Here is a 71,837-nt window from a genome sequence, read left to right on the forward strand (position 1 = left end):
CTGTTCCACCCGTAAGGGTAAACATATATCCAGTCACTCCATTGAAACCAGATTTCTTAGCTATCCAACTTGCATCACTGTACCCCTTGAGTACCCCCGGAAATTTCCGGTAATGCAAGCCAAGGGAAATAGTTCCCTTCAGATATTTAAGAACTCTATCCAGTGCCTCCCAATGAGTCTTGTTTGGACAGCTTGTATATCTAGCCAACTTAGACACAGAATAAGAAATATCTGGCCTAGTCACATTAGCAAGATATTGCAAACTCCCAATAATCTAAGATTACCTTAACTGAGACACAGGAACTCCTGAACTATTCTTGACTAAGGCAACTTTTGAATCATATGGTGTACTAGCGATTCTACAATTTGAATAACCATACTTCTCAAGTATAGATTTCTCTATATAATGAGACTGTGACAAAGTTATTCCATCAGTTGACTGAGTCAACTTGATCCCAAGAATCACACTAGCTTCACCCATATCCTTCATCTCAAAGTGCATCTTCAAGAAACTCTTTGTCTCGTTAATAATCTCAATATTGGTTCCAAACAACAAGATATCATCTACACACAAGCACACGATCACACAATCATTACCTCTAACCTTATAGTAGACACACTTGTCACTTTCATTAACTAAAAAATTCGAAGTCTAAAACAGTTTCATCAAACTTTTTATGCCAATCTATAGGTGCTTGTTTAAGGCCATGGATGGACTTGACTAGTCTACATACTTTCCTCTCATTACCAGAAGCAACAAATCCCTCAGGCTGATCCATATAAATCTCTTCTTCAAGGTCACCATGAAGAAAAGCTGTCTTTACATCCATTTGATGGATGATAAGACCATGTACAGAAGCCAATGCAATAAGCATTCTGATTGTTGTCATTCGGGCAACTGGAGAATATGTATCAAAATAATCAATGCCTTCCCTTTGCCTAAAGCCCTTAGCAACTAGCCTAGCCTTGTACTAATTTATTGAGCCATCAGGGTTTAGCTTCCTCTTGAAGATCCATTTACATCCAATAGTAGAACACCCTGGAGGGAGATCAACTAACTCCCATGTTCCGTTTGAAACAATTGAGTCAATTTCACTCTTTACAGCGCCTTTCCAGTGCCTTGACTCCGAAGAATCCTTGGCTTGACGGAAAGTTAAAGGCTAATCCTCGATATTGTAAGTGATAAAGTCACTTCCAAAGTCCTTGACTACCTTTGCACGCTTACTCCTTCTAGGTTCCTCTACTTTGTTAGGAGTAGAGCTACTACCAGGATCCACCCCCATATTTGTCATCTTTTCCACATGATCAGGAATAGAACTTGATGTGTGAGTGGGATCATCCTCAGAACTACCCAAAGATATACCAGTCTTCATTGGGAATACTTTCTCAAAGAAAGTTACATCACGAAACTCAACTATCGTATTCGCCACAATACCATCTATGTTAGATTTTAATACTAAAAATCTCATAGCAGTTGTGGTTTCAAGATAGCCCAGAAAGATACAATCAACAGTTTTCGGACCCAGTTTCTTTCTCTTGTGTTCAGGGAAAAGCATATTAGCAAGGCACCCCACACACGAAGATAACTCAAACTTGTCCTACGCTTTCTCCATAATTCATATGGTGTCTTGTCCATATGTTTCAGAGGGACTCTATTCAGAATATGGCAAGCCGTATTCAGAGTCTCTCCCCACATGTACTTAGGCAACCCAAAATTAATTAGCATACTGTTAATCATGTCTTTAAAAGTTCTGTTCTTTCGTTCTGCCACCCATTAGACTCAGGTGTGTATGGTGGAGTAACCTCATGAACTATACCATTGTTTGCGCAATATTCATTAAACAAGGTACTCGTATACTCACCACCTCTATCAGACCTTAAACGTTTAAGTACTTTGCCAATTTGTGTTTCAGCTTCATTTTTATGAATAATGAATTTATCTAGTGCTTCATTCTTATGTTTAAGCAAATAAACATAACAATATCTACTACAATCATCTATAAAGGTAATGAAATATCTACAGTGATCCTTGGTCAACACACCACCAAATTCACATATGTCTGAGTGCACTAAATCTAACAAGTCTGAATCCCTAACAATATTATGAAAAGGTTTCCTTGTTTGTTTAGCAGTTACACACACTTGACACTTAGATTTCTTATCAATGGCGTACTTTGGAATCAACTCTAAATTCAACATATTCTTTAGAGCACTAAGATTTAAATGACCAAGTCGTAAGTGCCACAAATCAGATGATTCTACACAATTAACAGAAGGTGCAACACTATCATTAATAAAACCACCCAAAACGGGTTCAACATTTATTAAAAACAAACCATCAGACAAGTAACCCTTGCCAAAGAATGTACCAGTATGAGTAATAACTACTTTATTACACTTCAAAGAAAGTTCAAAGCCGTTTTTAACTAAACAACTTCCACTTATAATATTTCTACGAATAGAGGGAACATGATACACTCTAGTGAGAGATAGAATCCGCCCAGAAGCAAACTTCAGGTCCACGTTTCCTATTCCAAGCACTTGTGCAGCACTAGCATTCCCCATCGTCACTGTCACTCCATGACTGTTGATAAGATACAAACAAGCTAATATCAGCACAAATATGTACATTAGCTCCAGTATCAATCAACCACTCATGTGACAGATAAGTGGAATGTAGTACAAGGTGGTAAGTAACATACCCGTCATCGGTTCCAGAGGCAACAACCTCACCACCTCACCAATGACCATGTTAGCTACTGGCCCATTCGTGGTTCCAAGTCCAAGCACAGTATTTGCTTGAGCTACCACTCCAGCTTTCTTAGCTTTCTTACTTGGACAGTCCTTTCTTTTTTGTCCTACAGTCACTACGTTCACCTTCGAGCCCCCATGATCCACAAGCAACACATGTCCCTATTTGGACTTGTGCTGCTCCCGTACTGAGATGTCCAACATCAAGTTAGTCCATGTGATCTCTCCTTTCTGTCTTTTCAGGGAGAGAGCAAACTCTTCCCAAGACTTAGGGAGCTTTTCAATCACAGACATCACTCGAAACTTCTCAAGCAAGACCATACCGGACTCACCCAAATCATGAACTAACATCTCAAACTCATGAACCTGTTCGGTCATGGATTTTCTATCCACCAGCTTAAAATCAAGAAACCTAGCCACATAATACTTCTCAAATCCTTGAGAATCAGTATTATAGGTTTGGTCCAGCTTATCCCATAAGACTTTAGCAGTATAGACATCTGATGAATAAACATCGAACAAGGTGTTCTCCAAGGATGGCAAAATTGGCTGCCCTAGCCACCCCATCCTTCTCAGCCCATAAAGCATAAACCTTAACAGATTCAGCTTTCTCTTGATCCAACCCAGGAGGATCATTCTGTACCACTAACAATAGACCCTTAACCGTTAACTAGAGCTTCGTCTTTTTCTGCCAAAGAGAAAAAGAAGCTCCATCACTAAATTTATTAGGCATACCCGATAAATCAATTGGATGGGGAAAACGATAGGTGGTCCAGTCAATGGTAGTGGTACCACCAGAACCAGAACCAGTCTCAACAATTTTAGGAACATCAACAGTTTCGTTAACCATCTTGCTAATTAACTATATATAACTATAATCTCTTCAAGATTGTTGGGTATAATTTTAACTACACAACAATAATGGACAGTTATATATATAATAACAAGAACATGGCAAATAACCAACTAACGAAATAAAATACGAAGGCAATAACAAACTATAAAGACTGTAATTGACAAAGAAAGTAAAGAAAACTTATCTCTTATCGCTTTCCAAATTCTGATAAGAAGAAGAACACAACAGCTGAGTCGCCAAACCCTTCAAGAGGACTTGACTGTTCTTGAAGAGATTATTGCCCCCCACTTAAGCTGTGATGGAATGCAGCAATATCGCTTCCAGGATAAAACAGCAACATATCAATCTGGCCACAGAACCAACAATGATCAACAGCGACTCGCACCTCAGTTTGCCCAAAAAAACCTATGCAACTCATACATGTTTGCGAGGTAGGCACCGAGACTTGTGTCATTTTTATCTCAAGTGTACCTTTCAATATATAGGCATCTCAAGTTACTCTTTTTCTATTATACTCGATGTGGTACACCAAGTAACAAAATAGAAAAAGTAAACAAAATGGGTTTTCCTTATTATTTATATTATATCCAGATTACTTAATATTAATATTATAAAATATATTCAGAGTATGATTAAAATAATCCTTACTCAATATATTTTATATTAATAATTAAATAATCAATATAAATAATTAAACTTGTAATAGAAAAGAAAAATATAAAAGTCCCCACTAGCACTAGGCTACACAAGCATTCCACTTATGCTAGTAGTTGTAAACAACACTAACACAAGATGCTATATAAACTCAATATCTTTCTTTTACAATATCAATGTGGGACAAAATTCCCATAACTCATTTCAAACAAGCAACTTTGTCTCAATATATTCATGGATTCCACTAAGAAAATATCTTAGATCCAAATATGAAAGTTTAAGTCCTCATATCAATGAACAACCTCCAAGTGTTAGTTTCCGGAAATCATATCAAGAACATATATAAAATATGCCTCAAACTTTCCATTTTCTAACACAAGTTAATTTAATTTTTTAGAGGAAAATAATTTCAAAATTGTAGCAAAGATGGTGGTTACAAGTTACAACTTACAGCCCCAACCTGGTCACCACCGTGCTGCGCAATTTTAAAGTAAAAAATGAAGAAGATGGAAAGGTGTTGTGGTTTGCTATTTCGTCGCTTGCCAATCCACCATGTTCTCTGTATGTATGTGTTTTCATAGCTACTCTTTTTCAAGCTTTATTGCAGTTTTTTCAATTTTCCTTTTTCACACTGTATTACCACGGTTTATGGTACTAATTAATATGATTTTAGAATTCAGCAAAGTATTAGTATTACTTGGTTACTGTCTTGCCTGCTTTTTGTTCTTGATTCCCTATTGTCTTATTAGTTCCATTGAGCATCAAGCAATTGTGTTGTGCCCCTAAGATAAGTGTATATATTCAATATTCATAACTTATTATCCATAGGCTACCTTCCATCAATTTATATGGCAGGCGAGTATCTTTAGAGTGAGGTTGTACCTGATGCTGATGTGGTGGTGTGGCCGTGGTGGCGTGGCTTTTATTTAGAAACTTTGGTACATCTCAGATAAAATAAATCTTCCTACTAACCAACTTCATCAACCCTTAGCACAATGTATAGGTTCTATCCCATGTGTAACTTCGGCAATTTCCTCAGCTTAATCACATTTAAAATTTTCCTCACTCCATCTTTTAGTTTGATGTACCTTTCAAATTGCACTTCATGTATGAGTCTAAGTCTATTCTTTCCAACCATCTCCATCAATTATTCTATATCTATATATTACTCCCCTCCCATTTCATGTGACCTCCTTTCCTTTTTGGATGTCCCAAAAAGAATGAACCTTCCATTTATAACAATTATTTAAGATTACCTCAATCACACATTCATATAATACACTTACTTTAACACCACACCATCTCATTTGTGTGGTCCATATTAGAGTCAATCTTTAATTTCTTAAAAACCGCGCTAGTCCAGTCAAGTCACTTGTTACATCGCATAGTTAGTACAGAAGGTGGCTAGCCTTTAGTACTTGACAAGCAATTAAACAGTAGATGGTATCCTACTAGGCTTCTATCACACAGATAGATAGTCATTCGGCAATACCTCCCCTTCTGGAAGGGTTGTTCTTCTCAGCTTATACAAAATAAAAAGGAGAGAAAAAGACGAATTTAAGAGCATTATATAAAAAAAAATATATTGCCACAAAATATCTGGCTTGGAATCTACCTCTGAACTATAGAGGTTTATCAAAGGAGAATGAAACATAAGTATCTATATCAATATCCAGTATTATCGCATCGTAATTCATGTGCCTGAATATTTTTCCAATTCCGTCCATCATTCTATGAACCCATGCTCTTGCTCGAGCTTATAAACAAGCACCGTTGAAACTCCCTCGACAGCGAAAATCGAATATGGGATTTCATTCTAGACATCATCGTTACTAGAATTCTATACTTGCACTGCAACCTTCCTCGTATAGTAATACAGCTCTCTATTCATAAGAAGGAATAAATATTCAATAGGTAGATAATCGACTTAATTAGTCTATCAATGATAACTTATACATCACCACAACCCGATTAGTGGTACTCAATCTCAACATCCATTCTAATACAACTCTTACGGTTGTAAACGGCTTATTACTCGCAGAATCATTGCTGCATTACTATGGTCCATCGCTGACCTACTGTAGTCATTCGTTTTCCTCGGATTCTTAATATCTAATCATACGGAGTCCATGTCTTCCGTATCAAAATCTTTTGAGGAGTTAACATAATCATCATTCATGATTCATGAAGAACACTCCAGATCCTGACGTACATTCATGACATGAAGCAGATAAAACCATGGGCCAAGGTAATGTCTCACTTTACAGATTATATCCAAATTTTTAAATTAAGTTTTTACGTATTTTTATATATCACTTTTTACCTATAATACACATCTCTGTACACATACAAATCGAGGGTCTTTTCTAGAAAACAGTCTCTTCATTCTTTTGAACGAGGGTAAGGCTGCGTACGTTATACCCTCCCCAAACACTGTTTTATGTGGTATTATTGGGTACGTTTGATTGATTGATTGATATCTTATCAAATAAGACACTCACACGGAGACGGAATATAAATTTAAATAACTCATAATATAATGCATCTACCTTGTTTACTGATTAATACTGCTCAACAACTTGATGTATATTGTACTTGGGTGTTGAGCTTATACTATTCCCATTCGGTCATTCAATTTCTCCTCTTATTCCTTCATCATTTTTAACTGTGCGACTAGATCTACTGTATTATACACACTTATGTGTATGTGTATAAACTTCATTCATAAGTCTGAAAGAAGCTCTTTTATATTTAATTAAGGATTCCATACATCTTTCTTTTGTCAAGTATTCTCTTTTGGGTAATTTCTTATTCTGTATGGTTGCATACATAACATCATATAAATGTTTATGATATCCTTGTAGTTTTTGTTGGTAACTTACCCTTTTGTTTTGTAATACACTTCATTTTTGTCTCGGGCAGTACATCAGCGAAATTGCTGCCGCGCTGCAAATGCTTTGGCATTGTCCTTGTGTTCCTATACGTGAGAGAGCCCGGGTATATTGCATCTTGTTATAGAGGGAGATAGAAGTGAATGTTCAGAGATCAATTTGGAGCCAACTTTTCTTCAATTAGGGTGAGTGAAACACAATACAGCTTTTATAAATAAAATTAACAAACTCGGAACCATTAAATAATTATATATCAGCCAATCTCTAATGTCACAAGATTGCTGTATCATGGCACATACTAGAACATCTGAATGATGTAGTGAAATGTACATTTCCAAGTTTCAAGTTTCAACTGTTAAAAGGTAGCTTTTCTTCCTCAATTTACGAAAGAATCTTTCATCTTTGATTTCATGAATATTTAGACATGCAGTGATTACACACGTCCTAAATTTACTAACCATATCCACTTTACTCTGGGTCTGGATGTCTGGTATTGCATTAGTGCACGAGGGGATGTCCCAAAAATTATCTCTTTAAGCTATTTGTCACTTAGAATCTACTTTGCAAGTAGATAGCTATAAATTATTAAAAGCTTTTCTGGTTTGACCGTGAATCATATCTTTTACCATGTCTTGTAATTCTTGATTTCTTTCCAAGTGGAGGTTCTTTTGGGACCAACTACTACCAATCCTTTGTAGTTTTATCCATAGCATGAGTCAAATATTAGGACCATAAAAAGGTACATGTACATTGACAAACTTGAATTGTTTTATTTAAACCTCGGGTTTAAGATCTCCCTCTCTAACATACTCTGCTTTGTCGGGTTACTTCCAGCTGAGCACTAAAATCCATTACTCTCTTGTTTTTTCCATAAGCTAAAGCTGCTTAGACTGCTCAGATGTACACATAAATGAATTGAGCGCTAGAAGGTCTTTGACCACTTAATTCTGCTTAATGTTTCCTGAACCACCCAGTTGAAACCTGAAGTCTTTACTCATTACAAATTCTTTAGGGCTTTCGTAAGGAGAGAAAATCCACAATTAGTAGTTTGCAACAGTCATTTTAAAGAAAGAAAATTTACCAATAGGTGCCTGGCTGAGGTAATTGACTTGATTTGGTATGTAAAATCATCTAGCTTAAATTGTATCTCTTTTATTGTTTGCATTTGTTTTTCTTGTCTCGAAAAATACTTGCCCAGAGCTAACATATACTTGCTTCTAGGTTAATAATAACACAGGAAACAAATGTAGGATTTCGTTCTTGGGTTCACATGGTATTTTCTTCCATTCTTTTTCGTATTATGATTCAGAGACTTCCAATTTAAGTTGGTCTATTGCATTATTAGGAATTTCATTGTCTCTTTGGATAATGATAGACGTCATGTTGCCTCGCTCTAATGTAAAGCTGAAATTAACATTTACAGTATAGGAAATTAATCCTATAATTATATTAAGGCATATCCTAGAAATATGGTGATTAGAATTAATTTCTGTGTTGTCCTTCCATTAAATGGAAAGGTGGATTGGACAACTACTGACTATCATATTATAAGCTTTAAATTATGCATATTATAACTTTTAGGATCTGTGTGCAACTGTCTTAAGTTTGGTTAATAAATGTTGCATTAACCCTATAATCTTTAATCTCTCAAAAAGTTACCCCAATCAACTCTAATATATGTTGTGTCATTAGATGCAAACTAAAATTTCAAACTGTAATGGTATAATCATTGATGTTTAAGGTATAGTAAGATACATTTTGTGATTACTTCTAACAGCTTAACGTTCTAATATAGTATCAGAGCTAACATAGTTTTAGAGCTCATTTAAGTTTTAGACAGTGTTCTAAACTTCAAATACAGGTAAACCCACTGTTCTCAAATTATAATTGGCACCTTCAAGTTTAAAGTTTTGAAAGGGCTGTCATGTAACAATTATGTTATGATAAAAAAATAACTTTTTTAGCTCTATGCAATAATCTAGTGGATGGTTGAAGTAACAAATAACAGTTTAGAGGTAGAGTACCAGTAAGAGAATTTATCACACAAATGATATGTGTACTCCCCCCCCCCCCTAAATACTACTTTTCGGCCCTTATATCCGTCTACAATAATAAAATGGACAGCATAAAACACAGCACAAATAATATTTAAGAAATGATCTACACTCATTAGGTGACGAGGTGATGCAGATCATGCTTGCAAGCGTCTTCAAGATTTTGAACTTATTTTATAATAAGAAAAGCTTGACAGGCCTGTAGAAATGGCATTCTTACGCATTGGTGGGTTTTATATGTTTTATAGATATATTACGAAATAGTACTCGCTGAGTCTCTGATAATAAGACACATCTATTTAGCAAATATATGTAGGCCATATATTATAGACACGTCTAGGCACACGTCTAAGCAAGTGGCGCCTGGAGGCGCAACTTCCTTACTTGGGCTGAGACGCATTGTTTCGTCTTCAAAGAGGCGCACACTTCTTGGAATGGTTAGGTAACCGGAGGCAGGAGGTGCTTAATAGGAAAACTTCATCTCTTGGCCCAATTATTTGGTTTTGAGGAATAACAGTTGTATCTTATTGATTCAGATCTCTAAAAAGTCTAAGCACAATTATTAATTGTACTCCGTTGTATAATTTCGTCGAAAAGATCTGCCAGAATAGAATCTTATGTCTGAACTAAGGTCATAAGGAAGTTAGGCTCTTAAGTCTTAACCAAGGTCTTAAAGGAGTTTGCTGAGCGGAACATGCATAGGTTGGTTATCTTAATATTCATTCTACCTGCTATTTGTTGGATGATTATATTTTAACTTATTTCTTTTGTTTTTATTTTTTCTATTTAAATTTTTTCTATATGATTATTATAGAAATCACAGCTGCAGGCTAGTGAAGTTTCTTAATTTAGAGGAGAAAACAACAGCACAAACTTCAATTTGTGCATATGTAATGGGAAGGTTTGCTACCGAGGCATTATATACACCACTATATGAACAAGTGATCAATGAGGGAAATCTATGTTTTTATATAAACTACTTCTGCACATTTGCTTTTTACACTTGAATTTGCTTAACTCTTTCATGGCTTTGTCTCTCTGGTATTTGGCTTAACTTAATTACTTGCAAATACGTTTCTTCTTAGTCTGGTGTGAGGAATATGTAAATAGTAATTTTATGCTCGTAATGTTTACATTGATAGAAATTAAAACTCAAAATATTCGTGCTTGTTTCATATTAGCTGCCCAAACAGATATAGTTAAACTGAATCATGTAAATTATGATAAATTTCAATTCTTGAAACAAAGTAGTAATCAAAGTATTAAATTAAATACAGGAATCTCAATAAGCCCTGACAGAGGGATTTCTAGGTGCAGACAAGGAACCCCCTTCCTTATTCGCACAGTTTTTAGCATTCCTCGAAGCCATTGCAACCAAAAACTTGTCTTTTGTTTCGCGATTAACCCTAGCTGATGAATTATTGCTGTTTTTGCAGGCGTGATCAGCTGGAAAGCGATGCTTGAGACAGACTTTGGTGTGACAAGTCTTGCAGGTGCTAGAGTTCGAGAAGGTCAAAATCTCCTTACACCTCTTAACAGAACAGGTAGGTTTCTTCTTCTTGCTCGGATCACAATCTCCTGATCTGTCGTGTTTTTCTTGAATTGCTTTTTCATTGTCTTCCCCATTGGTAATCTCTATAGACATGGAGCACGTCTCGCAAACAAACACTCTTCTGCTGTTGTGATGAGGTTTGGGACATTGGTGCGATTTGCTGGTCCTGTGTTCCAAACAGAAGACCTTAAGACATGCATCACACTTGAAGGGAAGAAAATCGAGCTGATTGCAGTCCGAGTGCTGGCAATGCGCTCCCAGTTCCGGAAAAGCTTCAGTTCCTGATCCTGCCATGTTTTCGAATTATTTGTAGAACTAAAAATTAAAGATGGAGCTGTTTGGTTGATAATTTTTGTGAAATAATTGTTAATGTTTGTGGCAGGGCTCAGGGCTGGAATATATATACAAAGATATGGGTTATCTTTGATGTGTCTTGGAGAGGAATTCAAAAACTACGTCTACAGGCTTCTTTTCTTAGGAAAACGACCCCCACACGCTTTGTTTGAACGACGTCACACATTACATCGCAATTCATAACTAAAAAATATAGAGCATATTAATTTGCCTTAATATTAATATTTAAACCCTACAACACATGCAAAATATATTATACATTAGAAAACAAAATATATAGAGTAGTGGCCCCCGCCCCATTGCCGTTGTCTTGTTAATTCTATTTGTTGTACATTCGCAAAGTATTCAAAATTAGTTATGTAATAGATGTTATGTGTAAAAATGGTTTATTAATTTTGAAATTAGTATGTTCTATTTATTAAACTTGTACAAATAATTCATAATTAGTCAATTAATAGATTTTATGTATTAAAAATAGTATATTTATTTTAGTTCTTCAAGAAGTATTGGTTGTTCAGGTATCCTATTTTAATTTAAAGTTTAGTATTATGTAAGGTTTAATTATAATTTAAAAATAATAGTACATGAATCCTCCCCAAAGAGATTGATAATGTTATTTGTATTCTCATTCTTTTATTTTTTGGTGTGAACTAAATATATTAATAAAAAACTATTTACGTAATGGTCCAAGACCAGAATCCAGTACAAATAAGATTGGGCCGCTGACCCCATATTACCAACCCTTTTCCCCTTTCTTAATTCTTAGGGTTAGTACCAGATATCTTCTCCCAAATAATTTACCAAATGACGTGACTGACAAATTTCTGATTTTAATTTATGGGTGTATATAAATACACGCGGGGTCTCATATTTTTTAGTGTAAAAATTTGAGATTTTTAGTATTTTCCTTTATAAAATCTACTTGGTTGATAAAACAACAAAACTATCATCAAAAAATCTTCCAGTGTAGCTTGTAATGACCCGTCCTTTCAACCAACATCAAGTGGGCCGAGCCCATCAAATATCCAGGAAACAAAGGCCTTTTCTACCATTGCAGAGACTCAAAATCACGAAAACTGTCCATCAGGCTTCTGATCCATTAAATTTATTGCCGTGAATACAGTATATTTTCATACTTTTGAGTTTTGACAATGCTACTGCAGAATAAAGTTATAATAAATTATAGTACATCTGAAATGATAAAATTACAAATTTGGCATGATTTGACCCTGAAACCCTCTTTGGTTGCATTGCATATACGATTATTAATCCATTAAATTGGGTATCTTGAACCAGAATATTATCCCCTGTTTAGTAAAGAAAAAGTAGTCGATCACATATATTACAACAAGCAGATACATCCGTAAATCATAACAGAGCTGGATAAGACTTGGTTAGCAAGTAAAGTTGTGTGAATACATAGTTATTTATATGAATTTTATCTTTTAAAAATTAAATAAATTAATAAGTGCAGGCTGGCCATGATTACTGGAGTGTTAAATAAAATTGTAATGTTCTTCTTGCTTATTGGATGCATCATGCATGTTTGATGTCCTCAATTCAACTTAATCTGAAATTAACTTATGAATGTAAAAATGATTGTTTTTTTAGGCCTGTGGGCTGTGGATGTTGGGACTGATTTTTTTAACATAATCTCTGATTTTTGCTAATATATATTTGTCCTAAAAATCGAATAGAACTAAGCACATTTCTATATCCCAGAATTGACAACCCTACATAAATTTATAAACTTTGGGTGTTCCAAACAAAGAAAGTCAAAAAAGCCAAATCCCACTAGAAGATGATAATTAGAGGGGGTTAAAGGCTTAAAGCAATATTTGGAATTACAAGACAAATTAAGGCCACCCAGGCTGTTGTGTTGTTATCGAGCCACTCCCATCTATCCTCCCCATACAATCATTAACCATAACATAACATCAATAACACACCTCCTTTGTGTTCTTGCATCCTCTCATTTCATAATGTCAAGATAATACTACTAGTAAAGCAGAGTGTTGCTCAGACATGGGCAGTATAGCTAAACAGAGGTGGAGGTTTCCATTTCCCTGGTCTCCTACCCACACCAAGAAGCCTCAACATCAGAAAAAACTTCATCCGACAGACTTCTTGTGTCCGATTACCGGAACTTTAATGTATGATCCTGTCATTGTCTCATCAGGTCACACTTTCGATCGTAACTCAGTCCAAGCGTGTTTATCTATTTCCTTTACTCCAACTCTTCCTGATGGCTCCGTACCTGATTTCAAAACTCTTATTCCTAACCTCGCTCTCAAGTCCACCATTCTTAACTACATCATTTCGTCTTCGTTTCGTTCCAAGCCTCTCGATTCTAATTCTGTTCTCGAAATCGTTAAAGAAATTAAAATTAAAGCTTCAACTACTACAGTTGATTCAGAGCTGACTCCATGGCCTAGTCATCTCTCTTCTAGTAGCTCACTTGAATCAGTGACTCCTGCAACTCCGCTTCCGCTCACTACCACGACTCGTCCCTCCTGTTACTCATCCTCGTCTTCCTCTGATGTCGAAACACTAACTCTAAACCCTACCTCAGAGCACAATGAGAATGGAATAGTAGCTAAAATTAAGAGCGCTTTAGTATATGAACAAGAAGACGGTGTTGTTTCACTCAGAAATATCACAAGAACGGGAGAGAGCGCTCGTGCTGATCTATGTACTCCGCAGTTACTGTCAGGAATGCGATCTTTAATTACCTCCAAGTACGCTTCAGTGCAGGTCAATTGTGTCGCAGCATTGGTGAACCTGTCGTTAGAAAAGAGGAACAAGGTGAAAATAGTACGTGCTGGTATAGTACCACCTTTAATCGATGTTCTGAGAGGAGGATTCCCTGAGGCACAAGAACACGCAGCAGGTGCATTGTTTAGCTTGTCTCTTGATGATCAGAACAAGACTGCTATAGGAGTATTAGGTGCCTTACAGCCACTTGTTCACGCGCTTAGATCGGATTCAAGTCGGGCTCGGAGTGACTCCACTTTGGCTCTTTATCATTTGACATTAGTTGAGAGCAATAGAGTGAAGCTTGTTAAGTTAGGAGGGGTGGTGGTCTTGTTAGATATGGTTAGGTCAGGTTATATGTCGGCTCGGGTACTATTGGTGCTAGGTAATTTGGGTGCTAGTGTGGAAGGCCGTGCTGCTATGTTGAATGGAGGTGCAGTGGGGTGTTTTGTGGATATGTTAAAGAGGGATGAGTTTGATTCGGAGTTGACTAGAGAGAGTTGTGTTGCCGCGTTGTATGGATTGAGTTTTGGAGGGTTGCGGTTTAAGGGGTTGGCGAAAGAGGTTGGGGTGGAGGAGGTGTTGCAAAATGTGGAAGAACGAGGGACTGAGCGGGCTAAGGCAAAGGCGAGGCGGATATTGGCGTTTATGAGGGTGAGGTACGAGGAGGAGGGGGAAGAAGAGACGGTGAATTGGGAGGAGTTGCTCAACTCTGAAGAGGGGAGTCGCACAAAGCTGTGACTTGTTTGTTCAAGGAACAATGTGTGTCCCAGGTCTATTTGTCTACTTGTGAAGAGGGGAGTCGCACAAAGCTGTGACTTGTTTGTTCAAGGAACAATGTGTGTCCCAGGTCTATTTGTCTACTTGAGTACTGATATTTTGAAGATTTTTCTTTCTTGGTTTTATGTTTAGCTGGGTGGTTTGAGTGGGTTGTAATTACTTGTTGTAAAGGCGTTGTATGGGTAATCTTAAGGAAACTGTGTCTTCTCCTCTGTTCTTCAAGCAACTGATATATAAAATGTTGCTCAAATTCATGAATGGAACTGTGATCGTTTGTCCTTTTTCTGAGTGAATATCGGACTAGTTAGTTTAAACTTTGTTTACTACTACATTTATACAGCTTCCTAGACAGCTGAATTTGTTTCATAGCTTATCAGTTTTCTTGTGAATGATTGGTCATGTGTTTGATAATTAATTTGGTAGAGATCAGACTTGTTATAATAAAACAACTTCAAATGTGTTGTTTGTAATTCAATAATGAATTTCAGTGGCAGTGACATGCAATGTATGGTTAATTTTATGTAGTTTGCATATCCCCTTGTGTAATGTGGTTTCTGTGCTAATAGCCTGATCTCTGTCATGTATTACCCAAGTGAGACATGACAGATGATGGAATAGCGCAGGGTTTCAAGCGGTTGCACATGAATTGAAAAATGTGGATGCTCTTATCAGCTGAATCTTTCTGTCGCCGCCTTGTGTATGTTCTTTCTCAATATTTTCTTGGAGATAATTGGTGGAGAAGTTTGTATGCTACTAGTATTAGTGCCTGGTAAATCATCATGTTATGAATGTGAAGCACTGTTGGGAACGTTGTACAATGTAATAGTAAATTCATGGTCCTCTAGTTGATCATTGATCTTGTGGCATATGCACAAGTCAAATGCTATGGCTATGCTGCAATGGGCAGAAGCACCCGAAGCACCGGAGGGATAGATGAACTCAGCTTGATGCATATTTAGGAAATTGAGCTAGTGTACAAGTCAAGTTTCATACAAACAGTTTAAGATTAGGTCAGGAGATGAAATTTGAACAAGAACAGATAAGTTGAGAATGGTCGGGGTGGCCTTTCAAACATTGAAATTTTAAATATTTTGTGATTGATGAATAGGTGTGCAAATTACGACTAGGCAGGCAGGCAGGCACGTAAAAACAGGAAAGAGAGACGAATGTGAAGTGCGTTAGATTCGCTGCTGGGAAAGTAATAAACTATAGTGCCCATTGGGAATAACATCTTTTTGGCATCTGCTTTTGCCTTTGTCATGGTGCCCCTTAGCGTACCAAAGTCTTTTGTGTGACCATATTTCCCACGAAACTAAACTAACTCTGCTCTCTTTTTAGTCCCTAGATGATTCTCCTCAAATTTTGTTTTATATATTTCGAGTTTTTAATGAAAACCCTCAACATTCATCAAACCCCAGATGTTTACATGGCCAATTTTTAATTTGCTACAACTCTAATAAATGTAAACTACCGGTATCACAATCTGATGGCTATGGGAATCTCGCTGGAAATTCATAGCGATTATAACTATTATCATAACATGGTTGTATTATTTTCTTTTTACAAAAGATGAATCACCTTCTGTAATTTTCGGAAAAAAGTAGGGCAAGTGTTGCAGTTAGGATTATTATAGGGGATGAAGACAGGTTAGTCAGACGTGTGTATTGGAAGCAGATGACAAGATGGGGGTCTCTATAATCAAATATTGTCATACATAAAATTATAGGAAATGAAGGGGCCGTCGAAAATATAAAACCATCACAATCATACAAGTTTAATCAAATAAAAGTTTGTAAAAAAATCAAGTATTATTAATTATAACAAGTTTGGTTGCTCATTTTAATTCTTGTGTAGTAGGATTAATCATGTCGATTGCGAAAATTTTGGCCGACTTATAAAGTTCACAATAATATATGTGTTTGCGTGGTTAAGAATATCTTAGCCTTTCAAGTATTATGGGATTATTATTATTATTAGCTGCTCAAAGAAGGGGCATATAGTTGAAATCACTTTACAGTGGATTTTTGGTCATACCACACGTATACATACAAGTATAAATTTTATGGGATGAAGTTGCTAACAGTGACACATACATAAAGATTGAAACTTTATAAAAGAAGCTTTATAGTGGGCAGAAATATACAAAGCATGTAACACGACTTTACATATGTTGGATCAAAATCAGAATGTTTTGGATGGACCTGTTTGCAACAACCGTGGATTTCAAGGCCCATGTCTTCATTGTGTTTGAATTTGGTTGTATTAGTAGACTACGGCCCATCAGATATTTCCTTGTTTTTCAGAATAAAAATTTGCACAAGTTTTTCCGGAATTTAACTGCAGATGATGATGATGAACAGAAAATGTGTATTGTGGGGCCTGGACAGAAATCGAACATGAGGATGACGTGTGACCGTGTGAGTGTTTACTGTTCAGAATGGAACGGTGGATGACCTAAAAAGTAAAAACAGCACAACTAGGGCTGCACATGGGATGTATTGGGTTGATTTGATTATTTTAACAATTTAATCCATTTAAGACGGGTTATAAAAAATATCAACACATTAAACTCAAAAATATTATAAAATTCAACCCTATTAATTATGTAATGGGCTGGGTTGGGTCAGGTTGGGTTGAGTTGGGTTAATCTGGTTAATCTAATCAACATACATACGACAAACACCAACAACCTAATTTAATAAAATTATCATGTATTTACAGTGGTAAAATGATAAGGTACTGTTATTTAATTGTTCTCGGAAATAAAACTATCATAAGGAAACAGGAAAAAGGGACTTGTATTATTTAAAAATCCTGCTTATTACAATTTACAACTGATCATCAATTATCTTCCAAAATGGATGATTTTAGGTTAAATAAGAATTATTTTAATTACAAAAAGAAAAAATGGGACTCCCCTAGTACATCCTAAAAACGAATCAAGATCTGCGTGTTTATAATTTATTTAAGGGTTTTTTATCTATTACACTATGACATGTGCTTCGTAAAGCAAATAACACAAACAGATAGCCGGACTGCAAACCAATACTAAAATGGTTTGGACCTATATAGTAGAACCGGGTTAGGTTGGGTTGATGTTTTATTTATTAAAATTTTGACCCAACTCATAATAAATGGCCCAACTAAAAAATAACTCAATTAACCCACGATTCTGAATGAATTGGTTTGGTCGGCCAAATTACGTGTTGAGCTGGTTCGATTTGAATGGATTGGACAATCCATGAGCAGCACAACCACGGAAAAACATTACATGCGATTTTTTGTTGAGCTTTTTTTACGGTTTGCCTAGTAATCCTAATAATCTCCTATACTATCGTAACATATTTTCAATACATTTAAGAGCTTTTTTGAAAAAGATTTATTATTAAAAATATTGTATTTTTTGAAAGAAAATTGCAAATATTTTTTAATTTACAAAAGTAGTATTTTTTTTTTGTAGAATTACGGTATCCTGTAACTCGATTCAACTAAATATAATTTTTTTACGAGTTTCTAGAACTTCATGTAACCTCAAATTCAACAAAAAAAAACTTGATTCAACTAGTTGAATATGATAGAATTTTGTTAATTTTGGTTGTACTGTATTTTTGTAAATATTTTTCAAAAAATAGTAAAATTGCAAAAAGAAAATAGAAAAAATAGTTTTTTTTAACAATTTTTTTTATATTTTAATATATTATATAATTATAAACATAACATTTCAACATTAAATTTATTTTTTATTAAAAAGAAATGTTCATGATCCATATTCCATAACCGTCCCGTAACTGTTATTATTTTTCATAATTGCAATTTTTTTGTCCACTAACTTTTGTCCATAAACTCTACGTGTTGTTACATTTACATGTACTTCGTGTCCATCCCCTTCCATTTATTTACACTTTTGGATGAAAATCGGGTTGGATCGGATCGGATAGTGCAGAATTCATTTTCAAATTCGAAAATTTTATCCATATCCGAACCCGAAAATGAATATCCGAACCCGATCCATCGGATTTCGGATCGGATTCGGGTATACCCGAAACCCGAAATTTTTTTGTATTGGATATTCATAATCGAACCCGAAACCCAAGTCCGAACCTGAAATCTGAAAATTTGTATAATTATTGATATTGCAAGTGTTTGAGATCGAATACGCGACTTGTAGAGAAAAAGTTTTAATGTGTCTTCTTCAACCACTACATCACAACATTAATTGTGTTATTATATATATATAACTAATATTTAAAAAATCAACTCAATTGATACTCAGTTTTTTTTAGATTTATTACTAAAAGATGTTTTGTCAACCTTATAAATCTTATCACCCGTTTAAATGATTGAATAATTATATTTAATTAAACTTTATAATTAGTTAATTTTTGACATAAATATAAAAATATATGTTCTAAAAATTATATAATAATATGTGTAATGTATATTATTAAAATATATATACATATATTATAATGTGTAATATATAAAATTCTAATATTATATATATATATAATTAATATTATATATATAATTTATATATATATATATAATAATTCGGGTTTTTTCGGGTTTCGGGTTCGGATCAGGTTCGGATAGAGTTTCGAATTTCGGATCGGGTTTCGGATAGGTATACCTAATATCCAAATCCAAAAATGTTCGGGTTTAAAAATTAAATCCATATCCAAATTCAAATCCAAAAAACCGGGTTCGGTAAATCCAAAATTTTGGGTTTCGGATCGGGTATCCGTCGGATCGGATTATTTTGTCATCCCTATTTGGATATCCCTTCCAATTATTTATACTAGTTGGTAACTCGTGCGAAGCACGGACCCCAAAATTAGAAATAATAGTATTATATTATTATTTGTATAAAAATAAATTTAAATATAATATATAAAATGTTGTTAAAAAAGTGAAGTTAAGTGTAACTCCAAAAATTTCAACATATAGTTCTCGTTATGTCTGCGTCTAATTATTTTTTTATATAAATCTCACATGTTAACTCACTAATACAATATTTTAAAATAAATCGATGATTAGATGTTCAGCAATAAATAAAAAGTAAAGGGAAATAAAATTTACAGAGAGTAAAATTTAATTTTTGTGAATTGAAATTTTATTGCATAAAATTTTAAAAATAATTGTTTATTTTCCGGTGAGTACCAAAATTTAGGACCTAAATATGGTTTCCTTATTAATATAGATATCTAATAACTCGTGCTACACACGGGCCCGAGACTAAAAATATCGAATTAATATTTATAGAGATTATTCATAATCCGTGCAAAACACGAATTAAAATTAATATATTAATATCAATATTAAATTGGTATTTGCAAAAAATAGTTATGTGGTTAAAAAAAATCGAATCAATTATGAAATATTTCACAGTAATTTTAATTTTGCATTGTTTTACTTGATATAAAAATCTAGCATATTAGTTTTATTTTTGTGAAATGAATTGTATCTCTATCTTATGAACCAAATATTTATTCTTCATATAATTTAATATTAATTAATATAATTTGATAATTATCTTATAATTAACATTTTCAATATAATTTACTTAATATTACTTAATTATCGATAAAATTTAATTTACATATTAAAAGTAAATAGATATTATTAAACTTAATTAATATTACTTAATATAATCTAAATACAGCCCATAAATTTGTTACTGTTAAAATATATTTTTTAATTTAAAGTAAATAAACGTTGTGATGGACAATAACAAATACAATCGTTTAATCAATAATTTTCAGTGTAAAAGTCAATAAATTACTTAATTAATTTTAAAATAATACTATAGAAAATAAAGTTTACATAGATTAGAAGTCAATTCGTGTTAATAGAAAATAAAATTTATAAAAAATATGTCGGCAAAAGTTGTCTCAGTTGGTTAAAGAGGGGATAACTATCCTCTTGGTCACAGATTCGAATCCTAAAAGAGGAGAATTTATAATTATGTTTTCTGAGTCAGAGACTGTCGCTTCAATGTGGTTTACCTTGGTTTGCGTGGTTTTGCAGGCTATTGCGTGAGCCCGTAGTACTTACCTAGTGCGCACTAAAAGGTAGCGACTGCGGGTTATCTACGATAAAAAAAATAAAATTACAAAGAATATAAGTCGATTTGTGTTAAAAACGAAATTTATTGAAAATAGAAGTCAACTTATATCAGGTAAGTACCAAATTTGGTACTTTGGTACTCATTTGCTATTACTTAATTATTTTTAAAATAATATTATAGAAAATAAAGTTTACAAATATTAGAAGTCCATTCATGTTAATAGAAAATAAAATTTATAAAAAATATAAGTCGATTTGTGTTAAAAACAAAGTTTATTGAGAATAGAAGTCAACTTATATCAGGTAAGTACCAAATTCGGTACTTTGATACTTTAGTACTTTTAGCACCAAATTATACATTGTTTTATTTATTAATAAAGAGTATAGATTTCAAAAATAGTACTCCCTCCGTCCCGAAATGTATTTCCTATATTGACTTTTTGAGCTGTTTATGTTAAGCGATTGACTAATAATTTATGTCTAATCTATAAGATCAAATATAGTCATGAGTGATTTTATTGGATTCGTATTTATAAGTACTTTAATACAATGAAATTTTTATATTTAATACTAATACGAAATTAAAAATATTAACAATCAAAAGCGTGCATTGACAAACGTGTTCAACACAAAGAGGAAACGTTTTTAGGGACGGAGGGAGTAAATTTTTTAAAATAATTACATGCACTATCTCTCCACTATACCCACTTTATACATATAATATTAATCGATGACACTGCTTTACTCACTTTTTTAATTTTCTCCAGTATTATATCATTTTTCTTAAATTCTTGCTTGACCCAAATATAAAAAATTGGGAAGGATAGAAGGAGTATTATACAAGTAGCAAGCTCAAAATATATATAAAAAATGTCAATAAATTATAAAAATTATTACAATTTTTCACAAGAATTGGCATTACACCCCTATACGTGCACACAAATTAAATTTTATCGTTTAACATATTATACATATTTATAAATAATTTAAAAATAATTTTGGATAAATACTCAGAATATAATTACATTCATTATTTCTCTCCAAGCTAATCTAGTTACCCATGTTCGAAAAATGTTCAAATTTAAAACATGTTCGAAAAATGCAAACGAAATAATTCCGTTATCAAACTACACATAAATTTAAAACCGCGTTCAAATTCGACAGTTCATAGATCGCTTTCCCAAATTTGGTAATTATGGCACTGATTTAGGCACTGACAAGGGTAATACAGCATTCCAGCTAATAAAAAATTCATTCACGATAATGCAGCATTTCTGTCATATTATTATCAACAAACCTTAGCACTTAGCACAAACATCCTGTCTCCAGCCCATCCCCCATTCACCTTTTATTCTCTATCTCACCCAGCGGCGGCGCGTCATTACACCTCCACAACTTCTACTAAAACATAAACATAGTACTCCTACAACACCTTCACTTCTGTACTTTCACTTTCCCTTTACAAAAAATGTCTAAACTCATCTTAATCCTCTTACTGATCACTACACTAATCCCTTCACTCACACTATCTCAACAACTAAGCCCTTCTTATTACCGACACACATGTCCTAAATTCTCACAAATCATGGAACAAACCACCACTAACAAACAAATCACCTCCCCGACCACCGCCGCCGCCACTCTCCGTCTCTTCTTCCACGACTGCTTCATCGAAGGCTGCGACGCCTCTGTTTTAATTTCCTCTACACATTTCTCCAAAGCTGAGCGTGATGCTGACATCAATCTCTCCTTACCTGGTGACGGTTTCGATGTCGTAATTCGTGCTAAAACCGCCTTGGAGCTCTCGTGTCCTGGTATTGTCTCGTGCTCAGATATTCTAGCTGTTGCTACTAGAAATCTTGTTACTATGATGGGAGGTCCTTATTATGATGTGAAACTAGGCCGTCGTGATGGCCTAATTTCACTTGCGTCGCGCGTGGGGAGGAGTCTCCCCACGCCGACAATGTCTGTAACTGAAACTATTAATTTGTTTAAATCCCGAGGGTTTTCGGTACAGGAGATGGTTGCGTTAACCGGAGCACATACAATTGGTTTCTCGCATTGTAAAGAGTTTAGCTCTGATATATATAATTATAGCAGGAATGTTCAGTCTGATCCGAGTTATAATCCGAGATTTGCAGCTGGATTAAGAAATGCTTGTAATGATTACCATAAGAATCCTACATTGTCGGTGTTTAACGATGTGATGAGTCCGAATAAATTTGATAATATGTATTTTCAGAACTTGCCTAAGGGTTTGGGGATTTTGAAGTCCGATCGGCTCTTGGTTTCGGATCCGAGGACGAGGCCTTTTGCGGAACTTTATGCTAGAGATCAGAATGCTTTCTTTAAGGCATTTACTGCCGCAATGGAGAAGCTTAGTTTGTATGGTATTAAGACAGGGAGGAGTGGGCAAATTCGACGCAGGTGTGATGAATTTAATTGATCAATTTGTTTGTGCTTTTTGTTGCCACTGTTGTGATGATACAAAAGCCAGGTGACTTCTTTCATTCTATTTATTCTTCTTATATTAATATACCATTGTCATTACTGTTGCAGTATTGTATGAGCCTGATATTGAGATTAAATATACACAATCTATATGTTTTTCAATGGATGAAGTTATTGTATATTCAATTGCAAATATGGTGATGTTCAATTTAATATGTCAATTTAATATGTCAACAGGGTTTCTATTCAATTTGAAAACACATGTGTTCTCTAAGGATTGCTTGGTTTTCATTCCTTTAATAACCCGTTCTAAGTAGTTCTTTTTGTTGCCTCTATAACTATTCAGTACAAATACATAGCTCCACCAATTTACATGGATGGATTAAGATGGGTTTTCGTCCTTTTGGAAGATAATTTTATGGAGTACCAAGACATTGTTAAAGAATGAACTGACTTAAGATTCATCAAAAATCCTATAATACTCTCTGATTTAACTCCATCTTGCCCACATACATGACTTGTGAGGATTTTGTACTCAGTGCCTGGTTCCTGGTTCCTGAAGCAACTGTGAGCATCACCTACTAATGAAATTCATAGAAATATGAAATATCTATACACCTATTCTGATAATATCAGTCATGTCACATGTGGTTTTTTAAACTGTTAGATCAATTTTGAATATTTGATAGAATGACAAGTACTCACAAACTGTTTAACATCGACTTTTATGTGCTTTTAAAGGAGGTTTAGCTCTTGTTCAATATAAATCCCTTTTATTTAATCTTCATGGAGTGGAATGCTGTCACTGTATTATTTTATCCTTGTTGGACTCAGAGTTTTCTGTTCTTCCCGAGTAATATCCTTGGTCATTGTAATGATGAATGTGTAGATGTGCAGCTTCTCTATGTTTTCCTTATATTAGTGGGAAGGTCTGCATTAATGCATACATCTTACCCTTTTCTATTAGAATTTGGTTTTGGATGAATGTCTTGATGTGCAGTATGTCTGTTTTTCTTGTAGTAGAGGGAAGGTCTGCATTAATGCATACATCCTACCCTTTCTCCTAGAGTTTAGTTTTTGTTTCCAAGCGGAGTACACTAGGTTGGTTGGTTTGACGGACCGTAGGCAGAGTTCTCCTTCTGTCATCGACAGACTTGTAACATTGAATTGCAGTCCCATAACGTCAAAAATAGAAATAAAAAATTGCAGTCCCTTGAACCATAGAAAGATCATCACTTGTAACACTGTTTTCCACTTTCACACTGAATTTGACAATCAGAACTTACAAAGTTTAGATTGTATCAAGTGTTGAAATGTTTTAGAACTTTTATGTTGAAGTGACCAATTGTATCCTTTTAATCATTTCTGATAATGGAATAATTTCATTTGAGGTATTGATCCCATCTTGAACAGTTGAAGATAGAGGGTAAATAACGTAGAGTTGATTATTATGTCGAACTGATTAATTTTGTGTATGATGCTAAAGAATAAAGCCAACAAGAAGTGTTTTTTAGTGGAAAGACAGTTGCATTTGATTATAATTGTATTGGTGTATTTTATTGATAGTTATATGATATTATTAAATATTAAAGTATGATATGATATAGTTTTGTATTATTAATTAATAAAGTATGATATAATTTTTATCATTGGATTGGAAAAGGACGAAATAAAAGTATTGAAAATTGAAAGTCTAGCAAAAAAATATGAATGCATATCAAATATGGTCGTTGGCAACCCATTTATTCTGCCCGCTACTAATGATACAGTTGTTGTACATGTGATGTGAGTAGAGTAGTGGACCTGATGTTTGTGTCCTACCCTTTTCCGCGTTGCAATATTTAATTTAACCATTTTGCCGACCAACTCCTTTTTCTTCATTTCACCCATATTCATCGCCCATCTTCCAACTTTTTTATGGTTTATTAATGTGTCCGGTTGTAATTATTTCAAACACAATAAAGTTAACTTTACTCTTTTCCACTGCTTAACTTGGGACTTTAGAACGGAGTTTTTGATATTTCATGATATTCGGAGAAGCCAGAGAGATACCACCTTACAAAAATGTTAGAGATATTTAGGAATTTTCAGATTCTGAAATTGATTTCTTATATTAGAAATGAATTTATGAATCCAAATGGAAAATAGATTGAATGTTAATTTACAATTATATGCATTCACAAATGCTAATTAAACATAGCTAAACATAATTATACCCAAATGATAACTCTACACTTGTATAGGGATGACAAAACTGAATAAGCAAGCACACGTGTTTACATACAAGTTATGAAAATTAAAACAAGCGAGCTTATGTCTACATGGTGATGTTTTAATAGACTTCCGCTGCCATTCAAAAGTTGGGTTGCCATGTCTTGTTTTCGTGATTTCTCATCATTAGCCTTGTATGAACTCTACAAGGCCCTCAACAAAGCTTCATATTCTTTATCCCCCATAAATTTAGCCAAAGGAGAATCGTAAGAAGTTCCTTTGTGAGCACTGTAAATGCCCCACCATTTCATAAAGCTGCTTTGTTCCAGGAAAACCTCAGGGTCTAGTATATGTTTATTTTTTGAATCCATGACATAGTCCTCGAAGTGCTTCAGTTTTCTGAATAGTTGCTCATTCTGGGGAGAGCTCTCCTCATCGCATAACATATTGACCAAAATTAAGGCCTCTTCCACATGTGCCCAAAAGCAAGAATCCTCATTAAAACTACAAGGTTCGGTTCTCGTGGTTGGCATATTATCCTGTTTTTGAGGGAAGCTGGAGTTGGCATCATTCAACCATTTCTCCAACAAAATATAATGCTCTGATCTTCCTCCAGCCCAATAGTCTTTCAGGCCTTGTTTGTAGTACTTTGCTATTTCAAGTGGTTCCACCATCCTCCTATAGTTATTTCCTGCCATGAGGAGGCGAAACTGAAGATATTTTCCATCAGTTTTCTTTGCTTCATTGACGGTATGTGTCCAACTCTTGGTTAGAGTTATTTGGTGCGGTACCAGATTTGCTTTACTTCTTATTTCTCCGCTTTCAGTTGGACTTTTGTACGAGTCGTAGTAACCTCCTCTAGTCCTTGTCACCTTCTTGTACCACTCCATATAGGCCATTGCTATTTTCATCTTCTTCAAATTCTCATCTAAACCAACTTCATAATTAGCTTTGTGTTCCAAGGATTCCTTCTGCTTTGTTTCGATTCTTCTGATCAACTCATTTTTCTGCAGCTGAGTTGTAAAATTTTGCAAGTATAAAATTTATCAAGTATCATCTTATATAAGGTTATGCTTCAATTTAATTTTAACATAACTTTTACCTGCATATCATGCATTCCAATTGCCTGTAGTTGTAATATGATCCCAGTGCGCAATGTATTGTTATCAAATCCAGCTAGATGTGTGCCTCTCACAATGGCCTTACCTTTAAGGCCTTCCAAAACCAATCCATAGTCATTCAAGTGTCGATTCTGTGAACTAAAGGACCCTAATAGTTCCAGGACAAACTCGGGTTGGGAGAAACAAGCAACACCAGATACAGAGCAAAAGAGATATAAACCAAAAGACTTATATTTACTTTCGGAATTTGACTCCGAGTCGATGGTGTTGTGGGGTGTGAGGAACAATCCGGGGATCGGGTCTTGCGTTGAGACTACATGCACAAAGCATGAAGCCCAATTGGAGCGTGATAATATGGCTTTTTGAAGGCCTTGATCGCCAAGTAAGGGTGACCCAAAAGTTAAGCAAATTGGCAATTTGGTTTTTCTGTGCTCTATTGTGTGGTAGGTGTTGTTTAGCAGCCAGAGTGTAAAAAGTGAGGCAACAGATCCCCCGTGAGAATGCCCAGTAATGATTAAGGGTTTTCTACTATCAATCTGCAGCAGGACATATAACCAATGACAATGGGTAATGTTACACTTGTTACATGATACTTATGGGTTAGGGTAAGGCATACTTGAACAATGAACATACTGTTTTTCTTTTACCAAAAAATAAATAAATTAACATACTGTTTCTACATCACAATTTCATAAAAATTTCAACCATTTCTTTTACAAATGACTTGTAATCTTACAAATGAATATTACTACCATACATAAATCATAACATAATCATGTTATTATCCTCCATTAAAACTAAAGCAAAAGAAACAATTCCATAATTTTAGCTATTTCCATTTCCATCTTAGAAACTTGTCTGTCTTCACAAATTGAGTAATCTGATATCATAAATCTCGGGGTGAACGAGAATCGAACTCATAAATTATTGGCACTTGACGTATCTTATAATAAAATTATTTGTAAATCTTAACAGAACCCATAGAACTGATATAAACATGCCCGAAATACTTCAGTCGTAATGAATACTGGGGAAAGGTAAACTATACGCTGACCTGACTCTAATGATTACTTATCCATTCCATATATAAGCTCAAATCCAAAACTATAGGCGTTTTCCAAAAAGAACAATGACGAATATATCATTTTCTAAAAAGTCAACACCTACTATGTTCTATCATATAATCACATAATCAATCATGTACTACCTTTTCTTGAAAGAGTTGAGCAGGGAGGGAACGAAAGAGTTGTACAGCAAGGTTATGAATGGAGAAGGATGGGTTGGAAGTTGTGGAAAGAAACTTAAAGTGATCAAAGTTGAGGTCTGCAGATGAAACTAAACGTTGACCCTCACTAGAAATGCAGGTAGGTGAGCAAGAAAAGGCTATAATAGTAACATCACCAGGACTCTGACCATCAAAACGTTTGTATTTAACAACTTGTTGTTGTTGTTGTTGTTGTTGGGTTTCTTGATTGACCACCTTAATATGAGCCCAGCACTTGGATGGAAGATCTGAGCTTACCAGATGATTCCCCAGCTCTTCTTCATAATTGAACCTACAACAAGGAAACATATAACATTAAATACAAATTTACAGAATATATAATGCAAATGATTCGCAGAATGTAATATATATATATATATATTTGTTTGAAAATTTAAAGGAATGATAAGAATGTTGAAGAGGGAGTTTACTGGTTCATGTTTTTCTTCTTTTTGTGCTTCTGCGTGTAATTCTTTTTCTTTTCTTCTTGGGGTGTGTTATGTGTAATAGTAAAACTGGACTTTCTTAGATTCGAAACAACACTTCACACGTATATTTATAGTATCAACTTGAATGAGTAGGAATTCCTGGGAAATTTCCTATCTCAAGCATGTCACATTTGCGTAGACTTGGGTCTTTATTTAATCGTTTTTAAAATTTGGTTTTCTAAGTACATCTAAACTTTACAATTTGATAAAAATATCCTTATATATAAAATGCCACATTTGTAATCTCGTACAGAACTTTGAAAAATCTTTTCAATAATTTTATTTGTAATTTTTACCGTATTTTGAAAATAAGTTTAAAAATATGAATATTTTTTTTATAAAGTTTCTATAATTTTTGTGCTCAAGTAGTTAGAGATTAATAAAGTCGAATTAAAGATCAGTGGTAGTAGTTTATTTGGTTGGGTGTGAAAGTAAAAAGGGAAAGTACGCAGACGAACTTCCTGGAAGTTGCACACATCCATTCTATTAAACTCAACGGTCCAATTTTAAATACACACTTTATTTGAAATAATATAATAGGCCTTTTGTGAATGAAAAATCACTCTATTTTATCACTTTTCAGTTTTAATATGTACTATCTAAAATACTCACGAATTATATATGTGTATTTATAATTTTAAAATTTTACAAAGAATACATGTGTATTCACCTTATATTGTAATTATGAATATACATGTCAGACATATGTATTATTTGTAAAATTTTGAAAAATAAATACACATAATGTATTTAATTGGTATTTTGAGCACTGATCAAATAATATTTTGGACACTGCCCTCGTATTAAGTTTTGGAACCGGGAAACAATCAAATCCTAATGCTATGAAACCATAAATCATCATAAGTAATTCAAAGTCAAGATATATTTGAAATTGTACAAGTACAGCTATGGAAAAAAATACATTAGATCATCAAATTGCGTTACATTCATAGTTTATTACAGTGACATTGCCACTTTAAAAGCATGCAATGAGAAAATTCCCACACAAAAATCATAAAACACCCGTTAAAAGCAAATTGAAATCAGATTTACGAAACAGTTTTCAGAACGAGGGATGAAATGGCAACGCCTGCAAGTCCGATAACGATGGATTCAAGCGAAACAAGTCCACCTGAGGATGCATGAGAAGTAGGAGGTGAAGCAGGCGACTCAACCTGTGCAGCAACCATGTATGTTGCCAAAACAAACCAGATAGCCAAAACTGCAGCAATCTTCTGAACAGCCATTATAAGTTGAATTAGCTAAGGTATAGCTTGATGATTACAAATTACTGTTAGTGCTGGCTTGTTTGATGCAGGTTACATTGTCAAGAGCCCCTTTTTATAGGAGGGACGTAATAGTGTATGTTCACAGGTGATAAAATCTATGGATTTTCATTCTTGTTATTTTCGAAACTTGGTGCATACTCAGTGATAGCTGGATTAGCATATGGCATGATCTTAATATTTTGCGGTGTTGTAGATTAATTTGTTAATGTGTTTTTAATTGTCCAGTCATTGGCCTGATGGCAATACCAAAGAGCGATGGCGTCGTACCTGTTCTGATGCTACCTTAATAACATTAGTACTGACTTTTTATTTTGCTTAATTTTGTTTTCACTTGTCTGGAGGTATTGTAGTATTTCAGTATTACCAAACATTTGTAAATTTCTGGGGTCTGCTTTAGAACTCATTGTAATCCAATAACAATGTGCATCTACGCTTAAGGTAATATAATTTTGATCAACAACTTGTGAATCACATTCGAGTTAAACGAGCTGTGTTGTTTTCGAGAGTCATTTTCGAGTTAAGCAAGTCGTCTTGTTTTCGAGCTTTGTAATTGGTAAAACTCGAATAGACATCACCACCTTAAGAATTAAGAGGACTCGAATATGAATAGTGATAATATAACAGATCCACACAAGCAGCCAGCTAAGCAACAAGTTTACATCAGCAACAAGAAGTTAGTTATACCAGCTGTAGAAAGTAGTGGTGCTGATAGGTGTTAGATCACTATTCAAGAGTCTCTCTCACCCGTTAGTTTGTTAGAGTTGTACATTTTTTACTTAACAAATACAATATCACAGTTTGTATAGTTTACTTGCTTATTGAACAAGACTCCATTAATACACTTCATCTTCTACATTTCAAGCTTTCATATATATGAAATCATGATTTCTGATATGGTATCAGAGCCTCGAGCTCGATTCTTCCGCGTTGTCACTTGATTTCACAGATTTATAATTTCTTTGTTTACGTATTCTCAGATCTGCAATTACTTTGCTCAAGAACAGTCTCTAATGACATCTTCATCAACTACTGATACAAATACTGGTGAAAACCTAACTATTGACGCTAATCATCCTTATTACCTGCATTCTTCAGATCATCCAGGTATGATCTTGACAACTGTTACTCTCAATGAAAGTAACTATAATCAATGGTCCAGATCTATGCGTATTGCATTGTCTTCTAAGATGAAACTTGGTTTTGTTGATGGAACTGACACTAAACCTAATAATACTCTGCTATCTCAATGGAATCGTTGTAATCATCTTGTGATTTCATGGTTACTTAACACTGTTAATGCTGAAATTCGTCAAAGTGTGATGTATTTCAATAATGCTTCTGAAATTTGGGAAGATTTACGAGTTAGGTTTGCTCAGACTAACATACCGAAGCTCTTCAATCTTCGCAAAGAAATTGCGTATCTGTCTCAAGGCAACCTGTCTATCTCGTCTTATTTTACAAAATTTCGTACTCTGAATGATGAACTTGATGCATTAACTGAGACTCCTAGATGTGATTGCGGAAAATGTACATGTTCAGTGAATGAAAAACTTGACAAATTTTGCAAAAGTACAAAGCTATCTCAGTTTTTGATGGGTTTAAGTGATCAATATACTCCTATCAGAGGTCACCTCCTATTAATGACTCATGTGCTTACATTGAGTGCTGCTTATAGTATTTTGATGCAAGAAGAGAACCAAAGAGAATGTATTTCTGGTAATTCTTCAGCTGATTCCATGGCTTTAGCTGTGAAACACGCTAGTGGTAATTCTGGTAACAGATTCTCTAAGAACTCAAAGCTAGAAAATAAGTGTTGATAACTATCAAATGTGTGAAGTGTGTCATATAACAGGACACACCAAGGAAAAGTGTTTTTGTGTTCATGGATACCCTGAATGGCACAGGTTATATGGAAAACCTAAACCTAAGCCAAAGATTCAAGGTTATAAGGCTGCTGCTAATATCAAGAATGCTCATGCTTTCAATGTGACCTCAGATGTCAATGAAGGATCAGAAGTTGATGACTCTACTACAACTAATGGTGCGCTAACTGGTTTCTCTAATGCTCAATGTCAACATCTTATGCACATGATTCAGTCTAGCCTCAAGGACCTCTCATCAAATGCAAGCAATTCAGGACAGAGCACTGTTGTTGGTTGTTCTGCTATTGGTCAAACTCATCTAGCTGGTAATGTTTTACATTTTGTGTGTCACACAAATCACACACAATTGTTAGACTGTAATAAGTGGATCCTTGATTCAGGAGCCACTGATCATATCACTCCACACTTGCACTTATTGACTAATGTGCAATCTGTTAACTCTATCTTGCATCTTCCTAATGGTCACTCCACAACTGTCACTCATACTGACACTGTATCTCTTCACTCAAATATAGTTCTTACTGATGTACTCTATGTGCCCAGTTTTAATTATAATTTTTTATCAGTTCCCAAACTCACTAAACTCTCTTCCTGTGATATCTTTTTCACCAAAGATGCTTGTTTTGTTCAGGACCATATCTTGAAGAAGACCATCGAGATTGGTGAACTTCAAGACGGTCTTTATCTTCTGAATCAATCTGTCTCCAAGTCTCCTAAAGCTATGTCTAGCTGTAATGCCATTTGTAATAATTCTACCAGTACTCTTGATTCTCTGTTATGGCATGCTCAATTAGGGTATCCATCTGCTTCTTCTATGGCTTTGTTGCCCAAAACAATATTTCTTTCAATAGTTGTGATACTTGTCATTTGTCAAAACAGTCTTGATTGCTTTTTGGCCATAACATAACAACTAGTGCTGATTTGTTCAATCTTATACATGTTGATGTTTGGGGTCCGTATAAATATAAAACTCATGGTAATTGTAGTTATTTTCTCACAATTGTTGAGGATAAATCTCGTGCAACACGGGTTTATCTTTTTCTGATAAAAGCCAAGTAGCTACACTTTTGTTGAACTTCATTGCCTACGTGTCCAAACATTTTCAGTGTTCGGTGAAAACTATACGCTCAGATAATGGAACTGAGTTCCTTAGTAATAATCTGCAAACTCAGCTAGCTACTCTCGGTATAATTCATCAAAAGAGCTGCATTTACACTCCACAACAAAATGGTGTTGTGGAGAGAAAGCATCGAACTCTTTTAAACACAGCTCGAGCTCTCAGACTTCAAGCTTCACTACCTGTCTCTTTTTGGGGTGATTGCATTTTGACTGCTACCTATCTACTAAATAGAACACCAATACAATTACTGAATGGTATGTCTCCTTATCATATTCTGTTCTCTACACCTCCTACATATGATCACTTGAGAGTGTTTGGAACACTTTGTTATGCTACTGATACGAGTCCACATAAGGATAAATTTGCTGCTAGAGCCAGTAAATGTTTGTTTATTGGTTATCCATTCGGTCAAAAGGCATACAAAGTCATGAACCTTGAAACTAGAAAAGTTTTTGTCACTAGAGATGTTCACTTTTGTGAACACATATTTCCTTTCTCTACTATAAAGGTGTCTGATACCTCACCTCACTCATTTCCTGATCAAACTAAGTTTACAGATCTTTTTTGTGAATCTGAAATCTTACCTACTGATGTGATCTCAAATACCTCACCACATACAAAACCTACTTTATCTCCTACTATAGCAACTACATCCACTCCTCTTCAGACTCCTATCACTCCTATTGTATCACACATACCTGCTAACACTAGACCGTCTCGAGTTAAAACTGTCCCAGCAAAGTTTAAAGACTATGTTGATGTTCCCCATGTTAACTTGTGTCAGACTATTGATCGTTTTTCTCTTTCATATCAATCTTTTATAGCAAATGTCACTCATGTCCCTGAACCAACATCTTATAAGATTGCTTGTCAACATTCAGTTTGGTGTACATCCATGACCACAGAGTTGGCTGCTCTAGAAGCTGACAATACTTGGAAAATAGTACCACTTCCATATGGCAAGAAAGTTGTTAGTTGTAAATGGTTATATAAAGTCAAGTTTAATCAAGATGGAACCGTGAAAAGGTATAAAGTAAGGCTTGTGGCTCGTGGGTTTACACAGACAGAAGGATTGGATTATTTTGACACTTTTGCACCAGTGGCAAAGATGACTACTGTGCGTATTTTACTCTCTTTAGCAGCTGTTAGTAACTGGTTAGTCACTCAACTCGATGTCACTAATGCATTTTTATATGGTGACTTAGAGGAGGGGGTATATATGGCAATACCTCAAGGCTACACTCTTCCTGCAAAGTTTGCACACTATCAATCTTCTGTTCCTCTGGTATGCAGATTGATAAAATCTCTTTATGGTCTGAAACAGTCTCCTCGGAAATGGTTTATCAAGTTCAGATCAGTTTTCTTGAGCTATGGTTTCAAACAAGTAGACTCCGATCATAGCCTATTTGTTCTTATGAAGTCTCAAAGTTTTTTGGCAATTCTGGTCTACGTGGATGACATATTGGTTGTTGGAAATCATCAACAACATATCAGTCTTATTAAATTCATTTGGCTAGTCATTTTAAAATTGAAGATCTGGGTCCTATCAAATATTTTTTAGGCATTGAAGCAGCCCGATCTGACAAAGGAATTTATCTTAATCAGCAAAAGTATACATTGGATATTATTAAAGATGTTGGTTATGCAAATGTTCGTATTGGAACACTTCCCATGGAACAGAATCACACTCTTCTCAGTGATGTTACCTCACCATTCTTATTCAATCTCGCTCCTTATAGAAGACTTGTTGGTAGATTAATCTACCTTACTATCACACAACCAGATCTCTCATATTCTGTCTATGTGCTTTCTCAATTTCTCGCTTCTCCATGACAGTGTCACATGGATGCTGCTTTGAAAGTTGTTAAATACTTGAAACACACTGTTGGACAAGGTGTTCTTCTGTCAGCAACCAGTCCTTTACAGCTCAAAGCGTATGCAGATGCTGACTGGGGAAGCTGCCCTCTTACTCGACAGTCTCTAACAGGCTATTGTGTTACCTTAGGTGATTCCCTGATATCATGGAAATCTAAAAAGCAGCAAACAGTATCAAGATCCTCTGCAGAAGCAGAGTACAGGGCCCTTGCAGATGTCTGTTGTGAAGTAACTTGGTTACTTTCATTATTTTCTGAACTTGGAATCCAAGGCTTAAAGTCTGTAGCTCTCTATTGTGATAATCGTTCTGCACTTCACATAGCTGCCAATCCAGTCTTTCATGAAATGACAAAACACATTGAGATAGATTGTCATATAGTTAGAGAAAAATTACAAAAGGGTATGATCGTTACTTCTCATGTGGCTTCCAAGGATCAGCCTGCAGATTTGTTCACCAAGGCAATTCCCTCTTGTTTAATGACATCATTTATCCAAGTTAGGAGTACTCAACTTGTTCGCACTTCCTCGCTTGAGGGGGATGATAATATAACAGATCCACACAAGCAGCCAGCTAAGCAACAAGCTTACATCAGCAACAAGAAGTTAGTTATGCCAGCCGTAGAAAGTAGTGGTGCTGATAGATGTTAGATCATTATTTAAGAGTCTCTCTCCCCCATTAGTTTGTTAGAGTTGTACATTTTTTAGTTAACAAATACAATATCACAGTTTGTATAGTTTACTTGCTTATTGAACAAGACTCCACTAATACACTTCATCTTCTACATTTCAAGCTTTCATACATGTGAAATCATGATTTCTGATAAATAGGCACTGTATATGTTTGCTTACACATTTTATTTTCAAAGTTGAAAGCTACTATATATTAAAGGGGTCCTAGTAAAAATTCCAATAAGCATGAACTTGATACAAAGACAATAGGAGGATACAAGTGGGTTCCTCAACGCAGACAGGGAACTACTTAAAATTAAATTTGCTCAACCGGCCAGTGCAGACTTTTATATACTATTCCTCAGATTGTTGACATTGGAGGTAGTAATGAGTAATTTAGTCAGGGGTTAGGGGCACTTTGGTCTTCCGCCATGAGTGGTCATGTTAGCATAGCACTTGCCACACTTTTCTTTGTTACCATATTGGCCAGGAGGAACACATTTGCATCTGTCACAGCATGTAACACAAGCTCTCAGGCATACATTCTTTCTTGAATGCAATTTGCATCTCACCACACATGGAGGATAACATTCTGCACCATATCAAACATATTAACGCCATCAGAGACTCAGGACAAGAATAATCATTACTAATGGGGTCCTGGTCTCTGACAAATGACGATCATAAGCCAAAAACGTTTCAAGTAAGATATTGTTTTAACCGTTTTTCCATTTAACAATTGAAAAACAGTAGTATGTTGCTTAAAACGCCTCTTGGCATACGATTTCCAAGAACCTGGGTGGAGTTACTACGATAAAATATGTAACAACTATCGTAATAAGTTAAAGATTAGAATGTGCATGTAAAAATATAACTATGCGTCATTTAGTGTTACCTTTTGTGTTTCTTGGCGGTGGGGGCTGGGGAGCTACAGGTGGTGGCTTAACCGGGGGAGCAAGAACGGGTGGCTTGACTGGCGGAGCTGGTGGCGGTGTTACCTCGACTCCAACTGAAGGTGGCAGTGGTGTCTTAACTGGAACAGCAGGAGACGGTTGTACTATGGAGTAGCCAGCCTAAAAGAGAACATACAATTACACTTTATATCTAAAATAAACAAATCTTAGCGGGCATACTAGAAAACCAGTATAAAACTAAAAATTTAGAAATCAGAATCGACTCCGTAGGTAATTAACTAAACTTACCTCCAACAGGCCATCATCTTTTGAAGAAACCTGCAGAGATCATCAATGACAGTTCAATAAGTTAGTTGTCAAAGAAGAAAACTGCAAATACAGCATTATGTATATTAGTAGAAAATTAAGGTTAAAATACCATTGTTGAAACTGTAAGAAGGGAGAGCAAGAGAAGAAAGAGAGTATTCATGGCAGCCATGCTAGTTGAAAGAGAAGAAACAGCACTGAATAAAGCAATTACAATAGCTGCTAATATATATATAGATTATTAGATTATAGAGGGGCAGCTAACAAGAATGCATGATTGTTACTCATAAGACAGAGTTGGTAAGAGTTGTCAGTTTGAGATTGCAGGTCCAGCTAGAAATGTGAATAATAGGAGGTGTTATGGGTAATAGTGTAAATCTGAGTGAGGAAGTAGAGGGAGGTTTCACACCCCCACATGTCATATGATTTGGACTATGTGGACAACCTTATTTGTACATACAATGTACTCATGCAACTTTAACATTAGTCATCAGTCATCACCAGCCCTGCAATTGCAGAATTATATATGGACCGCCACGCGAGGTCTGCTCTGTCCATGCTTTGAAACTTCAACAGGGGGGGGGGGTGACATACCCCAATACATCACAATTTTCGGGCAAGTGGCAACTTATATTGTATCCACTCGACGCCCTGTCTCTGCCTTGTCAAATTTACATGTGCTGCTGCTTAGTGTCAACTTCAGTAACCTAAAATCTAAACTTCGAAATTGCCAGTAATTAAGTATCTCCTATCTTTCAAGATACTACTACGTAAAATTAATACTGCTACTAATATAATTAGTGCCCTCTAGCAAGTACCAGAACTTTTTCGTAAAATGTAGATCTAATCTTTTCATGCAAGTACACCAAGGGATATGTTCTCAAAAATTATCACACCCTCTGCTAAATATTTAATTGTTGCAGAAAAGAATGACCTCGGTTATTGTATTCATACACTTGTGTCTCAAAAAGTTTGAAACCGCGACAGTAAAATCTTTTCATACGATTTTGTGCATGTGGCATCACATGTTTGACAAGAGGCGGCCGGTGTTTGTTTCGTTTTGCTGGCGCCGGAATTTAATATAGAGCTCTGTTAACAACAATGTATCATCTCTATCCAACTTCTTTTCAAACTTTTGCAATGTGCTTGTTTGACATTTTCACATATCTGCTCTTCCTTTAGTATTTTAATCTCTCTTTCTTTTTTTTTAATATTTTACATCTCACTCCCTCAGGATCAATTTATTTAGTTCTGGTGAGAGGTGCAAGTCTGCAAGATACTGGAACTAGATGTTGCTGTAGATATATTCATTCTTAAGCTGAATTTACGATTTTCCATCATCAATTCAGCCTTGTAGGTACATTTTCTGGCATTTTTTCAAAAACTATCCACTATATTACAATGTTATGCTAGATTTTTTTTAAAAAACGAATCACTCAACAAGATACATAACTTCATTTTCCCAAATCCAAATTGGATATTAGGAAAAGCTACACTACTCAGCATAAACCTCTCCACATTTGATCCTGCTGAAACAGAATTTAATACACACATCTTGACAAATACAATACATGAACACTGACATAATTATTATTTTTTAATTTGTATTTCATTAGTAACTTTATCACTATACTATCACATTTTAGTTCCCAGCGGACTCTACTGTTAGCAAGGTCTTCAAAATTTACAAACTTGTCATGGTACCTCATAACGAAATTTATCATCCTGTAGGTGCAGCTTCATCACCTCATATCAGGTCCGAGGTTTGTAATCAACTTAACTAAATGATCACCCCAGATGGGAGGAGAATAGGAAGCAAAAGTCACCAATATTGTCAACATTACCCGTTGTATGGTACAAGTTTCACTAGCTTCGCAAGATCATAAGATTTGAAATCTTTTCCATAACATATACTAAGATCAAGAGGAGTTTTACCATCCTGAAACACGGGGTCAACAACAATATTTAGCATAATAATAGTAAATATAAGATAATAGGTTTGTTTTAATTACTGGTAAAAGAAAACTGAAAATAACTGGTAACACATTTAAGCTTAAGCTTCCTAAATCAATCTGTTTAAAGCTTTAAGTTGCAAACAAACGCATATTTACAATCTGCCACGGATAATTCCTCATTCTCATTTAACTCCCACAAGCAATATTAGAAAGACATTGTATTAATATATTCAAATATGCTTCTCAAGTCCCAACACCTCTTAATGTAGTGGTATCTCCCTCGCTCCCTTTACGAGATGTCAAGGATTTGAAGCTTGTCAAGGACATGGGTGAGCAAGTGTTTAACTAGCAAAAAAAATATGCTTACTTTATTTGTGATGGTCTTGTCAGCTCCGCTGACCAATAAAAGTTTGGCTATATCTCTATTTCTACTTTGTATCGCAACATGCAATGGTGTCCACCCTTCCTGGTAGACCACATATTAATAAAAGAGAACCGGAAACATTTTATAAATGGGAGGGATATACCATACTCACATTATCAGTTACGTTTACATCAACCATGTTTTTGATCAGCAACTTCACAGTTTGAATTGCGCCTACTTGAACTGCATAATGAAGTGGGGTGGCACCATCCTGTTAAGAGAGCACATACGTAAGCTCTTTAACAAATGTGAAACCAAGGAAAATCATAATTTAGAATACAGAGAGGTGTCCCACCAAGTCTCTGGCATGAGGATTTGCTCCCTTTCTCAAGAGATGACTTATTACTGCCTCCTTTTTACCAATTATTGCTTGATGAAGAGCTGTCAAACCATCCTGCATCACCCAATTATTTATTGAAATGTAAGACAAACAAGGAACAAAAAGAAGGGGAACTACAGGACAGATGCATAACTTAGCCATGGACAGGGTTCACCTTATCAACAAGGTCAATACCAAACCCTTCTTTAAGAAGCAAGTCCATGTAAGGTATTTGCCCTGCTAAAGCAAGTGTATGTAGAGAGTTCCACTTTGACTGAAAAAGAAAGGTAAATTTTTTATGCTTATTTTTATGCTTGGAGCTTTTCAACTACAAGAGCAAGCAAACTTCATCATCTCTTTGGAAAGTCCATACTCCATAGAAAACGCACGACACCAAATATGAAGTATTAAGAGAAAGAGTACTGTCAGTACACTGGTGAATGATCTGAAATCTTACACTTGATATCTTCTTCAAGTCAGGAGACTTATTATGATGCAAAATTGCTTTTTCCTCTGGTTCCAAAAGCTGTTCAACCTCTGGAATATTTTAGAATCAATAATTAACTGCGCTTTAATTTTCAGAAAACCAAAGAAGCATGCTTTTAAATGAAAGTATAAAAGCCGTTATACGTAGAGCATTGTCCAAGGTGCAAATCTCCCAGACAATACATATAAAATTAGGCAAATGATTATGCCAATATGAACATTTACACTACTGTGAAAACATTAATTTCGTGATCATTAACTGTGAAATTTGTATAACTGCTAATCTGCTACAGTTACGAGATAGACAAACTGGCAAAAGAGCGCGATCTAAAATCTGATCAAACTCATGCATGGTTAATGGCCTATTAATTACCAGAATATAATCATTATTAGAACTATGTACCACATGTTATGGAGTCCCATAAGATGCAATTAGCAGTAATCTAACACAGTTTAGGTAGCAGATACATAACACCTAAAGTCATATAAAGCAATTATAGAAGTCAATTCAACATCTACTACTCTAGGAAAATCACTTTTGACTTTTGAGTTTAGTTATTATTGATAGGTAATAGGTTTAACATGCGGCTTCCAAGCTAAACATGTACCTCATGCTTTGGGGAATAAAAACAGCACAGACGCCATTAACTCCCGGTTCAACTATTCATACTTATCTAAAGCACATGCCGAGCGCTTTAAAATGAATCAGAGCTAATTTAAACAATGAAACCAGAAACAAGTATCAGCGACATGCAAAAGGGATCCAATTAATTGTGAAGGATTACTATCATAGCTCATAATAGCATGGAGGAGACATGGTGAAACACAAAACATGGTGTAATATTTTCACTAGTACTAATTTTTTTATTTTTATCTGGAATTTCATTATTAAAACTAATATGACAAATATGATAATATGGGTATCGGGTGCAAGGGAATAAGACATGTACAAGTACAAGTACAAGTACAACAATCTTTCACATATAAATGATGTAAGGCATATTCAAACCTATCAACAAAACTAATAACTTAATGCAAATTGAATCAAATGCATAACTAAATCATTTATAATAAAAGGATTTAAGTTAGAATTTCCATTCTAGCAGAAGTGAATATGAACGTCAACAATTTACTATTTGCTAATTAACATCAATACTTAACTCATTCAAAAGTAGTTAACACTAATTTTAACTACAGTTTGTCAAAAGAAAATTTGAAATCAGGATTCAAGTATCCTTTTACCCGATACGTGGAGATAAGTGTTCTACGGCTATCACGAGATCCAGTTCCTATAATTATATCATACTTTGAAAAATGTTTGTTGCTATGTGAAGCTCAAGTATATTAGGTAGTAGACTAGCGAATAGAATGACATAAGCACTATATTTCAGAATACGATAGAATTGTCATATAAGATAAACCTTTAATGAGATCTTCCTCGTAGTTGCTTGCTGACATTTCAGCAATTCTATTGGGAATTTGAACAACACCCTTATCTGCTTCCCAGTCACTCTCAAAACCTAAATCATTTTCTACCACTTCAGCGTCCTCGTCTTCAACTTCAACTTCATCCTCACTGTCACTAACTTGATTAGGATCCTCCCAGAGTTCATTAAGGTTTGCCGAAAATGTAGCACAGACCAAAAATTCCCTGGTTTTTGCAGCAACAGGAAAATTACTAATCGGTCCTCTTAACGGCACTCTTGCATGTCTCCATATATCGAATAAATTCAATGTGCGGCAACTAGTTGAACAGCCACCTCTAACAACAACAGCTGTAGCTGGAAACATTCGGGATGAAAATAAACTCGTAGTAACTAATGTCGAGGCCATCTTCTTTGCAAACTAAATTCTGAAGAATCTAAAAGAAGAGAAATAAGTCATCAGCGCAATCACGAGAATTAAAGAAGAACAAATAAGACACACATATGCACAGGGTTATGTGAGATTATATGTAAGATGTTATGTGTAACAATGTAGTGACTTGTGAATGTCTGATTTCAATGAGGCAATGGATCAAACAACTCGTGCTCGTGCCAATTTATGAAAGTACTGCAAACCTTGGTAATAAGCAGTAGAAAAGATTGCAATGTAAAGGGTTACTTACCTCAACTAAATTGGTAATAAAAAAAATCTACTTAAAACTTTGAGTTTCAGAGCCTGGCCAGAACACGCTGGGTTTAACAAGGGTACTAGCCTACTGGGTTTGTTTGATAAGGCTTTACTAATTTTGTTCACGTTCAACGAAATATCTAATACAAATTTTAGTTTTAATTGAAGGTTAAAAGAAAAGGTGATGGCCGATGGGCACTAAAAAAATCAAAAAAATTATTTTGTGGTTGGGTCTCAATTTATTTCTTCAACCATGTTTAATATAAGCTTATTAACCTTTTTGCCCCCGAAGTTTATGTGTTTGTACACATACGCCCCTGAATTATGCGGACGTACTCATAAAACCAAGATATATAATTACATACATTTTAGCCCCTAACCCGATATTATAATAAAAACATTACAAAGCGGATGGACAAAACTGTCTTTTCACATCAAATATGTGACGTTTCAGGTTTGATATACTTTTTGAACCCTAAACATTGCCCCTAATACAAAATTGGGATAATTGAGAGCTCAGATTGGTCATCACCGGCAATTACGAACTCTCAGTCGTAGATTATCGGATTATTCAATGGCGGGTAGTGATGAGAGCTCTGGAGGTACCTCTCTTTCCCTAATATAGTGTTTTAATTGCCCATATCGCCCATATTGTAATTTGTGATCTGTTTTTTGATGTATCGATTAATGTATCGATTATTAATGTTTAAACTTTAAACTTTGATTATTAATTTATCGATGTATGTTTAAACTTGAATTTTGATAACCCATTTGTTGTTTGTGTGCTTGTTTAACATGGATGCATGTATTGATTTGTTTGTGAGGTATACCATTTTATTTATGTATTGAAGGTGAGGATGTTATTAGTATGTATTTGTTTCATGAGGGAAGTTAAAGAGATTGTCCAGGACTGAATATGTAGGGGGTAAAGTCACTCTGTATCATTTCCGGGACCTTAATGAAGTTACTTAGGATAATCTTAGAGGGTGGACTAAGGCATTAGGCTATGTTGGATTTAGTTCTCTGTATTATAGGCTGCATGAGAGAGATTTGGAATTTGGGTTAGTGTTAATACAAACTCAGTGTGATGTGAATTGTATGAGATCATATGCCTTAGATAATGATAACAAAATCGATGTTTATGTTCACCATTCCAATGAGGATGAATTAGTAGAAATTGAAGATGAAAATGTATATGGGGGGAGTGAAGGAGATGCTAGCAATGATGTAGGAGATTGGAGTGATGAAATTGATGACTACGACTTTGTAGATAGTGATAATTCCATGACAGATGATGACATGCTGTTTACTAACAATATTGATGAAGAAGTGGAGTTGGTAGGTAGACTTAGGCAGGGACTTGGCCTTAGTAAAGAAGAAGTAGTGGTGGAGAGGGAGTCTGAAAGTGAGGGTGAAAGTGATGATCTACAGAGCTTGCAAGGCAATGACAATGATGAAGAGAATCAAACTCAGAGAAGAAGGAAAGCTTTTCCAGTGTACAAAGAGACAGATGATCCAAATTGGAGAGTTGGTTTGGTGTTCAAAAATCACACAGAAGCCAGAGAGGCAATTATGAAGCATTCTATTAGTGAGGGCAGGATGATCAAGTTTGTGAAAAGTGACAGAAGGAGGGTAAGGACTGTGTGCAAACCATCATATCCTTGGACATTAGCTGCTTCACTAAACTTTGACAAAAGCATGCAAATAAAAAAGTGGGACAAAGTATAATTTTTAACTGTTACAATGCACCTTTTTAATACACTATTTTCTGTGTTTATTAGTGTATTCAATTTTCCTGTCCTTTGCAGACCACACATATGCCAGAGAGCAAGTTGGGTTGCCCCTAATAAATTCTGGGTATTTAGATAAAAAATATCTTCCTGAGTTCAGAAGCAATCCCAATTGGCCAATTAAGGCATTTGGCAAGACTATCTTGAAAGATTTGCAGATTAAGTTCAAGGATCACATCTTGAGAAAATCTAGGAGAAAGTGCATGAGGATTATTAATGGCACCCTTGAGGAACAATTGAGAAATTGTGCGATTATAAATCTGAGTTACTCAAGAGAAATCCCAACTTCATAGCTGGGATTGAGTTAGACCCAGGTATTACTTCTTCATTTGTTCAGTTATTAATTATATTTGTTGGATTAAGTATCAATTAATATAAGATGTATGTATTGATTCCATTTGTGCAGTTAATGACAATACCTTCAGAAGGATGTATATTTGCTTAGGTGGGTTGAAACATGGATTTAAGCTTGGTTGCAGGAAGGTTCTTGGATTTGATGGTTGCCACCTAAAGTCAGCATATAAAGGTCAGTTGTTATGTGTTGTAGGAGTAGATGGTAATAATTGTATGTACCCTCTAGCATATGCCTTGGTTGAAGCTGAGAGACTGGATTCTTGGAGGTGGTTCTTGGCCTTAGTTGCTACAGATTTAGACATAGGTTCTGGGGAGGGTTGGACATTTATTAGTGATAAACGGAAGGGATTGTTAAATGTAGATGAAATGTTACCCTTGGATGAGCATAGGTACCGTGTTAGGCATATGCATAACAACTTCAAGGGTAAATTTGGAGGCAGAATGTTGAAAGATAGGTTGTGGAGTTGTGTTAGGGCTTCAAATGTGGAAGCATTTGAAACAAACATGAACTACATGAAAGAGGAGAGTGAGGGTGCTTGGAAGTGGTTGACAGAAGTCCCTTTCCAACACTGGAGTAGAGCTCATCTCTGAACTGACAGCAAGTGTGATATTCTATTGAATAACATGTGTGAAAGCTTCAATAGGTGCATACTTAGGGCTCGAGAACAGAATGTTTTAGTCATGCTAGAGATGATAAGAGAGTATCTTATGAGAAGGTTGCAGAACAAGAGGGATGAAATGGAAGGTTGGGGTCCAAATAAGCTAAAACCTAAGACATTGAAGCTTCTTGATAAATACAAGAAATGGAGTGGAGGTTGCTACTCCACTTATGCTGGATATAATGAATTTGAGGTCACAACTGTAAATGGCTCTAAGTATGCAGTCCACATTGGAGAAATAACATGTGGATGCAGGAGGTGGGACCTCAGTGGCATACCCTGTCACCATGCCATAAGTTGTATAAATAGGCTGGGAAAAATGTGGAGGATTATGTGGATCCAATTTATTCAGTGGGGATGTATGAGAAAACATATTCTGGAATTATTTTCCCTATGAATGGACACAATTCCTGGGAAGAAATAATATTTTCATGAGACCACCCACAGTGGAGAAGCAAGCAGGAAGGCCAACAAAGAAGAGGAGACCTGAGATGCCATATATCATAGAGAAAAAATATAATGGAGTTAGAATACTGAGCAAGACTACTCAAGAAAGTGTGAGGTAATGAATGAAAAACTCTTGTAAAACCTAAGTTCGAATTTGTTTGAACATTATGTGCACTAACTTCTATTTGAATATTTGTAGGTGTGGTGAGTGTTACCAAGTGGGACATAACAGTAGGACATGCCCCAAACTACATCCTCAAACTGAAGCTCCAATTGAACCTAACCTCTTGGTTGATATAAATCCAACCGATGAAGAAGAAATTCAACAAACCTACAATCAAATTGAAGACAGAGGACTTGATGAGCACAATGAGATGCTCTTGAATTTTCCTGATGAAGGACCACCAATGACACAGCCAATCCAAACTACAGATGATGAGGATGATGCACCTATAACTGTTGCTGCAAGAAGGATTCAAAAATTGAAAGCCAGAAGGTTGGGACTAACAACTACTATTGACTCCCATATCATGGTTGCTGCTAAAAAAATTCAACAACTGAAAGAGAAGCAGAAGGGTAGCACAGAAAAGGTAATGGATGCAACTGTGAAGAAGGTAATAGATAAGGGTAAGGGGATAATGCTTGAGAGTGAAGAGGAGGCCACCAAAAAGAAGTTTAAAAAAGAAATGTAAGAGAAGATTGATCGAGGGAGGCAACCTGTTGAGAGGTTGAACATTGGAGGAAATAATCTAAAGAAAAAGACCCCGGCTGCTGTTGCTAGAGATTTGGCACCAAGAAGGAGTAATAGGTTGTACATCAAAACAACATTTGGGAGGTTCAAAAACACAGAAGGCACTCCAATTTGTCTTGTTGATGATCCATCTACAAAGGTTAAGACACCAGTTGAGCATAACTCATACACTGGTCCAATGAAATTTGGGAAACAGGTACCACCGGTGAAGCAATACAAAACCATTGTTGAAAAAACAGAACTCAAATCTGCACCTTTTTTATCTCATGGTAGAAGTGTAATCAAACCTGGAGCTCTGGCAGAAACACTACAAAAGATAAAGAATGACAAAAAAGCAGCAAGCCCTTCAACAACTAAGGACAAAAAGGATCCATGAGGAACCAATATTATTTAAAATCTATGTAATGTTATGCTACTATGCACTTTGTGTTTGCAGTTCAGACTTTATTTTGCTTTGAACTTGTTAAATTCTGAACCAATATGTTGCTTTTGAACTCTAAAATTATGTAGTAATGGAAGTACTTTGTTTTGCAAATATATTTAATTTCATTCCGTATTGCTTCTCATTACATAGATGTCAAAGTGTAGTACATAGTCATACATGATACTCATCATTCACCACTACAAAGGTTCACTTAGGTAATTCATATCCTTTCGACATCGACTTCATTTCTTTGTTCACCACTACAAACACCCACACTAATAATATCATAAGTACGTAATACAAAATAGGGCTTCTCTTTTTCCCTTTCTTTTCAACAACAGTCTCATATTTGCCCAAATCATCCTCTAGCTTATCTATTTTTCTTAGCAGCCCAGGAATAATCATTCTTGACCTTTGGCACATAAGAGGGTCAAACCATAAATGAAAGTTACATGAATTTCTCCGATCCTCTTGCAATTTCATAAACATATTGATGATAATCCATAACCCGGTATAAGAAATTGACATTTACATTGATACTTACTATGAAACGGAAATAACCCCAAAATCGCCTTCCCGGATTTGCGTCTGTCCAAGAAGTTCTTAGCACTGTCGCTCTTCTACACCAACAATTAGATTCCATTTTCTTTACTCTTTTGATAAAACATCAGTTAATACACACATATATGTATACATATATAACCACATGGGCTATGAGGTTTGGCGAGAGAGTTTTTTCCGTTTTGGAAGGAATGCCAATAGAAAAAGACAGTTTTGCCCATCCGGTTTGTAACTTTACTATTATAATATCGAGTTAGGGGCTAAAATGTATGTAACTACATATCCTGGGGTTTTATGAGTGTGTCCGCAGAATTCGGGGACTTATGGGTATAATCACATAAACTTCGGGGGTCAAAAGGTTAATAAGTCTTTAATATATGATGGAATACAAAATATAAGTAAATTTATTTTTTTTAAAAAAAAGAAAGAAAAAAAGTAATACTTTTTTTACCATTTTCCTTCATTTTCGAATGAGTACAACATCATTGGAAAAAAAATTATTCGCTTGGGGGTACGATATTTATTTTTCTTTGTTTTATTTATTTTTAAAAACGACATGTATATGGGAATGAGTCTGACTAAATACTAAATAAGAATAAAATTTTGAGTTGTGCATTTTACTTGGGTGATTACTTTAAAATATGACATTATTTTTGGCTGTGCTCAATTATATATTTCATGATTTGCCTAAGCAAGCTGCATCTTTTTAAACTTTTTTATATTTGTTTATACAGCGTGAATTTAAACTGATAACAACTTGCAACAATTTAAAAAATAAAGAAATGAAGTTACAGTATATGATTTTGAATAAGAGACACCCTTGTTGTTCTCAGACTGTTGGCGGAGTAGCAGGCGGGCACGTAGAGTTAGTTGCTAAACACTAAACACTAAACTCAGTTGATATTTTTGACGACTCTTTCTTCTCCCTCCCCCTCTTTTCTTTATTTCTTTACCAGTTTTATCAATTTGTCTTGAAAACTAACACTTCTTTTCAAATTTTTAGTGGTTCAAGTGTCTATCTCCCGACCGCCATTGCATGAAAACCGGATCTCCACAATTCTCTTAAATCAGTATATTATCACTTTCCCCTGGAAGCCCAAAGCTAACACAACCTGCTCTTTTTGTAATTTAGTGGTCCAACTGTCTGCCTACCTTCTTGGCCATCCCCAGCATACACACTTGTCATGCCATATCATTCTAGAGGACCTTGCAAAATGGGATCTATACATTAAAAAACGACATTCTGTAACGTTAAGTTATCAGTTCTCCTTTCTCTGTTTTCCGTGTTTATTTATCATCGTTAAGTTATCAGTTCTTTGTCATATCTCCGTTCTCCAAAAATCTAAACATAACGTGTTAGCTAGTTAGAAGACTTGCATCATGCATCATATTCAAACATGCACATACTAATGTTAAAGGTCCGGCTTTTAGATTCCTACCGATAACCATTAATTCATTATACAATAGAATCAAAGGAGGATGATATATAATATGATGAGTACATGATTAGTTGAAATACTAGTCATTATACAATCAAAAAAATCAACTATAATATGTGCCCATACAAACATTGCTAAATTTAGCGCCACATTTTTCCTAACTAATTTTGTCTTCTCAAGTCTAGTTCCAAGCCAAACTTGTGATTATGCAGAACTGAAATTTGAACAGCTCTTCACCCGTGTGTAAAAATATAACCAAAATTAAAATACATTGGAAATTTAACAAATTAAGAAATTTATGTGGGGTGTGTGTGTTTCAGCTGACCTGCTCTCCGATCAGGTCTAATCCAACAACCAGGAAAGACAAACCTTGGAACAGTAAGTAGTAGAAATGAATGCCATGTGCAGATAATAGGCTTCTTGCAGCTGCAGTAAGTAAAAGAGATGCAAGTGCGAGTTCCTTTCTATACAGCCTGTTTTTCTTCTTTACGACCGGGGCCTCTTGTTCTTTCAGTTTACCCAACATTTCTAGACCAGATTCCGAAAGTCTGCGTTGAATTTTCTCTTCACTTAACGTTTTTGATTCTCTTTCACCAAGCGCAAACAAGTCGGATTCAGATGATCTACCTGTCTTTTTTGTCACTATCCATTCATAAGAACTTCCCAACTGAAATAACCCGGAGATCATTGCATTGAATTTTGTCACGGACATTGTGTTCTCAAAAAGTAGGTATGGCATCAAAAATGGGAAAGATTTTGGTGACGGGAGTATGTTTAAAATGGACATGGTTATAGGGACATAACAGATTACCCATACAGGTAGCTCGGCCTCAGGTATGAACATGGTTAGCGGTAGTATGATACAAAAGAGTGTAAACGAGTAAAATGGAAGAATCAGTTTCCTTAAAAGAAAGAAGAGAAGAATTAAATTGGCTTTCTTCCACTTGGATATCTGCACAAACAAACATATCCCCTATTATTTAACTCACACTTTTCAAATTTCAAAAATGAAATCTCATACTTTCTAACTATAGAAAACTTGATAAACAAGAGTTTAACAAACCTTGGAACTTAGGACTGCAGGAAGACATACTCTAAACAACTGCATTGGACCAGAATGCCAACGGTGTTGTTGCTTTTTGTATGCTTCGTAAGATTCAGGTAGTTCACAGAGAACTTTGACATCATTTAGATAGATAAATTTCCATCCATTTAAGTGGGCTCGGACTGCAATATCCATATCCTCTACAGTTGTTCTTTCAAGCCAACCTCCCGATTCCTCTAATGCCTTAATCCTCCACACACCAGCTGTACCATTGAATCCAAAGAAATTGAGGAAATAACCATTTACTTGTTGCTCAACCTCAAAATGGAAGCATAAATTAATATTTTGGAGTCTTGTGAGTAAATTCTCCTCCTTGTTCACAAAAGACCAGCGAGCCTGGACAAGGCCTATATCAGGGTTTCCCTGAAGTCATGATCAAAAGCAGACCAACTCAATATATAGATTTTAGATATTTAAAATATAAAATATAAAATTCAATTGATACTTGATAAGACAAATAAAAAATACTTCAAACCTTAAAGTGAGGTACAGTCAGTTTAAGGTAATCCGGATTGGGCTGGAAATCTGCATCAAATATGGCAACAAATTCGTAATCCTTGACATAGTCACAGGACATTGCTGATTTTAGATTGCCGGCTTTGTAACCAGTTCTAATGAACCGGTGTCTGTAGATTATGTTAACCCCTTTTTCTTTCCATGAAGAAACCTCATTTTTAATTAGTAGCTGGCAAAGTGAATCATCGGAATCGTCGAGGACTTGAATGAGGAATCGGTCCTTTGGCCAGTCCAATTGACAAGCAGCAGATATTGATGTTGCAAACACCTGAACCAACCAAACATTGCATAAGATGATATTGTAACATGAAAATGTAAGGATATGCCACCTAAATTTTTAAAGTCCAATCAGATGTTCAGTCTTTTCATAAATTCCGAGAGCATAGAATTACAGCAAGAAGTAAATATGCTACTGAAAAGATATATCAAACAGAACTTTTGTCGGACTGTGCGAGGGGGATAAGTTATTCAGTACAATTTAGCAAATAGATATTTAAGTACTAGGATTAGACTTGGTTAGGATTATTAGAGCATGACATGTGACAGAGAGTTAGTAACCATATCCGGTCCATTCAGAAATTCATAGCTCATATCCAAATGGAAAAGGTCAAAGGAGCAGATTATTGAAATAACTATTTTGTTGGCCAGCAAATCAAAGATCCTACAGAAAGCCATCATGTCATTTTTTAATTAAAAATTCGAAATTTCCACTTGAAAGCACAATTGCAAAATGTCAAAAACAGTATACTAAAGTTTGATTTCTGAAATCAAGATTAGGATGTTTTAAGGCAAATGAAAGCCCATATGAACATGACTTCTAACAAATTCCGTATTCCAAATTTGAATCGACAAATTCCTAAAAGAGATCATCATATCATGCCCTACATATATTAGTAATTGAGAAGCCTCTTCTTGGAGGAATTGATTGAATAAACATCAAATGCAGCATAACAATTAGCATGGACTGGATTAAAGTAGTTAGAAAAAGCACTAGATCATAAAGTAAACACAGATAAAAATCCTAAAGTAGTGAATTTTACCTCTTTCTCATTGCACATTGGAATCTGAACAAGAACCATTGGAAAACTTGAACAATCCTCAACATCATATGCTTCACCCTTAATCTCAGGCTTCAGCTTCTTACACTTAATCAAAAAACACCCGATCCCAAGGGCAAGGCGATCAACGGATTGAATCATAAAAAGTACAATGCAAAACTTCGAAAGCATCATAATTGCAGGAGCAACATAATTAACCCTGAAAGAAATCCAAGACATATAAGAAAACTGAACAAGGCCTTGAACTTCCCAAGGATGAATCAATTTCAAATCCCATCTTTGAAAATAAGCAGTGACTTCAATAACCAAAGCAACCACAGAAACAGCAAGAAACACCCTTATAAAACTATACAATCTGCCTCTATACTTAGGATCTTCTTCACCAACATCACCAGATAATGCAACCCTTTTCTTGATCAAAGAAAACCCAGACTTAAAACATGAAGCTAGCCAAGAAATACAAGAAAACAGTCTTTGAACTCTAAGTAAAAAGAACCAAGTAACTTGTCTAGTACTAGCAGCTTTTTGTTTCTCTTGAAACACTGATGACTTAGAATCATTGATTTCTATTAAAGAAATGTTACTAGCCTTCTCAATTGTCACAACCACAGAGCTAGGTGCCATGTTCTTTAACAAAAAAAAGAGATCAAATCTTGGAAATTGTAGTAGTAAAAAGATTGGATTTTGAGAAGCAAGAACAAATCATGGTGCCATTAGAAGTGATAAAATGAGATAACAAGAAAAACCCATTACAGATTCATATATAATATAAGTGTAGAATAAACACAGAAAAAGACAGTAGTATTATGGGTATGTGTTTAAAGGCTAATAGCTGGATCTTGAAATGCAATACTATATAAAAGGAAGGGGCAGGACTAGGAAGTATCCGTGAATGGAGTAAATATATGTATAATGTAAGTGTGTGCAAAAAGGTTGGATGCACAACTCTTAATTATAAGTCAAAGGACTGACTGGTTCAGACAGAGAGGGTAATGGAAATGGAATATGCTTGCAGCTATCAGGGTTTGGGAATTGGGAGATGCTAGCTGTTTAAATACATAATTAATCTTCTACTAACGTCTTAAAAGGTCAATTTACGTATACGGGGGTGAAACAAATAGAAGGTTCGCACTCTAATGTAACACCTCCCAGGTAATCAACAACTGCTGTCAAAAACTCACAAAAAACCAAAAAATCAAAGTTCTAAACAAGTATTCGGTTCCAGAATTCGTTTTTAATCCCTCATTCAATTCGATTTTTGTGTAATCAGATTTTAAACCCATTTTATGAAAAATCAATCAAAACTTGATTTTGATTTGGAGTACCCGATTTTGACTTTCTCAGTTTTTTTTTAAAAAACTATTTCAAGAATAACCAAACATAAAATTATATATCTTTGTTTTTTAGGATAGTGTTAAAATTTATTAGAATGATATGTGTAAACGCAATAAAACTTAGATTTGATTCTTTTGTCAAAAAGTAATAAACAAGCAACCTTTACTTGAACTCTATTATCTATAGGGTGGTATTAAATTATTAGCATAATTATAATTTTACTTTTTATTAGTACTCTGTATAACTATAAATTATTTAACACAACATTATATATATATATATATATTAATGCACGTACACAAAAATTAGAATAAAAAGAATTTACTATGTCAGGGATAAAATTAATAAAATAATGATACTCGATTAGTAATACGTGTACTCTCCGAATTTCGAGTACTCGTTACTCCGAAACAAAACCAAGTCGACGATTTTCGATATTTACAACCTTGCAAAAAACTCAAAATTAGAGCAAATACGTCGGTATCTTTGATGTTCCTTAAAAATATAATTAAAAAAAATATAACTTATTGTAATTTAGGATATTACTTATATTTGCTCTCCTTATAGATATAAATATATTAAGATCAAATTTCATTAATAAAAAGTTATGAAAAAAAAGACGTAGATTTAAATGAAAATAAATATTTTATTGGTGAAAAATAAAATAAGAAATGATTGTTAATTATATGATCTTATTATGGTCTTGTTCCATATGATGCTATTTGATCCTTCCTCCAAAATCTTAAAATTTTAGATGAGTTGATTACTTAATATGGTATATGGGAGAAAGGTGCGCGCTAAATGCACAACCATTTTCAATTTTTTTTGTCCTCAACTTTGCAAAAAAAAATTGTCATTTATATGTAGTGAACTATTCAGTATGTAAATAGGTTTTTGAGTAAGGGAGATTGTTAATTATATGATCATATTGTGGCCTTTATATGATATTATAGGGGTTCGGTTGAAATCAGGAATCAGGTTCGAATGGTACGGACGTCCGGTATCATATCTCATATCATGTGTCTAATTAAGTGCGGGAATAAATATTTTTTGTTTAAAATATGTTAAGTCAATAATTGTAATTTAATTAAAAATATTAATTTAATAAATTCTGGTTCATAGATTTATTTTTGTATTAAAAGTTTACATTTAATTGCTTAAAAAGAAATTAAAATAGTAAAATTAAAGTTGAAATGGGTACCACTCCCTTGTGCTCAACCCCGCATGGCTGGTTAGGGCTGCACAAAGGTCAAAAATCGGATCGGACCAGACCTGAGACCAAATTTTTTCAGAATTGAGGACTGAGGACTGAACCGGACCGGAAAAACTCGAACGGGACCCGATTTGGAGCGGTTTATTTAATATTCATATAAAAATTTGTTTATATATTTTATTTTAATTTTTCTTTGAAATTTATATACATTAAAAAATTTGTTACTTGTTACGTCAATAAAAATTTTAAAGTACATATCTTATTATTTTTAAAGCAAATATTAATTTTTAAGTGTATGAATATCAATGTTTTATCATATGAAGTACGAGATTTAATAATTTAAAGTGTAATATCGATCTATTTTTATTTTAATTTATTATCTATTAATTTGGATTAATAAAATATGATAGGGGTGAATGTTTAATATATATATATATATATATATATATATATATATATATGATCTTATAAGATATAAAATAAAGGTAAAATAATTACATATATGAATCAGGTCCATTCAGATCTGAACCGAATTTTTTCAGTTCTTGGACCGTACCGGACGAAGACCAGTTTTTTTTAATATTAAGGACCAGGGACCGGACCAGGTATGTTCGGTCCGGTCCGGGTCTTGGATCGGTAAACCTGGTTTAGTACGGGTTACAGGTTCAGACCGTAATTCTGTGTAGCCCTACATCTGGGTATGAAAAAGCCCATATTTTAGGGGTTTGAGAAATAGATATAAAAATTATTTTTTTTTCTGAAACAAACGTTAGATATGAGGTTGTAATGGTTGAAACTCATACTTGATTTAAGAATTTATCGAACCAAACGACCCTTAAAAGAATGAAAAAAATGTCTCAACTTTTGAGGAGTCACGCGGTTTTGTGTCCGAATCCTTAAATTTAAAGTTAGTACATGATTATTAACATCAAAAACCATTTTTTGATGTCATTTAAAAACAATGACTATAATTCCTGACAAAAAAAAACAATGACTGCCATTAATTTATATCTTGCCCATGTCATTCTCTTAGCAGTAAAAAACCGGACATTAGTTGCATAGTTGCATGAGTTGAGGAATGAAATTATGAAAGGCATATGGGAATGATGTAATAAGAGGGGGAGTTTAAGGACAGTAGAGCTAGGAGGCAGGCCATGTTGTAGAGGCGTGTGGTCAATCTCATAACAACATCCTGCTTAATTTTAAATGGCAGAATATGACAACCCGTTTACAGCCATTTTCCTCCCACTTTTTTTCTAACTGAAAAGCATGTAATTAGGATTAATCGTCATCATTAGACGCGGTTTTGTGCTTTCTTCTAGGTTGCTCACTACCAAAAATAGACATTGACACTGTTGATTCAACCTTAAATTCCTACTGGCAACCATAATCTTGACTCATTTGGTTTTATTTTACCATGTACATGTTCAAAAGTATATTAACTTGTTTCGTTTATATCTTGATTGCACATGCATCCGGTGTGTTGCCTATTTTGTGGACCCCTACTATTCCCATCCCTCTTAAACCTAACAAAATAGTCACGCTTAACGATAATTATTTTGTAAATCCAGCCCATATAAATTTTCCCTACAATACAACACTTCGTTCAAAATCAATTCTATATTTAAGTCACCCTCTTTCAAAACAACACCACACCATCTCTCGTGTGTCATTTTCAACTGTTTTGATTAAACAATTTAAATTTGAATCACTAATTTATTTAATTCTGATTGAAATTTTTATAAATTCAATGATCCAAATTTTGATCCAAAGTAATTTTTACATATTGTAATACACAAATATCATATTAAACTCTCTTTTTTAAAATTTAATGTTTAAAACATGATTAACTATTTGTATTATATCTAATAAATTTATTAAATTAAAAATACTGTCTTTTAAGACACGTAAAAAATATCAAATTTATATACTTAATTAACTTAAAACACAATCATTTTAGATAAATTACCAAAAATTCTAACTTTTCTAAGTTTTTTTGCAATTTTACTATTCTATGATTTTTTTACAAACCACACATCCAACTAGTTGAATCGAGTTTTTTTTTTGTTGCATGAGTTTGCATGAAGTTGTATATATTCGTCAAAAGTTGAATAAAGTTAAATCAAGTTGCAAAAAAAACATTTTTGTAAAAAAAATGAAAAATAGTATTTTTTTTCAAATAAAAAAACATTTTTGCAATTTTGTAAAAAATAATACTCCCTCTGTCCCCCTCAATTTTTTACATTGGGGGACGGGGGCTCGTTACACACTTTAATACTCTTATTAAATGTAGTTGCATAATTTTTTTTAAAAAAAATTCTTCTAAATAAAAATATAATGTTTAAATTTTTATACAAAAAAAAGAAAATTTTAAAAATAAATTACAGAAATATACTTTATAGTTGTCTTAAAATGCGTGTCAAACATGTGAAAAAAACTGTAAATAAATGAGAGGGACGGAGGTAGTAGCATTTTTGTAAAAAAAATAGTTTTAGATATTTTTCAAAAAAGCCCTTAATTTTATTAGTTAACATATAAAATATCATTAATATTCATTAATTAAACACAAATTAATTTTAAATTTAATAAGCTAAAATTGTCCCTGACTTCTTGGTCGTTAATGGTGCATTCGACCACGAAATCTGCTAAGGTCTGGGTCTTGATGGCAGTTCGAGGCTTGTACCTGATGTCAAATTCTTCTAACTCAATTGCCCACTTAATGAGCCTTCCACTGGCCTTCGGGCTATGAAGAATGTTCCTCAAGGATTGGTCCGTCAAGACTTCGATCTTGTGAGTCTGGAAGTATGGTCTCAACTTCCTCGAGGCCGTGATGTGGGCAAGTACAAATTTCTCTGTGGTGGAGTAATTCAACTCTGCTCCGTGGAGCACCTTACTTACATAGTATATAAACTTCTGGAGTTTCCGTTCTTCCTTTATCAGGACTGCACTTACGGCTTGCTCAGATACCGCGAGGTACAAATAAAAGGTGTCCTTCGGACTTGGTTTAGCCAGCAACAGGGCTTCAATCATGTACTTCTTTAGTTGTTCAAATGCCTCTTGGCTCTCAGCTGTCCATTTAAAATTCTTCACCTTCTTAAGGGTTTTGAAAAAGGGTAGACATTTGTCTCCAGACTTGGAGATGAACCTCCCTAGAGCTGCAATTCTTCCCGTCAGCTTCTGAACGTCCTTGATGGAGCGTGGTGGCTCCATATCCAGGATGGATTTGATCTTGTCGAGGTTGGCCTTGATTCCCCTCTTTGAGGCCATGTGACCCAAAAATTTTCCAGACCCAACACTAAAAGCACACTTGTTGGTGTTTAACATCATCTTGTGGTGCCTCAGCACTTCAAATTCTTCTCTGAGGTGGCTAATATGATCGACCTTGCTTAGGCTTTTGACTAACATGTCATCAACATAAACCTCCATGGACTTCCCAATTAGATGGGCAAATATCTTATTTACCAACCTTTGGTAAGTAGCTCCTACATTCTTAAGTCCAGAAGACATAACAAGATAACAAAAGACTCCAAAGTCAGTTATGAAAGATACCTCGAGAGTGTCATCTTTGTACATTTTGATCTGATTGTAACCGCTGAAACCATCCATGAAGCTTAGCATTTCGTGTCCAGCGGTGGCATCGATTAGAGTGTCAATCCTTGGTAGGGGATAGAAGTCTTTGGGACAAGCATCATTCAAGTCAGTGAAGTCAATGCACATCCTCCCATTTCCATTGGCTTTTTTGACCATTATGGGGTTGACCAACCACTCAGGAAATTGCACTTCCTCAATAAACCCAGCTTCTAGGAGCTTCTCGACCTCCTACTTAATGGCTTCTAGCCTGTCAGAGGCATAAGTTCTCTTCTTCTGCTTTACGATCTTCCGAGTTGGATCGACATTCAGCTTATGAGTTATAAAATTCAGGTCAATCTCAGGCATATCAGTTGCCATCAAGTAAACACATTATAGTTCTCTTGTAAGAAAGTTGTCAATTAGCCTTGTTAGGTCACACACACTGTAAAGGGGGTGAATACAGTGTAAAATACAATCAAATCAAACTTTTAATATTTCAAGTAACAGAAAACACACTTTATTGAAACAATAAACTCTGTTACAGTATGGAACTGTTACCTCTCAGTAATGAACAAATATCACGAGAGCTGCTAGGGTTACAATGAATAATCTTCTTGAATATGATAACACTTATAGTGTAAACCCTATGTCTGTGTTTATATACTACACAGTTACAAGATAATCGCTAATTGATATGGAATATAATTTTGCTTCCTAAAATATATCAATCAGATATCTTTTCTTCCAAGTATTCTATTCTTCATAGAATTCCTTCTTCATGCATATCTCTTCTTATGTTTATCTCGATCTTCTTTCCTTTAATCAGCTACTGTCCTTATCTGAACGTCCTTCATCACTTAAGTTCTGATATCCATCTTCTGATGATTATCTCCTGATAATATAAGTACTGATATCCTTAAGTCCTGACTTCCAGTATAAGTACTGATTCCCAGTTAAGTACTGATTTGTCCTGTTAAGTAAGATCTGAAAACTAAACATAAATCATATTAGTCATGACATTATCAAATATATCTAACAATCTCCCCCAACTTGTAAATTAGCATAATATACAAGTTTAACAGATATTTGATGATGTCAAAAACATTAAGTACAAATGCATGAGAATTAGACTAGATAACTACAACTTACAGTCCTTAAAGCTTTACCAATATTTAACTTCTGATAACAGCTTCAGTCTGTACAAATATCAGAATTTAATCAGTTGTAGATCTTGACTTGGCTTCATCTTCTGATCTCTCTGATGTCAGGAGTTGTTCTGAGATAGTTCTTCAACAAACATCTCTCAGCATATCTAAGTTCATCAATCATCCTCCTTTTAGCATCTTTAAGCTCTGCAGTATCTTCACCAATTTGAAAGATTGCAGCCCTGAGATCATTACTCTTTGTTTTTCTTATATCCTGATCCAGTCTGATCAAATAAGCTTTATCAGACTCAAGATTGAATTCCACATCCCTGTAACCTAGAAAGGTAGTTATAATTTTAGCAGTGTTGGGCTTCATTTCAACTATATCATCCTTGTGATCTCTGTACTTTGGAACATATGTGCTGTCAGACTTAACAGAATAAAGCCTTTTCTGTCTCTGAATCTGATCCTTCAAATAGTTTGCAGCACTTCCTGTCAATCTGTCATCCACTTGAAGTAAGAATAGTACATGCTCCAGTTCTTCAAAATACTTCAATGGAATGGCATTTTGCCTTATATAATAAACCCTACCATCTGTCATGAAGTACAACAAGATGTGTTCTTTCAAGTAGGTATGGTAAACCATTTGTACAGATTCTAGTTGATTCAATCTCTCAGGAGTTGCTCCAATACCTGGTTCACTCAAGGAAGTTGGATCATTGGTAGTGTTCTGTATTCTTCTTTCATCAGCACTTCCCAATCTAGTTTTATCTCTTGCTTCCTTTCCAGTAACTACTCTAGCTTCAAAACCACTTATAGCAGTCTTCAAAGGTTGAGTCTGTTTTGCTTTAGTGAATCCTGGTAGGAGTGTCTTTGGTCTATCTTCTGATATCAAGTTAACTTGAGCTGTGTCAGAGGTTATTTGCTTCTTTGAAATATCAGAACTTACTTTATCTTGACTCTGAACAACTTGAGCCATGTCAGAGGTTGTTTTAAGAACTTTTCTTGAAGTCAGAGCAAGATCATCATTTTCATCAGTGATTTCTTCATTCTCAGGAGGCACATAAACCTTGATAGGTTCACCAACCTTTTCTTTACCCTTGGATCTTGGATCTATCTGCGGTTGTGATTTAGCCAATGTTGCTTCAACATTTGTCCTTTTTTTTATCACAATGCCTTTGAGTTTTGGAAGTGTCTTTTTACCAGAAGCTTCAGATTTAGATATGGCTTTTTCTGATTTAAGTCTGGCTTCTTCTTCCATTAAACTCTCCAAGTCCATTCCTGGATTTTCCTGAAGAAATAACTGTCTTGACATTTCTTCATCAAGATCTAAAAGTTCATCAGAACTTATCCTTTTACCAGTAGCAGAACTTATTCTTTTTCCAGTATCAGAACTTATCCTGTGACTTGTGATTTCAGCTTTTCTTGATGTGAAACCTCTACCTTGACTATGACCTCTACCCATTCCAGGGTTTTCTTGATCATCCTTTTCATCATCCTTTCCTTTCAGTATCTTGTTAGTTTTGTATTTGGACTTAATTACTTTCTCCCCCTTTTTGGAATCAGCAGGAAGTAGAAGAGAGACAAGCAAATCCACTGAGGCTTGGATTTTAGTAAGTTGAGATTGCTGAGAAGCTTGATTTGTCAGAATATCATTAATCTGAGCTTGTTGTTTCTCTTGAGTCTTCTCAATATAAGCAATCCTGTCAAAGGTAGGTTGGAAGAACTTTTTCTTATCAATCTTTTGAACTTGTTCCTGTTTGATGAATTCTCCCCGAATCTTGTGTAGCTCTGCATGAGTAGTTGAATGAAGACCTTGTAGATGTTTAGTACTCAATGCAGTGACTCTAAGCTGGGTTTTGAAATCATCAGAATTTAACATTTCATCAGCTTTAGTCAAGTGCTCAGCAAGATGCTTTTCATTTGGAACACAGGAAACTGAGTTCCATTCCTTAGTCCACTCCTGTCCTGCAGGAGTTTCACTCCAAGGCACTGGTGCTTCTCTGGTAACAAACTTCTTAACAAGTTCAGACTTAAGAATAGTTCATTGAGGAACATGTCCTGAAGGACCTGCTGCATCAGCATCTGCATTTGGAGCAGCATCACCAATATCTCCAGCATTTGCAGCATCAGAACTTACAGAATCAGTATCTTCTGATAAAACAACAGTGTGAGTAGCAATGAAGGCTTCAGCATCCTCTAATTGCTGATCTGGTTCTAAGTTCTGATCAACAACCATATCCTGATGCTCACCTATATTCTGATCATCAACATCTAGATGCATAGAAGGTGTTGTAGATAACTCTGGAGTTTGAACAACATCAGTAACAGGTGTTGTTGATGGATTATATGCTGTTGGAGCTTCTAAGAGAATTACTTCAGGCACAACCAAGTTTTGAACATCAATATCAGCACTTGTGCCTGGATCAACAGGAGATACAGATGGTGTGTTGACCATTTCAGAAACAGCTTCCTGAGATGGAGTTGATGGAGAAGAAGTGACTTTAGCAAATTCCTTTTCTTGTGAGATCAGAGATTCCTGATCCCCTTCCTGAGTTGCTGCTTCTTCATCATCTGAAACAGGTCTTTTAGCCCTCTGCTTCTTGTATCTCTTTGAAGATTTGGATTCCTTGGGAGTTTCAGGAACTGTCATTCTTCTAAGCCTCTTGAGAAGCCTAGATCCCCCAATTCCAAAATCCTTCTGAGAAGTCTCTTTCTCAGCTTCTTTAACAGCAGGTTCTGAAGAAGGAACCTGTTCCTCAGTATCAGATTCATCTCTCAAAGCAATCTTCCTTCTCTTTTGAGGTGTTTGAGGAACAATCTTTGTTCTCTTAGGTTTGGAAGAGGAAGGCTTCATAGTAGGTGATAAGGATGAGGGTTGAACTGTCTGTGAAGTGGAGAGATAGGATTTGATATATTGCCCGAGGGTAGGTTGAGTAGAATGAGTGGTAGGTGCTGATGGTTGTTGTGGTGTTTGGGAGGTTGTTGTTGGTTGGACATCAGAGTAAACAGATTTATAAGTATCAGGATCAGCATTTACTAAGATCTGTTTTACAGACTGAGGAATCTGTAAAGGTCTAACCACTGATTTCTTAGTGTCATCATTTATCAGGTCATTAAAGTAGCGTTTTGCAACCTTAAAAGGTGGAGTTGAGGAACTGACTAATTGAGGTTCATCAGTACAAAAAGTATATATAAGTTGACAGAATCTAGCAAAGTAAACAACATTCCTATCCTCTGTCATCCTATCCCCAATAAAACCAATTATTGCAGTTGCAAAATCAAAATAAGTTTGGTTTATAATAGCATACCCGATGTGCTGACTCATAATAGGGATAACATCAAAATTCGAACACTTGTTCCCAAAAGCTTTAGTGATGCAGTCGAAGAAGAAGCTCCATTCTCTTCTGATATGAGCCCGTTTCAACTGCCCAAGCTTTGCCAAACTCTGTTCATACCCCAAATTGGCCATTAACTCCTGAAGAGCTGATTCCTCTGGAATTGAAAAGGTACATCCTTCTGGGAGATATAGAGCCTTGCGTATTGTACCAGGAGTGACTGCATATGAAGAATCACCCACTTCAAAAACAATACTGGGAGTGCCATGTGTACCACCATTATCAAAGTGCCCAGTCCGCCAAAATGTCAGAACTTGTTGGCTCGAAAAGACTGAAGGCTGGGTCAATGCATACCCAATCTCACTGTGTGCAAGAAGATCTTGCACAAAATGTAATTCAGATGGAGCTTCAGCATGATCAAGAATTGCAGCATAGTTGTTTGGAACAAATTTAGCTACATCAATGATTAAATCCTTAGGTGCCATGTGAAAAATTGAGATTTAAGAGTGCCTTTTAGATGTTTGATAAAATGTCTGTATGAAAAACCAACGTTAGATGAAGAAGGAGAGTAAAAGCAAGTAGAGAGAAAAAGTATGAAGGGAAATAAAGGATTAAAAAGTCCTCTCTCTCTCTCTCTCTTACTTATACTAAAAAAAATGTTACCGTTGGACACCTGTCAGACATGCAGTAATAAAGGATGATTACTGGGCTCGAGAAAACAGTAATCATTACTTACCCACTTGCAGTTTTTCAAGGAAAAACCGTTCCACTTACCCAGTTATTCCATTAATGACGGTGAAATAGTTTTAATTCAAAATTGAAACCGTTCCCACTTATTTAATTATTTCTCACTTCAACATCAATATTCTGAAAATAAAGTCGAGTGAGAATGACCAAAATAAATCAGATGAGTAAGTACTGATAAAGGAAAATCAGAACTTAAATTAAAACAGAATTTATATGGTCATCAGAATATGATTATTTATCAGGATTTACCAGTGCATTACAAATTATCTCAGAGACAAAATCTTGAAACAAAAACAAATTTCATTAATATATCAAGATAATACATTCATGAAATTGAAATTACATCAGAACTTATACAAGATTTTCCTAAGCTGCTAAACTTAACGTCAACAGCCTTTGTCCTAGCTCAAGAAGCAGGGCAAGGCTGATGATGAAGAAAAACAGGAAGAAGAAAATAAATCATTTCTTCTTCCTACTCTCGACAAACAGAATGGCGAGTCGAATGATTCGCTCTTGCTGGCGGAGAGCTTCCAACCTTTCCTCCTCCAATCGCTCCAGATGGCGATGGTAATCCATATAGAAGAACAGGAGGTGGGTGAGTACCTCCTGTGGGACAGAGTCCCATATCTCATCAGGAATGGCAGTGACGTGCCATTCCTGCTGCCAATCGACACAGCTTAACTCCATATTGAAGGTTTCGTAGTTCAAAAATATGTTGTATCTAACCATGGTATTTTTGAAAGAAAAAGTATGAAGGTAAGGTGAGTTTGTGAGAAAAGATTTGATGGGAAGGCTGATGTGAAGTGGTTGCTTATATAGGCAAGAGAATGCCAGGAGACGTAAAGAAATTTAAAGCTGACAGATAGAATTAATTCTACCTCGTCTCCCCAGACTTGGAAAAAGAAAAACATTCATTGGAAAGGGAAAACATGATTTAATGCGCACAAGAAGCAAGTAAAAGTTGACTGTTCAAGTACAAGTACCACTAACCCTAACCATAGTGACTATTAATCTTCCACTTCAACATATTCAGGTTTAAACTGAGACTGTTTCCAAATTTTATCCACAAATAAGTCAAGTAAGGAATCATACGTTAATATCAGAACTTAGACTTATATCAGAACTTAACAGTCATCAGAAGATAATTTCTTAGCTCGAAAAAGAAATTCCTATCGTAGTAAGTCCTCTCACAAATTCTGATTTATATTCTTCATAACTTAATCATCAGAATATGTAATCAGAACGTGTCCTCAGAATTTGTGCAATGTGACACAATGACTGTTCATCTAAAATAACATAGATCACCACAATAATTTTCATCATTCATATGGAGTGATTAGTGTGTGTATTAAGCTAAATATCAGACAAAGAATAAAGTCTGATTCACTTCAGTACATCTTAGAAATAAGGCATAACTAAAACTTTGCTAAAGAGCTGTCATTATCCTGAAACCTTCTGTTGAATGAGTTCATGCATGAGTCCACCTCAACTATTGTGTGCTAATTTTATGCATCTTTTTGAATTCTATTTTACAGTGGCTTCTCAGTGTAAGTGAGTCACGACTGCTTATCAGAATTTATGCTATTATCAGAGTATTTCTCCAGTAATCATAGAGTGTGAAAAATCACCAAGAAAATATTTTATTTGCTTTTCTGATGCATATTACTTAATACCAGCAATGCACTTGGATCTTCCCTTCCACATTTTTACTCTAGATCTCAAAGGAGTACCTGATTTTCAATCCTTGATTCTTTTGCTTTTTCTTTTGATAAGTGAGGTTTATCAGCACTTAGTACATTTAACAGATTTACTAGCATCAGAACTTAATAGATGAGTAGCATTATTCTAGTTTGTGACTTAGTAATAAGATAGACAAAGTAAACTCAACTAAGCTCAATTATCAGAATTTACTTGTGTCAATAGATTTCCACAGAAATAATTACTTCTTACATGGGATCCCTTGTTTATTGAAGACTACTAGTTCAGCATCTAGCACAGTTATCCTCATAGGATTGAATAGTTACTTAAACAGACATATCACTTATCAGAGTTTAGAAAGATATATCAGACAACACTCAGTACTTAAACACATTTTACAATTAAGCACAGAATTCACAAAGAGATTAAATTCTGTAAATACTGATCATATAGTCTGATGCAACGAAACAAAACTAAACAGATTTAGAAAAAGAACCTGAAACCATTCCAAGTTCATTTACCAATCTTGTAAAGGTAGCTTCATACAATGGTTTTGTGAAGATATCTGCTAGTTGTTGATCTGTTGGAACAAAGTGCAACTCCACTGTACCTTCATCTACATGTTCCCTGATGAAGTGGTACCTGATGCTGATGTGCTTTGTCATAGAGTGTTGAACTGGATTACCTGTCATAGCAATAACACTTTGATTATCACAGTAAATAGGGATTTTGAAATATGTTAACCCATAATCCAGTAACTGATTCTTCATCCAAAGAATCTGTGCACAACAACTTCCTGCAGCAATGTATTCTGCTTCTGCAGTTGATGTGGAAATTGACTTTTGTTTCTTGCTAAACCAAGAAACCAATCTGCCTCCAAGAAATTGGCAGCTTCCACTTGTGCTTTTCCTGTCAATTTTACAACCTGCAAAATCTGCATCTGAGTAACCTATTAGTTTAAAATCTGATTCTCTGGGATACCACAATCCCAGATCAGCTGTTCCCTTAAGATACTTGAAAATTCTTTTCACAACTGTTAAATGAGGTTCTCTTGGATCTGCTTGAAATCTTGCACAAAGACAGGTAGCATACATGATATCAGGTCTACTAGCAGTTAGATAGAGTAGAGAGCCAATCATACCTCTGTAATCAGTAATATCTACTGATTTACCAGTATCCTTATCCAGTTTTGTTGCAGTGGCCATGGGAGTGGATGCACTTGAACAATCTTGCATTCCAAATTTCTTCAGCAAGTTTCTGGTGTACTTAGTTTGACAAATAAAAGTGCCTTCTTCATTTTGCTTGACTTGAAGGCCCAGAAAATAGCTAAGTTCCCCCATCATACTCATCTGATACCTTGACTGCATCAGTTTGGCAAACTTCTTGCAAAGTCTGTCATTTGTAGACCCAAAAATGATATCATCAACATAAATTTGGACCAGAAGTAAGTCCTTTCCATGGTTGAGGTAGAACAGTGTTTTTTCTATTGTTCTTCTGTTGAATCCACTTTCCAGAAAAAACTGAGCTAAAGTCTCATACCATGCTCTAGGAGCTTGCTTAAGTCCATAAAGTGCTTTATCAAGCCTGTAGACATAATCTGGATGTTTGGAATCTACAAAGCCTGGAGGTTGTTCAACATATACTTCCTCCTCCAATTCTCCATTGAGAAAAGCACTTTTCACATCCATTTGAAAGACAGTAAACTTTTTGTGAGCAGCATAAGCCAAAAATATCCTTATGGCTTCTAACCTAGCAACTGGTGTAAATGTTTCATCATAATCAATTCCCTCCTGTTGAGAATATCCTTTTGCAACCAGCCTTGCCTTATTCCTTATAATTATGCCATCACTGTCAGTTTTGTTTCTGAATACCCACTTTGTACCAACAACAAATCTATTCTTTGGTCTTGGCACTAGGGTCCAGACTTTGTTTCTTTCAAATTCATTTAACTCTTCCTGCATTGCTTGCACCCAATCAGCATCTTGAAGAGCTTCTTCCACTTTCTTTGGCTCAGTCTGAGATAGAAAAGAATTGTAAAGACATTCATTTGAAGTACATGTTCTAGTTCTGACACCTGCATCAGGATTTCCAATTATCAAATCAGGTGTATGTGATTTAGTCCACTTCCTTGCAGATGGAAGGTTTTCTCTAGAACTGGATGCTCCCCCATGATCCATGCTGTCTTCAATTTCATTTTCTGATGCTCCCCCTGAAATTATGCTCTCTGAGTTGGATTCTTCAGAATTTAGATTTTCAGCACTATCAGAACTTGGCTTATCAGAACTTGACGAATCAGAACTTGGAGAGCCAGATGTATGTTCTGATGCTTCTTGAGATGTGGTAAGATCTTGAGTATGCTCCCCCTGCATAGGTGCATCTTTCTTTGACATAGTTACCACAGTTTCAATAACATCAGAGTTTACAGTATCAGGACTTAGACTGTCAGGATTTTCAGTATCAGAATTTGAGTCTTCATTTTCAAATCTCAGCTGATCATGGTCAATAAAATCTTCAAGACCAGTAATTTTCTTGTCATCAAAAGAGACATTGATAGATTCCATGACCACTCTTGTTCTCAAATTATAGACTCTGAAGGCTTTTGTGGAAAGTGGATATCCAACAAAGATTCCTTCATCAGCTTTTAGATCAAATTTAGATAGCTGTTCAGGATGAGTCTTGAGAACAAAACACTTGCATCCAAATACATGAAAGTACTTCAGATTTGGCTTTTTTTCTTCACCATCTCATATGGTGTTTTTCCTTGCTTGTTAATGAGTGTTGCATTTTGAGTAAAACAAGCAGTCTGCACAGCTTCAGCCCATAAATAGGTTGGAAGCTTTGCTTCATCAAGCATTGTATGTGCAGCTTCAATGAGAGTTCTATTCTTCCTTTCAACAACTCCATTTTGCTGTGGAGTTCCAGGAACAGAAAATTCCTGCTTAATTCCATGGTTTTTGCAGAACTCTTCCATTATCAAATTCTTGAACTCAGTGCCATTATCACTCCTTATGGTTTTCACAGAATCTTTGACCAATTTATCCAGATGTTTGACATGATCAATCAAGATAGATGCAGTTTCATTTTTTGTGTGCAAGAAATACACCCATGTGTATCAGGTGAACTCATCCACTATGACCAACGCATATTTCTTCTTTGCAATAGACATGACATTCACTGGACCAAATAGATCAACATGTAGTAGATGATAAGGCTCAAGAATTGATGATTCAGTCTTGCTCTTGAATGAAGATTTTCTTTGTTTGGCCTTCTGACAAGAATCACAGAGGCCATCAGGAGCAAATACTGACTTTGGCAGTCCTCTCACAAGATCTTTCTTGACTAGATCATTTATGTTGTTGAAATTTAAATGAGAGAGTCTTTTGTGCCAATTCCAACTTTCTTCAATTGATGCTCTACTCATCAGACAGATTGCAGAACCATCAGTACTTGTTGAAAGTACTGAGATTTGACTCACACTTAGCAGATTGTGTTTAAGTCCTAAGACAAAAGCTATTGATTCAATGATGACATTCCCAAGATTGATATTGCCATATCCCAGAGTTTTTCTCATGTTGCCATCTCCATAAGAAACTCCTGGGCCAACTTTCTCCACAAAATCTGATATCAGGGTTTTATTTTCAGTCATTTGTCCTGAACATCCATTGTCCAATAATAGGATATTTTTCCTGTTGCCCTGCAATTCAGCAGTTTCAGGGCTGCTATCAGTATTTGCCATCAAGGCATAGTTCACCTCATTTTCAGAATCTGAAGTGTTTGTCCAGCTTTTCTTCTTTGTGACAAGTGCCTTGCCTTTGTCACTTTTTCCTTTCTTGCAGTCAGGAGATATGTGGCCTCTTTCGCCACAGTTGTAACATTTGACATTTGAGTTGTCTCCTCTTTCAGACTTTCCTCCTTTGCCTTAAGACTTTCTAAAACCTTTCTTATCAGAACTTACACCTTTCTTGGAAAACTTCTTGCCCTTTCTGAATTTCCTGTAGGCTATCTTTGTGATACCCTTCACCATAAGAGCACACAGTTGCATCATCTCTGCATCAGCATCCATTTCAGGTAAACTTTCAGTTTCTGAATCATCATCATCAGAATATGATGACTCTGAATCAGACTTTATGATGAGAGCCTTTCCTTTGCCCCTTTTTGAGGCAGCCACTTTAGGAGATTCCTCCTCAGCTTTAAGAGCAACTGCCCTTGACTTTCTTTCATGCCTCTTGCTCCTTTGACCCATCTCAAGTTCATAAGTCTTGAGCATACCATAAATTTCATCAAAAGTAGTTTCAGTAAGGTCATAGTTGTTTCTTATGGTAGTAGACTTCAAATCCCAATTTTCAGGAAGAGCTAAAAGGAATTTTAGATTTGAATCTTCAAGATCATATTCCTTGTCCACCAGTGACAGATCATTCAAGAGTTTGACAAACCTGTCATATAAGTTAGTTAATGACTCATCAGCTTTTGAGTCAAAGTGCTCACACTCTTGAGTGAGTATAGTCCTCCTGTTCTTCTTGATTGCATCATTTCCCTGGCATCTTGTCTCCAAAGCATCCCATATCTCCTTTGCAGTCTTGCAATGAATTACCCTGTTTGACATGACATTCTCAATGGCATTATGCAGCAAATACATTACCCTTGCATCCTTGGCAATAGATGAGATGTCTTCAGCTGCGTACTCACTTTTCTCCTTTGGTATGGTCTTTGCTGGTTGATCAGCAACTACAACAGAGAGCTTGGTAGGCTTATGTGGTCCTTCATTAATTCTGTCAAGGTATTCTGGATCTGTAGCTTCCAGAAACATAGCCATCTTCACTTTCCATATGGGATACTAAGAAGGTCTCAGTATGGGAACCCTAATAGTCTCATATCGACTGTGGGTTTGAGTGTTTTGAGTTTCTTGAGTTTTGGTGGGCTTAGTTGGGGTTTGTGCTTCTTCAGACATGATTGTTTGGATCTTTACTGTACGTGTGTTAACCGATAAGCTCTGATACCACTTGTTAGGTCACACATCACTGTAGAAGGGGGTTGAATATAGTGTTTATACAATCAAATCGATTTAACACAAGTATGTAACAAAGATCAAGTATATTGAATAAACTCTGTTACAATAAGAGATGTTTTTCTCTTTCAGTGATGAACAAATATCACTAAGAGCTGCTAGGTTACAATGTATAATCTTCTCAATAATGATAACACATATAGTGTAAATCCTAAGTTTGTGTTTATATACTACACAGTTATAAGATATATTCTAATTGATATGGAGTATAATTTTGTCTCCTAAAATATATCAATCAGATATCTTCTACAAGTCTTCTAGTCTTCTAACTCTTTCCATGCATATCTTCTTTTGTTTTAATCTCGATCTTCTCTCCTGTAAATCAGCTTCATTCCTTAACTGAAAGTCTTCCCGCACTTTAGTTCTGATATGATTTTAAGTTTTGATATTAAGTTCTGACTTCCAGTAAGTCCTGATTTCAGTAAGTCCTGATTTGTCATGTTGTTAAGTTCTGAAAACTAAACACAAATCATATTAGACATGACATCTCAAATATATCTAACAGTCCCTTGTGGCTGAACCTCGGTTTCCCCTACCAGGGTTCCTCATTGGGTGGAGGCATATGTTGAGTGTTGTGGTATTTCTACCACAGATGCGATTGTTCGCGATGGGAAAAGATTGTCTGTTCCACTGTTATTTCTACTCCGTGTGTTTACCAGGGTTGTTGTTGTTTTCCCACAGATGATGCCAAATGTTGTGGAACAAAAACTAGGGTGCGTTACTAATTAATGTTAGGGTTTGTGAGTTTCGAGATTTAGTGACTGTTATCATGGTAGGGACTATCGTTCCTCGCAAGATGCATACGTATCTATGTGTTGTACAGAATCAAGCCAAAACGTAGTTCTAAGTTGAGGGGTAGAGCCCTTTATATATAGGCGAGTCTAGAGTTAAACTCGGGTCGAGAGACTTGGCGGACAAGTCTCTTATTTAGATGGTAATTAGGAGTCTTGTAAGGGAAGGAATTCCAGATCCTTCTTTGTAGAACTTTGAGTCCGTTTTGGACACATGTCTTTGCTCTTCCAGCCGTATTGGGCCTGGTCCGTGAACAACCCATGTTCGTGGATCTTGACGACCTCTGCTGGTGGGCTTTGACCACTTGGGCTGTCTTGAGTCTCCTATGAGTTTAGACCATACATGTTTGTGCTGGGCTTAGGATAAGAAGCCCAAGTGTAATTAATGTGACATTTAACGTATCTTTAGGATGTATCTTCTATCCATATCACGTGCGAAACATTAATCCGAAATTAAAAATAATAGTGTCAAGTTATTATTTGCATAAAATTGAATATCATAATTCGTGCAAAATACAGATCGAAATATAATAAATAAATATTGTTAAAAATATGTAGTTAAAATTTCAAAGTTAAATATAATTATGAAATTTCACCGAATATTTCTAATTATGTACCTAATTATTTACTTGTATAAATCTAGCATGTTAATTTTTACTAATAAGATTTTTTTAAGTAAACCGACGCTTGGATGTATACAGTAACAAATAAAAATTGAAGTGAAATGAAAATAAAGGTTACAAATAGTAGAAGTTATGTGTTAGTTGAGATACAATTACATAAAATTTTAAAATTATTTGTATAATTTTCTAGTAAGTACCAAGATTTGGGACCTCATGTGTTTTAAATAAACATGGTTTCGATTATTAATATAGATAGTTGATAATACGTGCAAAACACGGGTCCGCTATTAAAAATAACAAATTAGTATTTCTAGAGAATTGAATTCATAATTCGTGTGAAACACAAATTGAAATTAATATATTAATATCAAATATTAAATTAATACTTATAAAAAATAATTAGGTTGTTAAAAGGAATCAAATCGGTTACAAAATTTCCCACTATAATTCTAGTTATGCATTGCTTTGACTTGATATATAAATCTACATATTAGTTTTATTTTTTGAAGCGAATTGTATATTTATCTTATAAACCAAATATTTGTTATTTTATAAGATAATTAAATATTAATTGATATTATTTATTAATTATCTTATAATTATCTTTTTCTATATAGTTTATTTAATATTATTTAATATCGATAAAAATTAATTTTCAAATTAAAAGGAAATAGATGTTATTATACTTAATTTAATATCACTTAATATAATCAGGCATCTGCCATATTTTGAAAGTCTTGGCCTCTGCCATGTTTTGAGTTTATCAAAGTTCAAAGTGTGTGTTTCTTTTCATATCTCATCTTTTAGTTTCATCGAACATTAGTAAGTTCTCTATTTTATATTGAATCATATGGAGAATATCACACAAGCAATGTATGAAATAAGCCTGGATGAAGAAGATGAAGGAGGAATAACTTTAGGAGAAATCAGGGATGAAGTAACTACAGAGCAACAACTGACAGGAGATCCGAAATTATGCTTAGTGGGGAAATTTTTAACGGAGGGGATTTTTGATTTCGCAGCAATGCAGCATACTCTCGCGGTGTTGTGGAAACCAGGGAAAGGAGTATACATCAAGGCTGTGGAAGCAAACTTATTCTTGTTCCAGTTTTATCATAAGATTGACTTAAACAGAGTGATTGAGGGAGGCCCATGGTCCTTTAATCGAAAGGTTTTGTTGTTAGGGCGTACATGGTGGGAAAGAGACGATGGAAATACATGAATGAAAGCATGAACCCTCGAAGTGTCCCCCTGAATACAATATACTTGTGGGTTCAAGTACACGATATGCAAACTGGTTTCATGTTAGAGAGGATTATGCAGGAAATCAGAAACCAAATAGGTCAGTATATCAGTTCATGTTCAAGTAATTTTAAGGGCGTCTGGAGGGAATATATGTGTGTGAGAGTCACCATTGATATTACAAAACCATTAAGAAGGAGAATGAAAGTGCGTAAAATCGGAAATAAATGGAGCTGGATCACGTTCAAATATGAAAATATCCCGACTTTCTACTTCATATGTGGAATCATTGGGCATGGAGATAAATTTTGTAGCAAGTTGTTCGACACACCGGAGAATAAAATAACTAGGCCTTATGGTGCATGGA

The 71,837-nt window shown here is 35.1% G+C and overlaps 7 protein-coding genes across 9 annotated transcripts; 2 read left to right on the forward strand and 5 right to left on the reverse strand.

The window, feature by feature from the left end:
• Positions 1-10,402: 10,402 nt before the first annotated feature.
• On the reverse strand, positions 10,403-11,239 carry LOC141712032 (zinc finger AN1 domain-containing stress-associated protein 12). The gene has a single exon (XM_074514794.1). The coding sequence runs from the start codon at positions 11,050-11,052 to the stop codon at positions 10,489-10,491; it is 564 nt and encodes a 187-aa protein (XP_074370895.1). The 5' UTR covers positions 11,053-11,239; the 3' UTR covers positions 10,403-10,488.
• Positions 11,240-12,946: 1,707 nt separating this feature from the next.
• On the forward strand, positions 12,947-14,927 carry LOC141712031 (U-box domain-containing protein 40-like). The gene is made up of 2 exons (XM_074514793.1): positions 12,947-14,639; positions 14,717-14,927. Exon 1 carries the CDS (start codon positions 13,138-13,140, stop codon positions 14,605-14,607), a length of 1,470 nt encoding a protein of 489 aa, XP_074370894.1. The 5' UTR covers positions 12,947-13,137; the 3' UTR covers positions 14,608-14,639; positions 14,717-14,927.
• A 7,022-nt stretch (positions 14,928-21,949) lies between these two features.
• Positions 21,950-23,342, forward strand: LOC141712033 (peroxidase 63-like). Its single transcript, XM_074514795.1, has one exon. It carries the CDS (start codon positions 22,181-22,183, stop codon positions 23,156-23,158), a length of 978 nt encoding a protein of 325 aa, XP_074370896.1. The 5' UTR covers positions 21,950-22,180; the 3' UTR covers positions 23,159-23,342.
• Positions 23,343-25,373: 2,031 nt separating this feature from the next.
• On the reverse strand, positions 25,374-28,316 carry LOC141712034 (senescence-associated carboxylesterase 101-like). 2 transcript variants are annotated; one of them, XM_074514797.1, is made up of 4 exons: positions 28,191-28,316; positions 27,703-28,051; positions 26,477-27,031; positions 25,374-26,381 (listed from the first exon to the last, which is right to left on the reverse strand). In XM_074514797.1, exons 1-4 carry the CDS (start codon positions 28,196-28,198, stop codon positions 25,578-25,580), a joined length of 1,716 nt encoding a protein of 571 aa, XP_074370898.1. In that variant the 5' UTR covers positions 28,199-28,316; the 3' UTR covers positions 25,374-25,577. The 2 variants fall into 2 exon arrangements, with proteins under 2 accessions (XP_074370898.1, XP_074370897.1); XM_074514796.1 differs by having other exon boundaries at positions 25,374-26,387.
• A 6,936-nt stretch (positions 28,317-35,252) lies between these two features.
• Positions 35,253-36,743, reverse strand: LOC141712035 (uncharacterized). Its single transcript, XM_074514798.1, has 4 exons — positions 36,416-36,743; positions 36,286-36,315; positions 35,979-36,156; positions 35,253-35,675 (listed from the first exon to the last, which is right to left on the reverse strand). The coding sequence occupies exons 1-4, from the start codon at positions 36,473-36,475 to the stop codon at positions 35,491-35,493; spliced, it is 453 nt and encodes a 150-aa protein (XP_074370899.1). The 5' UTR covers positions 36,476-36,743; the 3' UTR covers positions 35,253-35,490.
• Positions 36,744-37,887: 1,144 nt separating this feature from the next.
• LOC141712036 (ankyrin repeat domain-containing protein EMB506, chloroplastic) lies at positions 37,888-41,803 on the reverse strand. Of its 2 annotated transcripts, XM_074514799.1 has the most exons (8): positions 41,595-41,801; positions 40,909-41,348; positions 39,459-39,538; positions 39,177-39,275; positions 38,978-39,076; positions 38,795-38,893; positions 38,626-38,724; positions 37,888-38,242 (listed from the first exon to the last, which is right to left on the reverse strand). In XM_074514799.1, exons 2-8 carry the CDS (start codon positions 41,318-41,320, stop codon positions 38,144-38,146), a joined length of 987 nt encoding a protein of 328 aa, XP_074370900.1. In that variant the 5' UTR covers positions 41,321-41,348; positions 41,595-41,801; the 3' UTR covers positions 37,888-38,143. The 2 variants fall into 2 exon arrangements, with proteins under 2 accessions (XP_074370900.1, XP_074370901.1); XM_074514800.1 differs by lacking the exon at positions 38,626-38,724 and having other exon boundaries at positions 41,595-41,803.
• Positions 41,804-48,041: 6,238 nt separating this feature from the next.
• Positions 48,042-51,720, reverse strand: LOC141712037 (xyloglucan glycosyltransferase 4). The gene is made up of 4 exons (XM_074514801.1): positions 50,686-51,720; positions 49,605-49,913; positions 49,088-49,492; positions 48,042-48,976 (listed from the first exon to the last, which is right to left on the reverse strand). Exons 1-4 carry the CDS (start codon positions 51,325-51,327, stop codon positions 48,341-48,343), a joined length of 1,992 nt encoding a protein of 663 aa, XP_074370902.1. The 5' UTR covers positions 51,328-51,720; the 3' UTR covers positions 48,042-48,340.
• Between the last annotated feature and the right edge of the window lie 20,117 nt (positions 51,721-71,837).

The sequence above is a fragment of the Apium graveolens genome, chromosome 3 (genome assembly GCF_009905375.1).
Source record: "Apium graveolens cultivar Ventura chromosome 3, ASM990537v1, whole genome shotgun sequence".
Lineage (NCBI taxonomy): Eukaryota > Viridiplantae > Streptophyta > Magnoliopsida > Apiales > Apiaceae > Apium > Apium graveolens.

Bases quoted from the DNA above. Each gene is read 5' to 3' on its own strand.
- LOC141712032 (XM_074514794.1), bottom strand. From the start codon at position 11,052: ATGGCAGGATCAGGAACTGAAGCTTTTCCGGAACTGGGAGCGCATTGC.
- LOC141712033 (XM_074514795.1), top strand. From the start codon at position 22,181: ATGTCTAAACTCATCTTAATCCTCTTACTGATCACTACACTAATCCCT.
- LOC141712037 (XM_074514801.1), bottom strand. From the start codon at position 51,327: ATGGCACCTAGCTCTGTGGTTGTGACAATTGAGAAGGCTAGTAACATT. The intron at 49,493-49,604 runs GTTTGAAGTATT...TCATGACTTCAG, and splicing joins TGACTGTACCTCACTTTAAG to GGAAACCCTGATATAGGCCT. The intron at 48,977-49,087 runs GTTTGTTAAACT...TTGTTTGTGCAG, and splicing joins CTGCAGTCCTAAGTTCCAAG to ATATCCAAGTGGAAGAAAGC.
- LOC141712034 (XM_074514796.1), bottom strand. The intron at 27,032-27,702 runs GTAGTACATGAT...GTCCTGCTGCAG, and splicing joins CTCAACTCTTTCAAGAAAAG to ATTGATAGTAGAAAACCCTT. The intron at 26,388-26,476 runs GTAAAAGTTATG...TTTACAACTCAG, and splicing joins TTGGAATGCATGATATGCAG to CTGCAGAAAAATGAGTTGAT.
- LOC141712035 (XM_074514798.1), bottom strand. From the start codon at position 36,475: ATGGCTGCCATGAATACTCTCTTTCTTCTCTTGCTCTCCCTTCTTACA. The intron at 36,316-36,415 runs GTATTTTAACCT...TGATCTCTGCAG, and splicing joins TTCTTACAGTTTCAACAATG to GTTTCTTCAAAAGATGATGG. The intron at 36,157-36,285 runs GTAAGTTTAGTT...GTTCTCTTTTAG, and splicing joins AAGATGATGGCCTGTTGGAG to GCTGGCTACTCCATAGTACA.
- LOC141712036 (XM_074514799.1), bottom strand. From the start codon at position 41,320: ATGGCCTCGACATTAGTTACTACGAGTTTATTTTCATCCCGAATGTTT. The intron at 39,276-39,458 runs GTAAGATTTCAG...TTTCTTTTTCAG, and splicing joins ACTTGAAGAAGATATCAAGT to TCAAAGTGGAACTCTCTACA. The intron at 38,725-38,794 runs GTGAGTATGGTA...GTGGTCTACCAG, and splicing joins ATGTAAACGTAACTGATAAT to GAAGGGTGGACACCATTGCA.
- LOC141712031 (XM_074514793.1), top strand. From the start codon at position 13,138: ATGGGCAGTATAGCTAAACAGAGGTGGAGGTTTCCATTTCCCTGGTCT.